The 72,089-nt window shown below is 38.2% G+C and overlaps 3 protein-coding genes and 1 long non-coding RNA gene across 29 annotated transcripts in view; 3 read left to right on the plus strand and 1 right to left on the minus strand.

The window, feature by feature from the left end:
* LOC105032305 (uncharacterized) overlaps positions 1 to 10,098 on the plus strand; it is a 16,750-nt gene extending 6,652 nt beyond the window's left edge. For 16 of the 25 annotated variants that reach the window (XR_012138930.1, XR_012138941.1, XR_012138944.1 and 13 more), the window contains 6 exons: positions 616 to 749; positions 6,301 to 6,433; positions 6,555 to 6,844; positions 9,180 to 9,249; positions 9,806 to 9,936; positions 10,014 to 10,098. This is a non-coding gene — a long non-coding RNA (uncharacterized lncRNA). The remainder of the gene's footprint in view (positions 1 to 615; positions 750 to 6,300; positions 6,434 to 6,554; positions 6,845 to 9,179; positions 9,250 to 9,805; positions 9,937 to 10,013) is intronic. The other 9 variants (XR_012138925.1, XR_012138923.1, XR_012138928.1 and 6 more) reach the window with 9 other exon arrangements.
* A 15,384-nt stretch (positions 10,099 to 25,482) lies between these two features.
* LOC105032321 (chlorophyll a-b binding protein 13, chloroplastic) lies at positions 25,483 to 26,722 on the plus strand. Its single transcript, XM_010906740.3, has 3 exons — positions 25,483 to 25,722; positions 25,813 to 25,974; positions 26,080 to 26,722. The coding sequence occupies exons 1-3, from the start codon at positions 25,579 to 25,581 to the stop codon at positions 26,587 to 26,589; spliced, it is 816 nt and encodes a 271-aa protein (XP_010905042.1). The 5' UTR covers positions 25,483 to 25,578; the 3' UTR covers positions 26,590 to 26,722.
* A 1,094-nt stretch (positions 26,723 to 27,816) lies between these two features.
* On the minus strand, positions 27,817 to 49,562 carry LOC105032329 (myosin-1). Its single transcript, XM_073252408.1, has 25 exons — positions 49,327 to 49,562; positions 48,609 to 49,195; positions 44,946 to 45,047; positions 44,722 to 44,865; positions 44,471 to 44,621; positions 44,327 to 44,354; positions 44,017 to 44,182; positions 43,861 to 43,924; positions 43,730 to 43,743; positions 43,563 to 43,647; positions 42,821 to 42,924; positions 42,569 to 42,707; positions 42,315 to 42,433; positions 42,072 to 42,224; positions 41,884 to 41,973; positions 39,593 to 39,670; positions 38,526 to 38,684; positions 36,875 to 37,078; positions 33,842 to 34,047; positions 33,618 to 33,753; positions 31,473 to 31,602; positions 31,027 to 31,173; positions 30,824 to 30,939; positions 29,547 to 29,756; positions 27,817 to 28,828 (listed from the first exon to the last, which is right to left on the minus strand). Exons 2-25 carry the CDS (start codon positions 49,074 to 49,076, stop codon positions 28,298 to 28,300), a joined length of 3,744 nt encoding a protein of 1,247 aa, XP_073108509.1. The 5' UTR covers positions 49,077 to 49,195; positions 49,327 to 49,562; the 3' UTR covers positions 27,817 to 28,297.
* Positions 49,563 to 66,848: 17,286 nt separating this feature from the next.
* LOC105032337 (sphingosine kinase 1) overlaps positions 66,849 to 72,089 on the plus strand; it is a 7,281-nt gene continuing 2,040 nt past the window's right edge. The window contains exons 1-8 of one of the 2 annotated variants that reach the window (XM_010906770.4): positions 66,849 to 67,318; positions 68,537 to 68,659; positions 68,732 to 68,832; positions 69,288 to 69,360; positions 70,563 to 70,649; positions 70,774 to 70,851; positions 71,036 to 71,106; positions 71,421 to 71,717. In XM_010906770.4, the coding sequence (XP_010905072.1) occupies positions 66,982 to 67,318; positions 68,537 to 68,659; positions 68,732 to 68,832; positions 69,288 to 69,360; positions 70,563 to 70,649; positions 70,774 to 70,851; positions 71,036 to 71,106; positions 71,421 to 71,717 (1,167 nt within the window). In that variant the 5' untranslated portion in view covers positions 66,849 to 66,981. The remainder of the gene's footprint in view (positions 67,319 to 68,536; positions 68,660 to 68,731; positions 68,833 to 69,287; positions 69,361 to 70,562; positions 70,650 to 70,773; positions 70,852 to 71,035; positions 71,107 to 71,420; positions 71,718 to 72,089) is intronic. The other variant, XM_010906762.4, reaches the window with a different exon arrangement.

A 72,089-nucleotide genomic window follows, 5' to 3' on the forward strand; every position in this document is an offset into this window, starting at 1 on the left:
GAGAAGCATTAGAACATCAATTGGTTGATCAATGGGAAAGTTGACCAACATTCCCATGATATTTACCCACCAACGAATGGACCCTATAAGTGTATATATCTGACTCATCTAAATCCACAGTCTTTTCCAATCTTGCTTCTCCAGGTTAAGGGTTGGTTAGTTATCAAGAGAAATTTTTGTCAAAATAGATGTTCTGAGCTATTTTTTTTTTTGTTTGTTTCAAACAAGATGAGACTGTTAGTGTAAAAAAAATTGGTTGCTGAATATCATTTTTTTTTTCTGTGCATGTACTATTGACAACTGCTTTATCCTTCCAGCTAGGTTTTCATCTTTCTTGGAGGATTTTAGCATATCGGTATTTAATTCTTGGTTTGCATTCTTGTTTGTATTTCAAAAAAAAAAAAGGCTGAAAGAAAGAAGTGATATAGGGGCGGTTGACCAGAAAGAGAGGATCTTGGTTTGCTGGAGAACTAATTTTGGTTTTTTCGTGTGTTTTTTTTTTGAAATTTTCATTGCCTGTGAAAACATGGTGCAGTGTTCTTTCCTTTCACTAAATATGAATGAAATATTTAACCAAAAGAGGGCAGAAGATGAAGGTTGTATGGACCTTTTCAGCTGTGGTGGCTTGGACAGGGAGGGCTTTGGTGGAAATGATGATGAGAAAAGAGGATCAGGAGGATCTGGGATGATGTGTTGGAAGTGATGGGAAGGAAGCAACGAATAGGATATGGTAATAAGATATACAGGAGGTAAGAAAATTTTGATTGTTTATATAATTCTTATTTTAGCTGTATTCTTACCCAGTAGATGTAGTTATTCTGTTGATAAATTCTCCAACCCAGAGTTCAGGCGAAAATGTGCTCCATTCTAATATTTCGTCTAAAAGAAAAATCTGAAAATAATGTGCTCTGATACAGGTGAACTTACTTTCAGTATAATTACTAGTTACACAACAATATATAATCTTTTCAGTGCCTCTTATTCTTCATTCTTTCATTATGCAATAAGATGGGCCTACTATAAGAGCAAGCATCATGTCTGGGTTGTGTCTTCTCTGTGCCACATTGGCTCGGAAGCTGTCTGGGGGAATTTTGAGCTGTCTTGGAACAAAGGCAGGAGTTCATGTACTCGAACTCAACAACTCGCCATCAGAAGAGATGGTATCTGAGCGTTCCATCATTATTTATACTTTATGCACTCACAGCCAGGGGAAGGAAGTGCAAAACTAATGGACGGCAGTCACAAACAGCTAAAGGGGAGCACAAAACTAGTGGGTTATCTCCAACGTTTCATCAAAAATGTGAAATAATCCTTGTTTTTATGGAGAGGATATGAACCCTTCCTATCTTTTAGTATCTAACAGAGAAAACTGTACAAAGAAGGTGATATTACAGCCAGTTACAAGAGGATGAAATGAGGAACTCTTCCATGCATCAAACTGCTGGGTCTCTCAGAGATAAAGCAGGGGACATTAGCAGTCAAAGTACAGCAAGAAAAGCATGGCAAATTGGACTGGATGGAGAATCGTCTGGTCAGAAGTCACAGTAACGATCTGGTCCCAACCAGGTCTCTTCTTCTTGAGAACGCTCTTGATTCTCCACGTGGTCCACAGTCACAGAATGAGGCTATGCCTTAGATCCCCAGTGATAGTTGAAAAACTGCTAAATGCCTTTTGTGAAAGAACAGGTTAGCAAAAGGTGATTAATGGTCCCCAAGGTTGAATCACAATAACAATCACCTCTTATCTGGCATTGTCTGAAGACCTTGGCATGTAGCTTGGTTTTAAGAGCCAACTACATAAAGATCTTGGCTTTCTCTGGAACCTTGGCTTTCCAAAGCTGTTTGTGGACATTCAGACCATACCTTCTGTATCGATGAACTTGCAAGGAGGATATACTGGGAAGTACTTATCTTTAGAGTGAGGCCTATCAGTAGTTATTTTAAAATTGATTTTCAACCTGATACTACCTTGATCCCTGAAATATTACAATTGGCTGATAGGCAAGGAGGACACCTAGGGGAACACTCTTTTTTCTTTTTTCGATTGGACGAACATATAAGCTAAATTTTTCTTTTTTTACAAAGCTTCCCGAAATAATTAAGAAAAGCCGATTTTTCTATGATTTTCTTTCTGATTTTCTGAAATTCATAAAGGGGTCTTTCTACTTAATAGGCATAAAGATGACTGCTTTAAAGCTTTAAAGCCTCTTTTTCCTTTCATTATATGCCTTGCCCAATTTTCCATTGCTTTATTAATTAAATAATTTCACATTTTAATATTTTAAAAGTCCTATATTGGACATAAAAATAAATAAATATCCATCTAAATATTAGTCCTTGTCTTAGGTGGTATAATTTTCCAACTAACTTGGTCTCACCTATAAGTCTTTATTCATTCAACATCACAAACAATTACCTCGATGCATTAGATTTGATGATGATTTTATTAGGATTTGATGTCTTGAGATTTGACCTATAAGAAACCCACAACGAGGTTTAGGATGACGAACGGAGTCCAATGAGTCCAAGAACAATCCAAACAGAGTTCAGACAGAGAAATAGCGTGTGAAAGAAGGCCAGGGTGTGGTGGCATGGCCCATAGAGTGGTGGAGGCCGGTGGCGGTGCAGCCAGGTCCGGTAGCGCGGGTCCATTGCATGGTCGGGCATGTGAGACCGAGGCCTAGGCAGGCGCGCGTACGGGCATGCGCGCGGGCCGGCCCAGAGAGTGCGCGAGGCACCCAGGCCCCATTTTTTCTCGCGGTCCATGATGGATCGTGGGGTGTTGCGCGGTCCACACGACCACTGTAGACCGATTGAGCATTTTTCGTCTGATTTCTCACAGTCTATGTGGACCAAAGGAGGTTTCTCAGGCGTTTCTCGTGGCTCACATTGTTTTTGGTGGATCGGGGATTCATGTTGCGCGATCGGATGGTTAGGACGGGAGTCGATCTTTGATCTAGCAGCTGGAGAGGCAGTTTGATGCAAACAGGAGTCAGTTTTCGATCCAATTTAGGTTTTGAGGCCTATAAACTCATCCTGTGGCAACAGAGACTAGTGTGGTGGTTCGACAGAGACCTGAAATCCATGGAGTAGAGAGCAACAACAGCCAATAAAAAGCAGAAGTATAGAGGTGCTTCAGATAGACTGTCAAGCAGCGGACAGCGGTCGTTCAGGAGTTCAGAGGATCTCCTGCATTCTAGTGAGAGCTTTATAAGAGTAGCTTCTAGTTGAGAGAGATTGTGTATAAGGGTTGAGAATGTGAGAATCTCCTCTTGTACTTGTTCCTTTCTCATAGTGAATCTTTGCATGCCCCATGGAGATAAGTCTTGGGCTAATCCACGGACTTAATTTTTTTTTTGTTTTGTATTTATTTATTTTTCTTTCTTTCTCTTGCTGATTGAGTGCAATGCGAGTGGTAGCGAAAAAGTCCTATGGTAGTGGTGTCCTGACTAGACATCCCTAACAAGTGGTATCAAAGCTCAGGCAGTATCAGTGCACGATTGTCAAGATCATGACGATGCTGATCGAGATTGAGGAAGATGGAGAAAACAAGTTCAATCAAGGTGGAGATCAGTTGGTTTGATGGAAAGAGCAATTTCTCTCTCTGACAGTCGAAGGTGAAGGATGTGCTCATCCAGCAAGGGTTGATCGATGCTCTCTTATACGAAGAGATGTCGATTACCATAGAGGTAACGGTTTGAAAGCGGCTCCGGATACAGACGGTGAGTACGATCCACTTGTACCTAACGGATGATGTGGTGATCCATGTACTTGGTGAGACTTCTTCGATAGTGCTGTGGTCGAAGTTTGAGTTGTACATGACGAAGTCTCTCACTAATACTTTTTCTCTAGAGACAGTTCTACCAGCTGTAGATGACTGAGGAACAGAGCGTGCAGGAGCATCTCAGCCACTTTCAGAAGATCCTCACCAACCTCCTCAATGTTGGTGAGAAAGTTGAGGAGAAGACCAGGATGTTGGTCTTGCTGGTGTCGCTTTCTCCATATGAGTCCTTGGTGACTGCTCTTCTAGTGGGGAAGAGCAATATCCAGATGGATGAGGTCACCACGATGATTCTTCAGAACAAGATTCTTAGACGGGAGAACCCAACTTCGAGCTCAGACGGCAGCTCAGCTTTGACGATTTTTGGAGGAGCAGGAGACGGCAGACGGAGCGATAGGAGATCATGATGAGAGTGATCCAAGTCCAGAATGAGAGACTTGAGCAAGATCAGATGTTATCAATGTGACGAGTTGGAACATCTAGTCAGAAATTATCCTCAATTCAAGGATCGGATGCGGGCTACTACAGTGACGGCCTGTAGCGAGTCAGAGAATGATGTCCTGGAGATATCTGATGAGGTATCTACTTCTTTCCAGTAGTGAATTTTAGATTCTGCATGCATCTATTATATATGTTGCAGAGAGGAGCAGTTTGACTTTCTGGAAAGCAGTGAGGGCACTGTTCATCTGTCGGATGGATCGAGCTGTGCGATCAAAGGTATCAGGATAGTCAGCTGGAGGACACATGGTGCAGTGAGGAGATTAGGGGAGGTCTGATATATATCCAGCTTCAAGAGAAATCTTATTTTTCTCAACAGACTGGATCGACTGGCTACAGGTGGAGAGCTGATGGAAGAATCCTGAAGGTCATGCGCGGCAATAGGATCGTGATGCAGAGAAAGTAGTATAGACGATACTACCTCTTTGCAGGGAGTCTAGTACGAGATGGAGCTCCAGGAGCAGGTGGATCGGGCATGAGACGAGAGATCCGGAAGGATGACAGACGATGTCGTAAGGTGAAGTTCCTATTATCGCAGAAGACTATGCTGAGCAGGTCTCAGGTCAGAGAGGACAACACGTGATGGAGATGGGATTGAGCGGTCTGGCTCGACTCCCATGTTTGTCCATCCATAAGCAGCAGGCATTTACCTCAGGGCATGGGGGCGAGAGATAAGCTCTCAGAGTTATTGTGGAGGTCAAATATTGAGTCGAGAGAGATTGTTAAGATTTGATGTCTCGAGATTTAATTTATAAGAAGCCCACAATGAGGTCCAGGACGACGAACGGAGTCCAACGAGCCTAAGAAACAGTCCAAACAGAGTCCAGATGGAGATATAGCGTGCGAAAGAAGGTCAAGGCATGGTGGCACAGCCCACAGAGCAGCGGAGGCCGATGGTGGGCTAACGGAGTCCGACGGTGGGCCGACGAAGGCCGGCAGTGGGCCAGTGGAGGTCGACAGCGGCCCAATTTGCGGACGTGCTGGCTGCCACCATTTTTTCTCGCGGTCCATGGTGGACCGCGGGGTGTTGCACTGTCCACGCGATCGCTGTGGACCGATCGGGTGGTTCCTGTTCGATTTCTCACGGTCTACGTGGACCAAAGGAGGTTTCTCAGGTGTTTCTCGCGGCTCACTATGTTTTTGGTGGATCGGAGACTTATGTTGCGCGATCGAACCGTTAGGACAGGAGCCGATCTTGATCTGGCAGCTGGAGAGGCAGTTTGACGCAAATAGGAATCGATTTCTGATCTGGTTTGGTTTCTGAGGCCTATAAACTCACTCTGTGGCAACAGAGACAGGTGTGGTGATTCGGCAGAGACCTAAAACCCGTGGAGTAGAGAGCAACAGCAGCCAATAGAGAACAGAAGTACATGGGTGCTTTGGATAGACTATCAGGCAGCAGACAATAGTTGTTCAGGGGTTCAGAGGATCTTTTGGATTCTAGTGAGAGCTTTATAAGGGTAGCTTCTAGTTGAGAGAGATTGTGTATAAGGGTTAAGAGTGTGAGAATCTCCTCTTGTACTTATTCCTTTCTCATAGTGAATCTTTGTATGTCCCGTGGAGGTAAGTCTTGGGCTGATCCATAGACTTGATTTTTTTCTTTTGTCTTGTATTTATTTTTTCTTCTTTCTCTTGCTGATCGAGTGCAGCGCGAGTGATATCGAAAAGGTCCTGTGGTGGTAGTGTCTTGGCCAGACATTCCCAACAGATTTTAAGGAACACAACCTTTGATACTTGAATGGATAATATGGTCAAGGGATGTATCTAATTGTCGCATTGGTCTTAATTCATTTGAACATGAAGTGACTTGTCCTCATCCTTGTTTATAGTATTTCATTTTGACTCTTTTGTTGTAGGGCTTACTCCAAAACATGCGTTTATCAAGAGTTGAGCTTTTTCTACTTTGCCTTTTCTTTTCTACTAGCAGTTGATTAACTGAGGCATTTGATTTATGATTATTGTTTGTCGCAATTAATGTTTGTGTCTAATTTGTGTGCATTGCAACAAACTTTCAATTCAAGAATGCCAGTTTGGGTTCTCTGGAGCAGATGAGCATCCAGAATGCAGTGCAGAATTTTCAAGGCACAGCAAAAGACTGTGCTTGCCACTAGCACGAAAACAGAAGTTCCTGCCTCTGTTACTCTCATGATTATGGTACTTGCAATAAACTCATATTATCATTTTATATTATCATCGTGTTGGAATTTATTTGAATAATTGCTTTCTGTGATTTAAATATATACTAGCATCCTGATAATGCACTAATGATGTGCAGTATACATACGTACTCTTTCTGTCATATATCTTTCACGTGATTTAGGGCAGCACATCAGTGATCTCTAACTTATATGATGCAAGAGTGGATGGCAGATCTGAGCACCCAAGGGTTCCCTCCTGTCAATGAATCCTGGTCACATCCTTAAACAGATGTCTGTAAAAGGGAAAGTGCATGTGATTTGTCATGGAAAATATGGTGAACGGATATGAGGGGTGGTTAGGTTGCAGATGAGGGTCTGATTAGGGGTTAATGAAGAAAGCATGGGAAAGAGTCCTGGAGCATTACAAGTCAGTATATTCTAGATTCTTTTTTTTTCCCTATTTTTTATGAGTAAAAAACATCGATGTTTCTCATCTTAGAAAATCATTGATTTATTGAGTGATGTTGTTTAGGTTGTGATTTAATATTCTATTCACATGATGTATGGTGCTGATCGTGGTGGCATTTAGCTCTTATTGTACAACAGTATATACATTTGCTTTATGTTTGTTGCTTCTGCTCCTACAATGGAGTATTTATCTTATTTTGATTTTTTGTTATACAATACATGAATATGCTATGCATTTGTTGCTTCTTCCCCACTCCTGTAGATTATCTGGTTTTTATTTGTTTATAAGTATGTGATGATCCACTTTTGTTTATGAGTTTATCTTGTGTAACCACAGTGTCTAAAATGAGATGCAAATACTTCCACCTTTATGTTTACTTTCCTGGTTATTATATTTTATTCCTTCTAGCTGTATATTTTTGGCTGCTTTAAATCTTCCAGTCCTTTCCAACCTGGCCCTTCCACTCAAGGTCAAATAGTTTTAAACAGAACTTTTTTTTTTCAATAAAGTTTTGAGCCCAACCTATTCTTCAAAACTTAACTTTGTTCCTTTTTTCTATTTCTTAATTATATTCTTATAGTATGGGGTTTTCTTCAAAGAAAATTGAAATAAAGGGAGGTGAAGCAGGGTTGGTGCTTCTAACAGAGTAGATGGTGAAGAAAGAGATGGTCTTAATTCAGTGCTAGAGAACATCACAGTAGTTCGGACCTAATCTGGTTCCTTTTTCTTTTTTTTAGTTTTTGTTTTTCAGGTTTCTCTTTTACTTGTTTTTAGCATGTTTGATCAGAATTAAATGAGAACAAAGTTGAGAAGGAAAACAAAATTTACTTGCACAATTTCCACACTACTGGGATATGGTACAATGTTGGTACTTTGAATGATATACAAAAGGAAAAATTTTAACAGAGTAGAGGGAAGAGGGTGAAGGCTATGTGGAACTTGTCAATGTTGGTGTCTTGGATGGGGAGGACTATAACGACAGTGATAATGAGAAAAAATGATGATAATGTTTGGGGTGCTGATGCTGGAAAGGGATGATGAATAGGAAGCAAAGAATAGGGGAGATTGATAATAACATACATGTGAGGTAAACAATTATCATTTGTTTATATTACTGGTTAATTTAACATTATTTTGCCTAAAGTATTATAGTTATTCTATCAGTGTTTGCTCCAATTCAGGGGGCTGTGTTAGAAGAGTTCAGGTAAAAATGCACTCAGTTTTAATATTTTGTTTTAAAAAATCTGCAGATATTGTACTTTGATGCCATCGAACTTGTTCTCAATAACACTACTGCATTCGTGACAATATTTTACCTTTCCAATGCCTCTTACTTTTTTTTTTTTTCATTTAAGATAGGAGCTGGAACAGGGTAGACATGTGCCTGCTCCATGCCTCATTGGCTTGGAGGCAGAGTCTTGGTAAACTTTTAAGTGGTAAGAAGCAAGAGAGTTAGTGTACTGGAACTCAATGGATCTCTGAGAGCCCATCAAAGAAATATGGGCTTCTCGTTATCCTATCATTATTTATACTTAATGCACTCTCAGCCAGTTTAAGCAAGTGTCTCGAAAACTGAAGACTAGCAATTACATGTTATATAGCTTCCCTTCAGGTTAGAAAAATTTCACCTTGGTAATAGTGATAGGATGAGCAATGAGAGTATTTTCACATCGCCTTTTTTTGTTGCAAATTGCCTATTTTTTGATTTGTTATTTCCAGTTTTCTTGTGGACTCCATACACATGAGAGATGAGATGTTGGGTTTTATTCCCTAATCCAATAATCATTGTATGTTTAGAATCAATATTTTTGCATGATGCTAGTGGCTTCCACATTTCTCTGCATTTGATATTCACTGGATTTTGGTGCTCTGTAGTATGGTAGAACAATATATATTGGATTGTCTAAATACTATAATATATATTTTTTAAAGAGTGTTGGGGAGTTCCTAGAAGCTAAATTTGGTTTATGTTATCAAATTTATTTTTGAATCATTTGATTCTTATTTTAATTGATAAACTTAGTTGTGCACTCTAGGGTTTTAGGCTATTTTGTGTAGCCAATGTTTTTGGAAAGTACTCTCCCTGCTTATAGGGAACATCGGTAACAAAAAAGGAGCAATCTTTTTATGTTCTCGGAGGCTTTGAAAGAATCGAAATAGTGTGACGGTTTTGATTATCTGTCTTCTTATGATTTTTGTGTTTGGAGGCTAAATCTTCATTTTCCTGCTTTGCACTTAAAGTTTGAGCCTTACCATGCTTGAATTTTTTATGGCTTTTCTTTTTGTATTCCAGGAAAAGGTATGGCCCACAGCTCAAGCAAGCAGCATGCAAGAATCATTAATGTCTATATCTTTTTGAGAAGGTAAGTGACCTTAGATCTACTGCAATGCATGAAGCCATAGAATTTTCTTAGCCTTCTGATTTGCAATGACATATATTGCCCTGTGAATTCTCTTTGGGATCTAAACTTGCTTATTGTTTTTAATATACATTTATATTAGAAACTGATCTCTCGTGGGTGTTCTTTCACTGAATTTCTTATGGAATACACTACATTACTTTATGGTGGGTAAACTATGATCATGTTGAAAATCAAAGTTTATTTGATGTAGGAATGATAGAATCATATATCCTGGTAGAGTAACAGTGTTCTCATGATTTGATTAGCCATGACTCTTCATTTTTATAGGGATTAGCTAAATCATCAGGCTTTGTTTTAAAACAAAACTCTTTATTTAACTATCACATATTATGAAGCAGCTTCCATATTCAGTTGTATTTTAGTCTTTAATTGTTGCATTTTTTTGAATTGTTCCTATTTGTTTTGTTGCTCTCTGGGGTACCAGAATGCTAAATGTATATAAGTCTATAACTATTTGGGTTTTGTTGAATCTTCTATTCTCCATCTTCTTATTTAGATTTATTGCCTGAATGGTGCTAGCTTTGGAAAATGGAACCTTCTATCGTTGTTGTTTGAATTGTCATCACCTGTGCAATAGAAGGAAGGGGTGGGGGGCCTTAGGTGAACAATTGTGAGAGTTTATTTCTGGTATGATTCAATCATCATCTTGGAGAAGAGTATGTGTATCTTTTATTTTTTGCACCATTGAACAATTTTTCTTTCAGACTGATGGCACTTTCCTAATACTCGTGTAATAGCAACTTGTGAAGCTGTCGAACGAAGTGTTGCAGCTGCAGAGCATATCTCCCAGGTTAAGTGGTCATGTACTGATGGTTGTAGTTCCTTCTGCATTGCTTGAGTTGGTCTGGGTGCTAACTAAGCTATTTGCAGTTAATGAACATCTTTAACTCATATCTGTGAGAATATCCTTTTTTTTTTTTTTGCAATGCATTGGTACGTATTTACTGCTCAACCACATCCTTGCAGGCAAAATTTAAATGCATTTAGTTTGCATGTGAGTATTTTGGAATCTCTATGTTTTTGTAATCTGACTAACAAGAAAAATAATTTCTATTTTTTGTTCTGAAGGCACCATAAAGAGCATAAATTTGATAAGGCTTCTTCCCCTGTTTTGTACATTATTACTGGACTATTTGAAGCATAAAATGGACTTGTTTGCATTGGCACTTATTAGCTTTCTGGTGAAAATAAATTACCTTTTCATTTTAATGAAGAAAGCACGCTCTCTCTTTATGAAAATGTTCAAGACTATCATTCATCTTCGTGAAATATGAAGTGACATTTAATCACAGCCTGTATTTTATTTCAACTTTTATGTATCTCTTAAAAATTAGTGCATTTTCAATCTCTGAAGATTATGGTGCTGGTTAATTATCAAATAATGATCACGATGTTAGAAGAAACTTGAAGATGTTTACTCATCTAGCCAGGCACCTGGTCATCCATGCATTTTCAGGTTATGGGTGTGAAATTTCAGATTAGTCGAAACTGCTTCTTGGCATAGTTACTTTAAGCAAATGTTTCAGTTGTCGTAAGTTTTCATTGTAAACCTTTAAGCAGAGAAAGGTTAGCTTTTAACCAGTATAGGAAATTATTTAGAAGCCATTGTTTGTAACATGCATCACTTGGATGAAAATTCTTTGATCCGTTTATCGAGGGATCTATAATGAATTTTGTTTGAAAGTATTTCTAGAAACATTAAAGGAGGATATGAGTTTCATTTCTATAAATGTCTGACATCATGCAATTTAGCAGAATCAGAGAACTTCCTCAGAAGTGTAAGATAGTGGCAACATATTCTGGCATCCTGATCTATGCCTTTGATTATTATCTTTATACTAGTTGTATGTAGGCACACATGCACACATCAACTTCTGGCTCTTTTTTTTTTTAATTTTAAGGATGGAAAGTTGAACATAGTGTTTCAAATAAGGCTCACTGAATCATACCGAACTGGTCAGTGCGGAACATACCAAATCGGTTTGGTCAGTTACCGGCATGGTTTGGCCAATCGAAACGAGATGTATTAGCCTCTCCCGAAACTGCCTCCAGCTCTCCCAATGCCCTAAAAGACCTCACCTTCCCCCCCCCCCTCTCTCTCTCTCTCTCCTGCCTTCTCAGGCCTCTGTCCTCCGGCAAGGCCTCGCCTTCCTGTCTCTCCCTCTCCTATCTCGCCTTCCGGCCTCTATCCTCAGATGATGCCATTTGATGTTATACCATCCGCATCCAGTGACAACGTCCCGGTCATGTGAGTTCTCTGTGTGTGTGTGTCCCCACCATCAGATCTTGCTGCCTCGACCTCTCCCTCTCTCTGCTTCTCCCTCTCCACCCTCTCCCTCCCTCTACCTTTGGTTCAGGTATGCCTCAATTCGGTATGGTACTTAATGATATTATAGCTAATCAGTCCCCAGTTAGTATGACTCTTCGTACAAGTTGGTATAACCTTGGTTTAAAGACTTAAGATGCAGTGCAGGTCCAGGATGTTGATTGGCAGCATGTTGTTTTAGTGGTTGCTGACTCATCCAGATTTGATTTGTTTTTAGTCAACAGCTTTACTTGATTATGCCTTTGTTGATGCCCAATAGTAGAGTAGAAGGATAAAGTTTGAAGTGAATAGCTTTAGCCATGACATTCATCCTAAGGGGAAAAATGCATGTGCAAATTGCATGAAGATATAATTTTGGTGCTAGCATTTTGTATCTCCTTGATTCCATGTAAATTTTGAAAGGTGAATTCAGTGCAAGGAACAAAATCACCGTCTTTGGTCTTATTAGCTCCAATCAGCAAGTGACTTTTCCTTCATCTTTTTCTGGATATTTTATTTTTGAGCAAATTCTGAATATCTTACTCTTACTCTTGTACGTGGACTGCTTACTGAGAGCCGAGCATTCTTTGACTTAGTGTCTAACTTGCGCCCACTGGTAGAAATTTTCAAGTACTTTTAAGGTAATGAAGTGCAGAATTTTTAGGGTAGAGCACATTATTTTGTTTCCCACTCATTATGACTTGTGCAAAAGTACTTAGTGCTGCCATTACTGTATTATACTATCATTGTGATGCAATTTATTTGAATCATATATATTTTCTGTGATTTCAATATTTGCAAGTGTTTCCTTAATGCATTATAGATTGCAATTTAAATATACTCTTTCCACCATTATATCTTTCATGCGAGTTGTGGTAGAGCCCACTAATCTAGCTCAAGGTTGGCAGTCCTGTCAATGAATACTAATATCTTAAAATATTTCTGTAAAAAGGCAAGTGCATGTGATTTGTTGTGAAAATATGGATGTTCTGTGAGTGGTTTCATTGCAGAGAAGAGTGTGAGGAAGGGATTTTGAAGAAAGCATGATAAAGAGTCATAGAGCATTATATGGTATCAATTGTTTAGCTTCTCTCTCCTCTTAGAAAAGCACCAAATTACTTGGGGACCTTTTTTGGTGGTGATTAAATATTCTACTCATGTTGCATATGGTATTGATCCTGGTGTCATTTACCTCATCGTACAAAGATATATTAAAATGCTTAATGCTTCTTGCTTCTGCCCCTACTTCAGATAGGTTATCTGATCGTCATTTTTGTTTATACAATATATAGTTGTTGCTTCTACCCCTGCTGCAGAGTTTTACCTGATTTTGTTTTATTTGTAAGCATGTGATGAGCTATGATTTGGTTTATCTTATGTAACTTCAGGTCCACTAACTATGATACAAGATGCAAAACTTTCAGCATTTGGTGTACTTTACTATTTATTATACTTCAGTCTTGATAAATGTATATACCTGACTTATTTAAATCCAGAGTCGTTTCCAATCTTGCTTTCCCAATTTAAGGGTCAGTTAGCTATCAAGAGAAATTTTGTCCAAGTAGATGTTCTTAGCTTTGTGTTTTTTGTTTCAGACAAGATGAGAATGCACAGTATAAAAAAACTGGTTGCTGAGTATCATTTTTTTCCAATGCACGTGCTCTTGATGATTTCTTTTTCCTTCTGTCTAGGTTTTTCATCATTTTGCAACATAGAGAAGGAGCACCAATCAATACTAAATTCAAGAAAGAACTTTTTTAAAAAATTCTCAGCCTTCTAATTCACCTCTATAGAATCTGAGAGAAGCTCTAGACCCTGGTTCAATGCTGGGTTTAGAAGCATTTTTTGTGTTTAGAGACTTTAAAGCCCTTAATTTTCACCTCCGAGCTGGACAAAATTGGGTTCAGAAAATTTAGTGTCCTTAATTTCATCTCTAGCAACGAATCTTACTGTCAAGTGGACTTTGAAAGACTCCACCCCTTGTTCTATTTTTAAGTGCACATTTGTAATAATTGTACTTGTATGTATTTAGAAAGGAAAGAAGAAAGCTATATGGGAGACCAAAATAGAAATCTATTTCTCAAATCTCTGGCAGACAATCTTGTTTGCTAGGATCATTACCATACTCCAAATGGTGCCATCTCTTGATTAGATTATATCTGTTGTATGTGCTAAATACTTGCGTATGTTACCTCTTGGTGCCGGAGTATGTATTGAGAAGTTGAGGTTGGTTTAAGACCAAGGTGAAGAGTTGAGGTCGGTAAGCTAAGCTCCAAGCTTTGAAGTTAGGTTGGAGAACTGGTGGAAAAAGTTGATGGTGGCGAGTAAACTCGAGCTGGGATGGAATTGTTCATCTGGCATCACCTCGCAGACTTGAAACCAAAAAGTGAAGTCCACTTGTCGGAATTTGTTTGGAGTGAAATTCTCCAATACTTAAGTAAGCCGAATTCTATGGAAATAATGGAAAGTTTGAGAGTGGCAAAGCTTTGATAAAAAATGGATAAAAAAACATACCTGAAGGTCCCCCAGCTGCCCCCTTACCCCCTTACATAGAATGGGATCAGCGTTCATCTCATTTCCTCCTCTGCAGAGTCTATGCAGAGATCTTATGTTATATAGCTAGTGATAATGTTTTAAACACCACACTACATTTTACTGCTCAATTGATGCATGAGAAGATCTGAAATCATGAGATTTCACCTGAGGGAGGGAGGAAGGGGCAGAGAGAGAGAGATTTAATCTATCATTTATATTTCATAGATTTGTGTGTGTACACTTTGGAAATATGGGTTATTACACATTTATTCCTGGAAAATCACAATTTATTGTGTGTTGATGCATGGGCCGGGTAAGTCTTCATGGTAGAAGAAAAGAAAGATGGCGTGTAATGCAAGTCAAGGCTTAGGACAGCAAAAGCTTGCAATCTAACAAACCTGAAAGCCAAGTTTGTAGATATTTTTAATGCTTCTCTTATCTCACCTAACTATCTTAGGTTAGAGATAGTGGCCTCACAAATGGCTCGGCCTGCACCGACAATTTCAAAAATTTTCACAGGCCCAGCCCTATCCAGCTCATACGAAGTAGATTTTGGTTTGTAAGTCCTATTCTTTGCTTTTCTATCATCTCATTATCTTGGGGCTATCTTGAAACCCCTATTGTGGAATGCTTGCTAGGCATACATACATAAAATCCCGTGCCCCTTAGGGGGCATTTGATATGGGGTATCCATCTAGAATCAAGGATGATGTAGATGGAGATGATGAAATCATCGCATTTGGTTGTATTATAATGATCCTATGTAGTAGTGCTTTCAAATCATCCTCACTCAAATCATCCCCCAACCTTTTGATGGGATGTCTGTCTTTAAGGTCAAAAATCCAAGATCATCTTCAGGTAGTGATCTTAGGTCGAAATATAAGAACACAAATATCTCTCAATCTAGTAAAAAAGTTGATATATCAATATATTGTTAATATATTATATCAATATTGTATATATGATATTATATTATATTTGATATTATATATTATATTTATGATATATACTATATTATACTATATTATTTTTATTTGTCTTATTTTTCTAATCAAAATAAATATTCATGTTAATAAATAATATATTATAACTATAAATAAAAATATTAATTCTATAATAACAATTAATATATTTTTAAAGAATTAATAATTTATAAGACTAATAAATATATTTTTATAGAATATATTAATTATTAATAAAAATAATAATATTTTATTTATAATATATTATATATGATTTATAAATATATTTTTAAGAATCATTAGTGATTTTAGATCACCGTGGTGAACTCATTTGGATCACCAAGCACTATCTTAGGGATCTCGGATTCTGTTCATACCAACGATGGGTCTTGAAGAAACGGATGGTTGGGATACTTAGATCGGCTAAAATGGACGGTATGCATACCATCAAAAAAAATACCATTATACACGCATGCAATCCGATGACAATTGGCGCTACATGGATCACTAAGGGACCCATTGCCATCTTCGCTCCTATAAGTAGGGTCGGACCTTTTTTTCACTCTTGTTTTGGGCGACGCACTAACAACTGGCACCACACAGCTCAATAGGGAACCCACCACCATCTCCTATAGGGCTGCATCTTTCGCTCGCTTTGTTTCCCCTCTCATTTCAGACGGTACAAGAGAGGGAGCAAATGAGGCACAGGAGGCCCTTCGCTGAATTGTGGATGGAAGATATGCCATTGGAAATTCAAGATCCATATTCACTACGAATTCACTACGAATCCTTCACTGACTAAAGTATCTCGGTGTTTTCGGTATGTTGTCTCTCCTCTCTCTCTCTTCCTTCTCTCTTGTTCTTCCTTTTTTTTGTGATCTTGTGCGAGGGTTTTGAAGATGAAGCAAAAAAGGCCCCTCGCAAAACTGTGGATAGGAGGTATGCCATTAGAAGTCCAAGATCCATATTCACTATGAATCCTTCGCCAACCAAAATATCTTGGTGTTTTCAATATGTTCTCTCCTCTCTTTTCCTTCTCTCTTCTCATTATTCTTTTTTTTTTTTTATGATCCTTGTCATGTGAGGGTTTTGAACGAATGTCGAGGGTTTCTATCTTAATGTTTTGGTTCTTGTTTCACTTTTCTGAGTTCCAGTGGAAACTAATTGTTTCTTGTTCCAATGATGGTTTTCCTTGATACTTTGAGGGTTTTAGCTTCTGGGTTTTGTGTGCTTCTTTGTTAGTTTCCTCAGTTTCTTAGATCATATTATGATTGTATTTCTTGTTTTAGTTTCAAAAATGCTAAAAGTTATGGAAGTGATGCTAGATTGGTAACTCAATTGAGGGGATGATGAAGAAAGAGAGGATCTTGGTCAGTAACCTAAAGGCTCCATTCTGGTTTCATGTTTCTGAGTTCAAGTGGAAATTAATTGTTTCTAGTTACCAACCTTGCATCACTTTCATAAGTTTTAGCATTTTTGAAACTAAAACAAGAAATGCAATGATAATACGGCCCAAGAAACTAACAAAGAAGCAAAAATAACTAAGAAGGTAAAACCCTCCAAGAATCGAGGAAAACCATAATTGGAACAAGAAACAATTAATTTCCATTGGAACTCAGAAAAGTGAAACAAGAACCAAACCGTTAGGATAAAAACCCTCCCATGATAAGGATCACAAAAAAAGGAAGAACGAGAAGAGAGAAGGGAAAAAGAGAGGAGATATAACATACCGAGAACATCGAGATACTTTGGTCGGTGAAGGATTCGTAGTAAATATGGATCTTGGATTTCTAATGGCATACCTTCCATCTGTAGTTCAGCGAGGGGCCTTCTTTGCTTCATCTGCTCCCTCTCGTATCGTCTGCAATGAAGGGGGAAACAAAGTGAGTGAAAGGTGCGAGCCTTATTTTATAGGAGAAGAGATGGCGGTGGGTCCCCTCTTGAGCCGTGTGGTGCCAATTGCCAGTGCGTCGCCCGAAACAAGAGTAGAAAAAAAGGTCCAAGCCCTACTTATAGGAGCGGAGATGGCAATGGCTCCCTTACTGATCCATGTAGCGCCAGCCGTCATTGGATTGCACGCATATAATGGTATTTTTTCTGATGAGATGCGTGACCTTCATTTTAGCTGATCTAGGTGATCCCATCCATTCATTTCTTCATGACTCACTGCTGGTGTGAACAGAATCCGAGATCTCTAAGATAGTGTTTGGTGATCCAAATGAGATCACCACAGTGATTTAAAATTACTGATGATTTGAATTCTGTTGTGATCTGATCACGAGTAATCTAAAATCACTGTATTTAGTGGACCACAGTCTGATGATTAAAAATCTTCAGATATCTATGAATAATCTAATTGGTATTCTATGAGAATCCAAGATTACTGATTATATAATATCAAAATTATCTATAATATATTTCTTAAAAATATATTTATTAATCATATATAATGTATTATGAATAAAATATTATTATATTTATTAATAATTAATAGATTCTATAAAAATATATTTATTAGTCCTATAAATTATTAATCCTTTAAAAGTATATTAATTGTTATTATAGAATTAATATTTTTATTTATAGTTATCATATATTATTTATTAACATGAATATTTATTTTGATTAGAAAAATAAGAAAAATAGAAGTAATATATTAAATATTTTTATTATATAAAGTATAATAAGATATTTTTATTCTAATTTAAAATTAAAATATAATATTATTATATCTTATATTATAATTATCTTGTAATAATATTAAATTAGACAAAAATCTTCATTTTATGTTTCAAATTAAAAACAGCTCTCTACTTGAGTTTAAATTAAAAGTAGCTCCCAATTCCAAACATAAATTAAAAGCAACTCTCCATTTCTAACTGAAACGATCGTTATATCCTTGTACTCTCGTACGGTTATACAACAAGATAGTATTGTTTTACAATAACGCAGTACTGATTTATAATAAAGCAGTACCATCTTCTAATATCGCAGTATTATTTTATAATACGTAATGCAATACTGATTTATAATAAGACAGTATTGTTTTCTAATATCGCAATGTTGTTTTATAATACGATAGTACTATTTTATAATAAAACAGTACTATTTTATAATAGTGTTATATTATAATAAGACAATGTTGTTTTATAATAAGGCAGTACTGTATTATAATAAGGAAGTACTGTTTTGTAATATCTTTACATCATAATAAGGTAGTATTGTTTTACACTAATGTAGTATTACTTTATAATAAGGCAGTACTATTTTTTAATATCACAGTGTTGTTTTAGTGTTAGTTTATAACTGCAGGGGCAATTTGGTCATTTATGTCAATTGGGGAGCTGCGTTTAAGTAAAACTCAACTGGGGAGCTACTTTTAAGTTTAAACTCAAACGGATTATATTATGTTTTAGTAATATATTTTTGAAAATAGCATAATATATTATATTATGATTTTTTTAGTAATATAATATAATATTATCATAATAATACAATATAGTATTATAAAAAATATATTATATTAATATAATGACATATTATTATATGATAATAATATTATATCAAAAATACATTTTAATGTTTTAGATTATATTTTATATGATCTAGTATAATAATAATGATATAGATATTATATTATATTATATATTATAATCTTTATTATATTGTTATATGGTCAGGAGTAAGGTTTTCATCCTATTTCATGGGTAAATATTGTCCATGGGAAAATATTATCCTTCCAGCTAGATTTTTCATCTTTCTTGGAGGATATTAGCATATCAGTATTTAATTCTTAGTTTGTACTCTTGTTGTGTTTTTAAAAAAAATAGAAAGGCAGAAAGAAAGACTTGATGCAGGGTCGGTAGCTTTAACCAGAGAGAGGAGCTTGATTTGCTGGAGAACTAAGTTCTTTTTTTTTTCTTTTTCCTTTTTTTTTCTGTGTGTGTGTGTTTAATCTTCATTGCCTGTGCAAATATGGTGCAGTGTTCTTTCCTTTCACCAAATATAGAGTGAAATATTTGACCAATGAGCGCAGAAGATGAAGGTAGTGCGGACCTTTCCAGCTGTGGTGGCTTGGACGGGGAGGGCTTTGATGGAAATGATGATGAGAAAAGAGGATCAGGCCTTGGGATAAGGTGTTAGAAGTGATGGGAAAGGAAGCAATGAATAGGATATGGTAATAAGATATACAAGAGATGACAAAATTTCGGTTGTTTATATATTTCTTATTTCAGCTTTATTCTTATCCGGTTGTAGTTATTCTGTTGATAAATTCTCCAGCCCAGAGTTCGGGTGAAAATGTGCTCTGTTCTAATATTGGCTAAAATAAAAATCTGAAAATTATGTTCTCTGATACAGGTAAACTTTCAGTATAATTACTGCTTACACAACAATATATAACCTTTTCCGTGCCTCTTACGCTTCATTCTTTCATTATGCAATAAGGTGGGTCTACCATGCGAGCAAGCGTCGTGTATGGGTTGCGTCTTCTGTGTGCCACATTGGCTCGGAAGCAGTCTTGGGAAATTTTGAGCCGTTTGTAACAAAGGCAGGAGTTGGTGCACTGGAACTCGATAAAATGCTATAGCTCACCATAATATATAAGAGATGGTATCTGAGCGTTCTATCATTATTTATATTTTATGCACTCACAGCCAGGTGAAGGAAGTGCAAAACTAATGGAGGGTACTCACAAACAGCTGGAGGGGAGCGCAAAACTAGTGGGGTATCTCCAATGTTTCATTGAAAATGTGAAATAATGCCTTTTTGTGAAAGCGTACAGAGAGACTGCGCCCCTCCTTTCCTTTATGGAAGAACAGAGAAAACTGTACAAACAAGTGATGCTACAGCCAGTTACAAGAAAATGAAATAAGGAACTCTTTTATGCATCAAACTGCTGAGATAAAGCAGGGGACATTAGCAGTCAAAGTGCCGCAAGAAAAGCACGGAAATTGGACTGCATAGAGAATCATCTCGTCGAAAGTCACGCTAACGATCTGGCGAGAAAATTTTGTCGTTGGGGGCAATGGGCGTCGGACGGAGTCGCACGTGGAGTGTTTGAGTTTCACTTTTCAGGGTTTGGCCTTGGGGCTAGGGATAGGGCTGGCGGAGTCATAGAGTAGTGGACGTTTGGCATTGCGTGGAGTCGCGTTCAAAGAGTTTCAGGGCAGGACTGAGGCCGGCGGAGTTACGGAGCAATGGGTACCGGTGGATTTGTGTAGTAGCTAGTGGGCGCCGGCAGAATTATGGAGGGTTTCACTTTTTGGGGCTTAGGACTGGCCGGCGGCAGTGGAGTCATGGAGCAGTGGGCATCCGGCAGAGTCGCAGAAAAGAAGATCTGAACGTGGGGTTGGGACCGATAGAGTCACGGAGCAGTCAGTGGGCTTCGGAGGTCCGGAGGAGCTGTGGAGAAGGGTGTTGGCGGAGCCATGGAGAAGAACTAATGGATGAGGTTTCATCGCTGCAGGCCAGTAAAAAATTTAATTGGATTTATGGGCTTAGGGCTTGGGCCGTTGGGGGCCATGGCCCCCACTGCCAGTACAGTAGATCCGCCCTTGCGATCTAGTCCCAACCAGGCGTCTTCTTCTTGGGAACCCTCTTGATTCTCCGCTTGGATTTATGAGGCTTTGCCTTTGATCCCCGGTGATGGTTGAAAAACTGCCAACCTTTTGCGAAAGAACAGGTTAGCAAAAGGTGATTAATGGTCCTGGAGGACAAGTCACAGTAATAATCACCTCTTATCTGCCATTTTCTCAAGACCTTGGCGTGCAGCTTGTTTTTAAAAGCCAACTACGTAAAAATCTTGCTTTCTTTGGAGCCTTGGCTTTCCAAAGCTCTTTGTCGGCATGCAGACCATACCTTCTATATTGATGGACTTTCGCGGAGAATATTTTGAGTAGTAGTTATCTTTAGAAATTTTCTTATGAGGTGTTGGGATATACCGACCTACCGACCGAGAGTATGTCGGTCGGACAGATCCTTTCTGCCCTTCCGATCGACTACATCGGGGGGTCCGGTGTCCGACTCCCGCGACGGGCCCGGCTGACCATAGGAGGGATCCGAAGTTCTACCCGGCGTCCTTCAGCTGGCCACCGACCTAAGGTCGGACGACTCCAGGCGCCGTACTACCGCCAGGGACTGTCAGCCCTGACAACGGCATGCGGCGCTACCGCCTAGCGGCATTATCCCGCCTATAGCTTTGTCAACCTTAGTGATTTGACGGTCCCATGGCGATTTGACACCTTTACAACGACTCTGACATTCTACAGTGAATTGACAATTCTTCAATTGTCCGCGCCATTAATGACGGCGCCATACCATGCTCCACTATATATATCAGGGAAGGCAACAGTGCTTGGGGGTTCTTCCGAAAACTCTCAGGCTTGCTCCCTTTCTTTCTCTCCCTTGATTGAGCTCTCTGTCTTCATTTCACTGTTGCCCAGTCTCCTTTCTGACTTGACCGTCGGAGGGTCCCCGCCGGAGCCGCCTCCGGTCAGTGTGGACTTTCTTTTGCAGGCGCTCGTTCCCGACGACCAGACAACGAGGGGATTGGCCGCAATATGAGGCTTATCATTAGTTATTTTAAAATTGATTTTCAACCCTAATACTATATCTTGAGTCTCAAAATATTATTTTTGAAAGGCTGATAGGCTTGGAAGAGGAGACCAAGGGGATCATAAAACTGATTCTTTTTTTTTTAATTGGATGAAAATAAGAGCTATATTTTTTTTCAAAAAATTTCTCAAAATAATTAAGAAAAGTTGATTTTTTATGATTTTCTTTATATTGGGGATCCATACGAGCATGTATTTAATCTCATTCGATTATTTAGTGAGAAGATCTCTAGTATTTATATGGATCAAAAAATTTAAATAATATTTTTTGGTTAATCTTTTTAGATGAGATCTTGAATTGTAATAAAAGACTTCGGGATCAATTATGTCATGATATTTTCATAAATAATTATTTTTATAAAGAGATGCTTCTTGGTGCATTAGATTTGATGATGTTTCAAGAAGACAATGTTTGATAATTGAATAGATAATGTGGTAATGGGATGTATCCAATTCAAGGAAAGGTTACCAAAACATCTATTGATACTCATCCCTTCATATCTATGAAAAGACAAAAGAGATCGCTGTTTCCATCTCTTTGAATAATACAAGTGAGTATAGCGATGAGAATTAAATTAGTAGATTGAGTACTAAAATACATCGTTTAAGCATTTGAGAAGAAGGGATCGAATCCTAATGCAGATTGATTTCATTAATCTATGTTGTTGATGCATTTGATTTGCTTGGTTCGATTTTAATCTTAATTCTCTTTTATTAGAGTGTATGTCGAGAAAAATATGTAGCAGTTTGTTACTTGTTGTATCCTAAGAGTAGATTGTTGTCAACCATGTACACTTGAGGAAAGTGAATTGTGCTCTAAAATAAGCATCTTCCATAGTGTCTCAAACCAGGTAATATTTGCTGCTTAACTTATTTTCTTTCTGATGTACGTGCAAGAAGCTATTTGTTAAGTAGTTAAGCAAATTAGTAGTTAGATATTAATGAGGCCATGAAGCAAAAAAAATTTCATGGGTTACATTTAATAATGTCGTCCATAGTTGATGGTCCTAATATAAAAATTGTTTTTATTGTTGTTTGCATACTTGAGAAGAACAAAAATATAAATGCACGAAGATGTCAACTTACCAAGTTAGTATGGTCATTGAGCGTTGCATCAGATGATCTAGAATCAAATTCTACATTCACCAATGGTATGGGAAGTTAGAGGTATTTGAATCAGGATATGTCGTGGAGCCCATTACCTATGGACACTTTCCATCAAAAAATAAAGATACAAATATACTGATATATTAAATTTATCTTTTTTATTTTTAAATTTATCATGCGTTTTATTTTTAAAGAATTATTTTTTGGCTTTGAGCATTCCTACGTATCATTTTATTTGTCTTTGAATATTCGTACATACAGAAAATTTAGTGGGTTATTTCCAGTGTTGCAATTCGTGACGACTAATTCTTTTCTTTATCATTTTTTTTGGAGAGGAAATTCTTCTTAGCATCATTACGCGAGCAATCTGTACTGCAAGTTTGGCAATCTTCTCTACGACCTTGATGCCTTCCAGCTGCTACAGAAATGTTCGTGTGCAAGCTCCAAGAAACCAGGTCACCAAATAGATGGCTTTAAGTATGCATAAAAGCTGTGGCTTCAGACCTGTAGTCCTTTCTAGAGGCACCAAAATTCATTTATTAGTTTAAACTATCGCATAGAGAGAAGTTTGAGGGATTATGTACTGCAACCGTTGCAAAATTAAGCTAAAGGAAAGCACTTAAGTCTTAACCTACTGAATTGTCTTTTTTGATAATGAACCAACTTAACCGTTACAGAAAAAGAACTACACACACACACACACACACACGGTAGCGAAGCAATAGCAGGCCTTGAAGGACCAAATACATACTGAAGGAGACATGGCAAAAACAAGATGATAAAGTTTATCACATATGGTACATGATATCCAAAAAAATAGAAACTATATTTAGGATATGCTGCCAAACTTACCATCAGATTCCTCATGGAAATTAAAGAATGTGGACAGGATCATACCTGAATTCCTCTGCCACGCAGAGTTAGCACCTCAACATGTTCAAGAGACCTGAACATCCTTGCCTGAGTGTCCCGGTGCCAGTGGTCCCAATAGTCCTGGTAGGAGCGCATGTAAACCTTGTTCAAGGAGGAGATGTCAAACAGCAGAAATATTTTCTACAAAAAAAAAAAAGAAAAAAAGAAAAGAAAGGAAGACACAACAACAACAACAGAAATATTCTTGGAAATCTGCCAACTAGATGGTACATTTGAAGATTTGGAGCTGATATCTCTATTGCACTGAAATGCCCACAGTGAACTATATAGAGGCTCCTGAGTCGCAGATGTGGGTCAGAAACTCTGATCCGTTGCAGCATCTGCACTTGCTTAGCTCCAACTTTTTCAGAAGAATAATACTTTATGTATTGTGTGCGGTGCAATAGAAACATACCGTCCAATAATATTGAGACGTGTAGCTTATTTAAATGGATCAGACATTTAATGCCGTTCAATTTTTTTCTTTCTCTAATTTTCAATGAGAAAAATATCTTTCTCTTTGTATAATAAAAAAAGAATGATATTATTACAATGGATGATCTAGTTCTCTGATGAAAAATCAATAATGTTTAGCCTATGAAGGCACAGCATCTCGAGAGAACCCAAGTGGACTAGAACTTGATCACATCTAACAAAGCTTGAACTAGCAATGTAGGTTAGAAATTAAATTTCAAGACAAGCCTGCATTAGACTCCCAGCAATCAGGCTCGGCATGATTAAAATCCAAAATATATATTATATATAAGTTTAGATAATGGTTGTTGGTTCTTACGTCCAACAATATACTAATATTAGAATTATTTTAAGCTTGCATGTTTATTTAATACTTAAATTTTAACATATTGATTCAAATTGAAACCAATATTGAAATCAAGCATAGACCAAGCTTGAATGAAGCTCTAATTGAAGCTTGAACTAAGCTTGGTTCAAGCTTCAATTGATTTCTAGCTCGATTGAGAATTTTTGAACCTGTTGACGAGGCTCTTGTATAGCTTGGTTTGAAGCTAAACTCAAATCAAATCTAAAAATAGTGGTAAATAAATCAAACTTGATCGGACTCAGGCTTGATCAATCTTAGCGTGATCCACCCCCCTAGTTCCACGAGCATCTATCCTATTCTTATCAAGTCATACACGCCCTAAATAATAGTCACATGCATTCATCTGAAGGTCCAGCCTTGAATGATGGCCAAAATGGGCAAGTTCATCTAAGCCTGCTAGTTTTTTTTTTTCTTTTTTTTTTTTTTTTGTTTGGTAACTATAAGCCTGCTAGTTCTCTCCTTGTTGTAGTGAGTTGATTATTTCGATATGTATGCATTACTGGGGGCCATGCAAGCTGGTGTTCCACAGTTGCTAGAATTGAGCGACTCATGGAATGTTCTGACATTCGGTCAGGATTTACAAGCCACATGATACAGGGACCAGCTTAGACATCAGTTCCGAACTCACAGGTCAGAAAAATCATCCGATGTCAAATCGAGAGACGAACGAGCATTCTCCTCACAACGTTTGTGAACCAAACCCAAACTATCGAACCAGTTCAGGGATCGGTTTGGGCTCGGGAGAAGATAACACGCAGATAGAATGGATGTGTTGGAGATTCTCCAAATCCTTTGTAGCCCTCCCATTGGTCCAAACCAACTCCGAGAAATCTCCACCTCACGCTTCTCCACGCGTTCCCCACCACTCCTTCCCCCCTCCCTTCCCTACATACCTCCCGTTCCCTCCTTCCACTCCACACTCCCTCTCCACCCCAGAGAGAACTACAAACACACCACGATCAACTCGTAAATCAACCAAGAGGACACCCGTACATGCAGATGGCGGCGACACTAACAGCAGCCTCCGCTCGCACCACCACCATCGTCGGCCCGACGCCTTTCCTCGGCCAGACCCGGGCCTCAACTTCCAACCCTCTGAGAGATGTCGTCTCCATGGGCAATGGAAAGTTCACCATGGTGAGCACCATTTCTTAGCTGCACATATCTGAATTCCATACCATGTAGAATTCTCTCGGGAATTAAGGAACAGTATTGTCCTTAAACCAGGGGAACGAGCTTTGGTACGGGCCAGACCGCGTCAAGTACTTGGGACCCTTCTCGGCTCAAACCCCCTCCTACCTCACCGGGGAATTCCCCGGCGACTACGGATGGGACACCGCTGGCCTGTCTGCGGACCCTGAAGCCTTCGCAAGGAACCGAGCCCTCGAGGTACCGCAGCGCCATCACTAGAAAACTGAACCACCGAATCTGCCGCCGCCTAAAAGAAAAATAATAAACTAAGCGATATGTATACATATATGAATGCTGTTTTAGGTGATCCACGGGCGGTGGGCGATGCTGGGTGCGCTCGGTTGCATCACCCCCGAAGTCCTGGAGAAATGGGTGAGGGTGGATTTCAAGGAGCCGATCTGGTTCAAAGCTGGAGCTCAGATCTTCACCGAAGGCGGGCTCGACTACCTCGGCAATCCCAACTTGGTCCACGCACAGAGCATACTGGCAGTCCTGGGGTTCCAAGTAGTCCTCATGGGCCTCGTCGAAGGGTACCGCATCAATGGCCTGCCCGGAGTCGGGGAAGGCAACGACCTCTACCCTGGCGGCACCTACTTCGACCCCCTCGGCCTCGCCGACGACCCCACCACGTTCGCCGAGCTGAAGGTGAAGGAGATCAAGAACGGGAGGCTGGCGATGTTCTCCATGTTCGGATTCTTTGTTCAGGCGATTGTCACTGGGAAGGGCCCGCTCGAGAACCTCTTGGACCATCTCGACAACCCTGTCGCCAACAATGCCTGGGTCTACGCCACCAAGTTTGTACCGGGCTCTTAAGTCTCGCATTTCGGAAGAATCTGTGAAGCTGTTGTGGATTACTTTTAAGTAGGATGTTGAGACTGCATCAATCTGAGTCAACCAGTTGGATGGCAATGTATGATTCATAAGATTTGGGATGATTTCTCTTTAATTTCTAATGTTTGTTGATGCCTTTCATAGTTTGAGCATCCTTTCTGCGTACCTTTGCTACTGTTGACCACACTCCACCTTTCTCATCCATTGAGAGGACAAGATGAAGAAAATTCTCAGCAAGAGAAAAAACCATGACTATAAAAAGAAAAGGAATTTTTATTTCGCTACTAGGTAGGTGTTCATCCGGAAGAAGGTAGCTGAAAAGTACAATTCTATGAAGATTATCAGCAGAACATGGACATGATTGGTCATCAGCAAAGAGTCAATGATGAGATTATCATTTTTCAGTGATGTAATAATATTCTGTTAACGTAATTATTTTGTGAACAAGGGTACATGAACCACGATATTATTCCACTCATTGAACTTGATCCTATGATAGCTCTTAGAATCCTGTATGTTGTCATTCATGATCATCCATCATAACCAGAGTACAGAAGAAATTTAAGGGGAACCAGATGAACATTCAAAACGTAAACAACATTTGAGTGCCCAGCTTAGCTTGTATGATCCTTTAAGATTTGCCGCCTGTTCGAACACAGTATATGTAGCTTCTTAGAAGAAACTGTAGACCTACCATGAAGCACGGTTAGAGAATACTCTCCGCCACCAAAAGGTCATGAGATTCATAATTTCTTATTCAGATAGAGTGAAGTCAAACATAAAGTAAAAGCAAATAGGTCATACCTTGAGTTTTCTAAGCTTTTCAGCAAACCAAAAGCATTCTTCCTCACTACTTTAAAAAAATAAAAAAGCATTCTTCCTCACCATTTGTTTCTTTGCTCAGAAGAGATGATAGGTTGACTGATACACACTTGACAAGATTCCAACACCATTTGCACACTCCTTTTTCAACTCATTATATTATATTTTTGCAGGAATTCTCAATTTGTCAAACACAAGCACAAACAAGTCACAAAAGAATAGATTTATTTAGAAACAACTTGTTATCGACTCAACATAATGATATTGATGTGAGATTCACATTTAATTCTTCAACCAGCATATGACACGAAATTCTGCCGATACAAGCTTGCATTAGGGGCCTGGATGAACGTTATGCTCTAAAGTATACCAATGCCATGGTACAACTAGGGAAATTATATGTCAAGTATATCATTCAAATTTCTTGGCTTTCAAAATTGTCATTTTATGCTTACATTGTTATTTCTCAGAATGACAATGTAACATCAGATTTTTTCAGTGCACAAACATCTAAATTCTACATTTTGGGATTAAATTACATACAACAAACTATATACATTATAACTTCTCCCCTCTCACATCCTCATCTCTCTCTTAAGCTACAGGTTCTTAACTACTCCCCTAATAACAACAAAAAAATGGAAGATATACAAGCCTCTTATGCACCAGAGGCACGTAGAGTAATGCAACAAAGCACGGAAACAGAATTACTGGGAAGAGGCATGAAATCCACTTCATCCAGAGATAGGATAGAACATACATCTCTTCAGCTTTTTGCACAAAACATCTTCCCTGTTTTCATGCCTCAGCATTGAAGAAATGCCCGCCATGCTTGAAAAAGCCATATGTTAACGAAGAATTTTCATCATCATTTTGTGCTCCAATTGCCCCACCATCTCTTGCGTGTCCTCTCTTCAGGACTACCAAGCTTATGAAGTACAATTTTTGTCTCTCTTAACCGAACCTTATAATCCTTCTTCCAAGTCACAAACCGGGCTTTCAATTTGTGAAGCTCTTCAGCCGGGTTTATGCTGGAACCTGAATGCCCCGACTTCACCTTAAGAAGGAACCTTGCATCATCCTCAAAGACCTGTCTCTGCTGCTCAAACTCCTTTACAAGGTGGCTAACCGCACCATGAGTGCCATCGGAATTTCTTACAAATCCAGCGTCAGAAGCTACAAGGTGGCTAACTGCACTCTGGGTGCCATTAGAATTTCTTACAAGTCCAGCATCAGAAGCATGGGAAGGTTTAGCTGGAGTGCCTTCAGGCGTGTGAGTCCCAGCAGACATGGTATCTTCAGAGTCATAGGAGTATTGGAGTGGGGATATGTCAAGCCTTCCCTGTTGGCTTGCCAAATCATCTGCAGCGAGGCTCTTCTTGGCCGCAGCTAGACTCACCTGTAAATAAAGTGCATGATAATTTGGTACTCACCCATGATTGATTGCCGGATCAAGCATGGTTTTACAAAAAAAAAGGTTTCAAACATTTTAAGACAAATACAAATAGCATCATATATTCACTGTTGAGAGTTTATTGTCAATTCATTCGTCTAGTGGAACAGTTTTTTAGATAGAAATTATCAGCAGATAAGAAAGGACGGCTGTCATAGCACTGTATTAATTCACAAATACATTTTACTCGCAGAGACTATAGTAGCTAAAGATAACCATGGTTTAAAATAGTGGTTGCTGTAATGGCTGCAATTTTGGAGGCCCTTGATCACATTGTATAATAAGAGGTACTTAAACACCTTATTTTTACCTGCTATCCACTTTTAATTACTGTCATACAGTAAGGGCCAACACATGACATTTTCAGTGTTTGGCTTATTCACATGATATCATTCTGCTTAAATTCCAGCTCCAAAAACAATATTTAACTATGAATTCTAAAATCTTGCTGTTATTAATTCATTATTCCCACTACAGAAGCTAATAATGACTGTTATAATGACCATTATTTTATTTCAAAACAAAATCTTTCAGGGGTTTAACTGGGATATAATGGCCATTACAACCAGTACAACAGTAAATAATGGTCTGAATGAGATCTATTAACAAGGAATACCGCCATTTCTGAAAGCTTCATGAGACTTTCACAGAGTGGGAAATTCACCTGCAAAGAAGTCAGCTGTTTCTGCCATTTCTCTTCCATAGACTTCATTTTTGCATCATATTCTGACCATCTCATCTCATAATGTTGAACTTGCTGTTTTAGGATGGCATTTTCTTCTTCCTTCTCTCTCCAAGCTGCCTCCGCCTTCAGCACCCGCCTCTGTAATTCAGCCAAAGCTGAAGGGTGCACCTGAGAGTCCTTGTTGGTAGCCTGACATTCAGAGCTTTTTTAGTTTCAATTATAGAAGAAAAGGAGATTAAAACCTTCAAACAAGCAACATAAATGAACAAGTAAAATGTCAATCCTAGCTGTCCACAATAATGCAGTGCTCAAAGGATCTAAACATGATATTATGAATTTATTAGCAGCTAGATGAAAATCCATGCATGAAGAACAGAAATTGAAGGTGTACAAAGAAAAGTAACCTTACAATCTAACATTTGACGTCCTGCATTTGCCAAGTCTGTGATACAATGTAATCTGGAGAAAGCATAAGAATTCCAACACAGAATCCCATTTTAAACTAACTAATCCAGAAGATTATTAACAGCCATCACAGTACTTATGCACTCCTCTTCTTTTATACCCACTCATCTGCAAATTCTTAACTCGTGCCTTTCATTGAGCTTTCCCCTCTTAAAAAGGCCATTACCCAGTCATTGTCTCACCAATCCAGGGTCCTGCAAGGGGTAGACTGGGGACAGACCTAATCTATGGCATTTTTTTTGGTACAAATTAACTGCACCAGGGCCCAAGCCCACTCCACCACGCTTGCAGACTAAGCCTTTTAACATCACACAAAACAAAATGGCCCCATTGAGCTTTCCCCTTTTGCCATCCAGAAATTAGATCAGAGTGGCACAATGGAGATACCCCAAGGAAGCGTTTGCACAAATTTTTTTAATACAATGTAAACTTACCTTTTTTCAAAATGAAAGATCAAAAATGATATAAACAATACAAATAGTCTTTTAGGGGCACCATGAATCACAACATATTGAATTGAGCAACTACAGATCAAATTCTGTGTCTCATGAGAATTTCTAATCTAATGAATTTCATGAAGCTATCATATAATTCCATATTTCTGATACAGAATTTAGCTTTAAAATTAGCCCAAAAAAACTGTCTCATGAGAATTTCTAATCCAATGGATTTCATGAAAATATCATATAATTCCATATTTCTGATATAGCATTTAGCCCTCAAATTAGAGAAAGAAAAAGGTAGAAGGATAGCATCATTTTCAACTCTTAAAATAAACAAGAATAAATTACCTTCATTTCTGGAAGATCCTTGTCTGGATCACTGTTATCTTTCACATGATCGAGTTTTGACATCTCCCTAGTTTTCATAACGACAAAATTATTCCTTGCCAACAACCCACGAATAACTGCAGAAGAAAGCAAATGAGAATGAGGATCATTCGTTGCAATCATAAGAACCCATAATATCTCCTTACAAGCTGCAACTACGCTACCAGACTGCAGAAGTATGATATCCTTCAGCGGGTCATCAAACATTGTCCTTGCAATCTGATGCTTCACGTGCTTTTGTATGAGAACAGCTGCCCTCCATCTCTTTACTAAAACTTTGAATTCACACCTTGACTTTTCACCTCGGACAACTACAAAGCACAGATTTCCAATAACATGCATTAAGATGAAAACAATCAAACGATACAATCAAATGATATTCTTCTGGAAAAAGAGAACAAAGCATTTTACCAATAATAAGAGAAACAAGAGAGATGAAAACAATGGGCAGGTCACTGATATAGCCAAAAATTTTCCATGGCTCAAAAAAAGTTCTAGCGAAAAAACAGGCGGCAAAGATAAAAATTAAAGAGAGAACCCATCAAACAATTGTTAGGATGCTAGGTTATCTAGAGCATATCAGAGAGATTATATAATGTGCAAGCATTACATGATTGTAGTGTAGTTACTCCTTTCTTGAGTGCCTGGTAATAACAACGGGCTTGATGACCACGGAAGTTTTTCTGAACCCAAAGAATCCCTTGCAGAGTGCGGTTTCTAGCATCTTCCAATGCAGCAACCTAAAAATCATAAGTGCCCTAATATAAAAGGGTATCCATAGAAAGAATACAGCAACAGCAATACAGACCTTAAGCCCAAAAGATCGATAAAACAAGGCAACACATGGTTAACTAAAATATAATTAAAAAGAAAGTTACGGATGTATATAGATCTTCTATATCCTTTTTAGGAAGTACAACCGCAGTAGCAAAGAAAGATTCATTTATTCAATCGCAAAGAGGAGTAACAAGAATTCTAGGGCTATTTTTTATTGTTAAGATGATAGAGTATCTAAATAAAATAATATCATGCACATGGTTTTGATTGATTTGGAGCATGATTATCACACATAGATTCGACAAGCGTTAAGAAGAAAACTAAACTATCAGGTATGCTGAAATCATCGAAGATAAGAAGTCAAGCATTACTAGTTCTGCAACATTACTAAAGTTTTAGGGGGGTATTTGGTTGGGGAGAGTGGGGGTCTGGAATCGGAATGGGTGACTCTCATTCCAACCGTTTGGTTGAAAGGAGTCCCATTCCGATTCCAGGGTGGAATGGGAATGGCTCAATCTATATAGAACTCAGGGGGTGTTTGGTTGGGAAGAGTGGGGGTCTGAAATCAGAATCGGAATGGATGACTCCTATTCCAACCGTTTGGTTGGGAAGAGTTCCATTCCGATTCTGATTCGGGGATGGAATGAAAATGACTCAATCTATATAGAACTCAATCTCCACTCTCCTCTATGGATTCAAATTTTTATTCCAATTTCGATTCCGATTTCGATCATGAACCAAACGCTTCAGAGGATTCCAATTCCAAGCCATTTCAATTTTCATTTCCATTCCGATTTCGGTTACGAACCAAACACCCCCTCAATCCCTACTCTCCTCTATGGATTCAATTTTTCATTCCAATTCCGATTCCGATTCTGGTCACGAACCAAATGTTTCGGAAGATTTGGCCATTCCGATTCCGATTCTAAGCCATTCCGATTTTCATTTCCATTCTGATTCCGGTTGCGAACCAAACACCCCCTAGATGTAAAACATTGCTCTAAGGTCAGGCTAGGTCCCATTTTTTCATATTCTTTCCATAAACAAATTAAGTCACTGATTAAGATATATTATAATATTATCTTTCTGTGATATAGTGGTAATTAAAGAGAAAGGAATACGGTTTCAGTAGCTATACATATGGATAAGATCCAAGACATAGTCAATAGCCCAAGGATACCCTGATATGATCATACTTGCCATCTTGGATCTGATAATCAGAAAAGATGAAATATTGATAAAGGCATCCTAACTACTGTTAAAGTGAGGAGGCTAAAGTGGAGAGGTGCTTCTAAGGTATCTGCAAGCACTACATGTTTTTGAAAGGGTACGGCTTATTTAGGGAAATAATGAAGCCAGCTGTCTAGCATTAATCAGAATATTGCACAGTTATAGAGATTCCAGGCCCTAAGAAATCCTAAACAAAAAACTTTATCAACACTGGATGCAGGTCATTTTAGAAATGAATGGTGATGATTTCAGAAAGGCACCCATGCAAGTTGACTGATGCATGCCGGTTATGTCTATTGCTGTTATCGTAACTTAAGGAAGAATCAACTGGATTTTTATCTGAGAAATGGCAAAAGTTCGCCTTTTTAAGAAGAAAAAGAAGCTCCAAGATTTATTACAATAGCAGGCCATATGAACTTAGTATCAGCTGTGATGGTAAAAGTAAATAGATGTTAAGATACAAAATTCAACAAAGAAATTTGTAGTTGCAGCATATAAGATATATTTTCCATCTGCAAATTCTGTAATCTCTTGGATACAAGTAACCATAGGTTAAATTATAAACTATCTGAGTTTATGATGAACTTTCTTTAGCTGCAAGGGCTATATTGTTCAAGATAACCTCAGAGAAATCCCAACTTCATCGGAAGACATCTATTAATCAATAAGCTATAAACTTGACATTCATAAATATGTGAACAAGCTCAAAAGGAATATATGTGGTAGAAGGACATGAGAAGACAATCACCTGCCCTGTGCGGAAAAATAACTTCGTGTAACCAACTTGATACATCTCAGGTGGGACATTGAACTGTCGTAGAACATGGACTGAAACACTGAGTGGATCTTGGGATGCTAGATTCTTTAAGAGAAGAAAGCCGTACCTAGAAGAGAAATACAAGGCATGTCAAGAGCCATCATTGATATTAAGGTGCTGTTTCTTTGAAAGCTTCGGAAGAAATGGAGGGCTACCTTTCAGCAAATTGCTGGTGTCTCATTCTAGTTGGATAGCCTGACCTTGATATCCGGACAGCTTCCAGTACTCCACAGCATCTAAGCTGTTCTAAGACAAGATCATGTTGATACATGCCAGGAAGCTGTTTACTGTTTGGCGTAATGCATCGAATAAAGTGAGGTGTAGTATTCTCTAACCGCTGCATCAGCTTGAATAATTGACCCTAAAAACATACCAATAAAACATAAAATTGCATAAAATGCAGTGAACCCATGACAAGAATTCCCTCATCACATCAACAAATTTTAGCTTCATGTGCAATTATCTCTTTGGTATATTGGATATGTAACCAACATCATTGAAGCGAGGAAAGTAATAAGAGAACAGCAAAATTGATGTCTTCACATGATTGATGAATTAAATTAAATTCTGGGGCCGCTACTTTCAGATAAGAATTATGAAGAATTGAGTAATTTGTTAAAATTTCAACATAAACATTTTTGCATACTCCAAGACTCGAACAATAACTGAGAGCATTCAAAACATCACTTAAGTTTTTTTCCATATCAAACATTCACCAAAATAAACAATCGAGAGAATTGTTTTGGTACATATTTAAAAGTAGCAAAACAAACTTTGGCTACTGTGACTACCATCATGTTAAAAAGAATCATGAACATCCTAAGATTTCATCAAGAAACTTCCTAGCAATTTAAGACTCCAATCACAAGGACTCATCCATGTAGGAATCCTTTCTACAAAATTCCTAGCATGCATGAAGACCATCTTTCTTCCCTCTCTTCTTCAAGGTATTCTTGTACATGAAACGATCCAACTCTCTTGGACTTTCAACTGCACCAACAGGCCACTGATAATCTCCCAATAGATTTATTTTTGAAAAAAGAGCAATAGTCAATGAGAATAGGTTTTGCCCACAGGTGTACAAGGGAAAGCTCAAATTAGAAGACCAATATCAAATAAGGCAGGATACTTGGTTTCACTAGATGAAAGATGAGTACTTAATATCTTTGTCAAAAAATAGCCCCTACAGTTTCGCACGATAGAAAATGATACATTGCAGAGAACACTAACTTGAAACATGGTCTCACCTGTAGAAAAATATGGAAAAAACAGTCTCACAGGTGGAACCAAACAGGACACTAGGAGAAAAGGTATACAATGAAAAGAAAGAAATGAAAAGAAAGAAACACCATGATCTAAACAAGTCTCAATGCTCAAGCCCATAGAATCTTGCTCAAAACAAGAGGATGGTATGGAAAATTGAAGCCAGAATAATACCATTAATGCATGGTACGTGATCTTGAGGAGAACTTTGGAAAAAGATGCATCAAAGTTACTACAAGTGCTACTGATCATAGAAACAATACACCCATGCATCGAAGATGGAGGAAAAACTAGAAAAACAATGGTCAAAAACCTCACATCATAACAAAATTAATGCATGGACCATTTGCGCTGCTAAGCAGAATGGATGTTTCAGAGTCGCTAGAACTTATGGCCCACTCAATTACATATAAATTTCAAGGAGATGAACGTAGACTTCACAAGCTATCCGAAAGTAGGAGACTGAAAGAATGATGACAGAGTTACAGTCACGAGGTAAGAGCATATTCTCCAATCAATCCTATGCCAATCAGAGTCAAATGATGAGCTACTGAGCATAAAACATTTAAAATCACACGATGTTTTTGGAGAGAAAAACAAGGCTGCGCATATGAGCCATGAAGATGTACACTTAATACATAACAACAGCTAGACCACGTGAGTCATGCTTGTCAGCAAGCTAAATATCCATATCTGGGAGGTAGCCCCATCCAACGTCAGTGCATGAACTAGTGTTTATAAACACAAAACACAAGTGAAGTGCAGCTGTTGAAAGAGAAGATTTTATGACCATGTCATACACAGAAGGGCAACAAGGCAAAATAACAAAGTAATGAACATTTTGTAGGCCACATGAAACAGAGAAAACTCCAATATACTTAAAGTTGAGATCAAAAGAAAATAGAAAGATCAGAAAAAGATCCAAAAATGCTAAAGATATCTTGATTGAAAAACAAAATGGAGATGTAAGGGAGGAAGTGGATGATATCAAAACACCACCTAAAAATAACCCTAGTCACCAGAGAATCGAGTATGTAAAGTTGTCAAAGAAATCCAGCAATAATGTGGAAGAAATGCCAAGAAGATGTTAAAAGGCAAAACGAAGTTGGGCGAATTGAGACCAAACAAACATAAACTGTCAGGTTCAGACAGGCAGCAGAAGTCAAAGTGAGAGGAAGATGAACCTCACCAAGAGAGAAAACTAAAGCAGCACTCAAATTTAAGGTCCCTGAGAAATTTGGAACCAAAGTCTTCAAGCTTCATCAAAATTCAATCATGTTTCTAGTGACTGGCAGTGAATTGGCAATCCAGCTGGAAATCCAATGAACATTCACCAAAATATGATTGACAAGACAATCAAATCGAGTATTGAATATTGGCAAGGTGAGTTAGCACCCTGCATTTGGTCTTTGAAGTTTATGGAACAAAAAAAAATCTCTTGACATGATACCATTTAATCATGGAGCAAGTGGATGAATGATGCAATAATGCAAAATGAAGTAATACTCAGTCTATGTGCTTTAAATAGTTTATATGCCTTTTCTCAAAAAAACAAGAAGAAGAAAAGAAAGAAAGAAAGACCATATGCCATAATCAATGGATTTAAAAGCTGATCAGCAAGGCACAGCATGACATGTATTGTGCCAGTGCCTTATCAGCATAGGGGCACTGGCATGGTATCGGCAACCTGCAAGTACTTGGCATGCTACGATGCCAGTACCAGGTTGGACCACCACCAGCATGCAATAGTTCAATTTTCCATAAAACACAAAACTCACAAATGAATCTACAAGGGAAGTCCATTCCTGATTTAGTCATATGTGACCCATACATAATACAACCACAAAATTGCTAAAGTGATCACTAAGAATATTAAATTGTCAGATGATAAAAAACTTTTTGTACATGTTTAAACGAGATGATACCTTAAATTTTGTCCCAACATTTTGCTTTTGTGAATCAACCTTACATGGTTGTCTCAAAAGATTTGATTCCTTCTGAGACTGACTAAGTACATTGGATGCAAATAGCTGAGAAAGTTGACAGGAGCATGATAAAAGCAGCTGGATAATATCCGAATGTAATGGATCTCTATTTTTCTCCAGGAAGCCACTTGTGTCATACATAACCTGATATTTCTATACTGTTAGTCATATTGAAAAGTTGATTTGTGAATGCAATATAAAAAAGTATTAACATGGAAGGCAGATCTGTAAATAAAGTGGATAGCACCATATCTGACACCTTTAAAAACATGGGTTTATTGCAGAATGTCAGGTTGATGTGAAGTTTCAACCGTCAAAAAAAAAAAAAAAAAGAAAAAAAAAATCTCTTGAATCCACTCATTCATTGTTTATTGCTTTTCTTCAGTTGCTTCACTATTGTTTTTGAGGTGATTATTTAATGATGCCCTTTAATGCTTCAGGCAAGCACCCCACGTCCTAATTTCTTTCACTGTTAACCAACCAAGTCCATGAGAAATCTCTGATGACGCCGCCAAAGAAATGCAAGCAGAACCAATACAGTTAAGCTAGGATTTTGGAGGTCATGGAACAACCATGCTCAATAGAAACTTTTGTACTAATAATTTAAGTTAATAATGGTGCACTAAAATGTCATCTTCTGTATCTTTGAAAAATGAACAATATTATTCAAAAATGAACATGGTGAAGAGCATGCCTTCTATGAAGTGTCACATTCTAGGGAAAATCATAATAATAACTCCAAATTATGATAGTATGGAGATAGGTTCGCCGAACCACCCTGAATCGCGTGGTTCAAGGCATGCCAAACCATATTGGGGGGTAACCAATGCAGTTTGGATACTTGATTTGGAATGTTGGCGAAAATGGAGCAAGGAAGAAGGAAAGAGAGGAAGAAAGAGAGAGAGAGGAGAGGAGGAGAGGAGATGGAAAGGCCGATGGTGGCCCGCCAAGGCCTTCGGAGCTCCGCAGTCCTCTGCAAGAAAGATTAGAGAGAGAGGAGAAAAGAGAAAAACAGAAGGAGGGGAAGGTAGTGGGGAGGCTGCCGGAGGGCCATCATGGCCGCCAAAAGGCAAAAGTCCACCTGCGAATGCCACGGGTTTGAAACAAGGGCGACCTGCCCCTATTCATCGATTGTGAATTGCATTTTTTTTTTTAAAAAAAATATGATGAACAAGAAACCTGCCCCTATTTCGAACCTACAGAGCCTGCAGGTGGATGGCCTCCCCACCACCTACCCCTCCCTCCATTTCTTTCCCTTCTCCCCCCTCTCTCTATCTCTCTCTCTCTCTAATCTCTCTCATCGAGGATCGCGAAGCTCCGGAGGCCTTGATAGCCCTCAGCCACTATCAACATCTCCGCTGGCCTCCCTCTCCCTCCCTCCTCCCCCTCTCTCTTCCTCGCCAATCCTCCCTCATCTCCGTGTCATTTCGGACCTGATACGAAGACGTACCGACTTATACCATCGGCCAAACGGCATGGGATCCGGTTCTGAGTCAGCAAACCTTAGTATGAAGTATGATCTCAACAGACCTAAAATGCTCCATTATCTAATAACAAGCTGTCCAGAAGTAAATAATATAAAATTACTAACCTCTCCAGCATAATGACAAATTTTGAAAGCACCACCCCTTTCCCCCTTAAAGCAGGTGCTACCAGTCAAGTGCTGCTTGAGCTTGTTAGCAAAGGTCAGATCAGTTGCTTTAGGGAAAGTTGACTCTTCATCCAACAAAGACAATAGACCAAGGGGCTTCTGCCATGTATTGGAAAGAAAGGTTCTTATTGTCATGTAACACATGATATGTCCAAGATACAAAACTATAGAAGTGCATATCAACATATCAGGGACAAACATAGAAATACAATAGTGATTATAGCATCATTAGTCTGGCATGCATGCCAAAAGAATCTTATCACCTATGTTGTGCTTGGTTAAAATAGCTATAATAATAGAAGAACCTTTTTAGCACTATTTATGAATATATTTAATAAGTTTCTGTATACAATACAGAAACACCATCATGGTAGCAAGGGGTCATCGAAATACAAATATGAGACCACAAACACAGAGTTGCATATAAGTAAATATTGAATCATACAAATGTGCAGTAACGGTCAGACCATGGTCGAATATATGACTTGTATCCTTAATTAAATTCAGGTTGTAAATCAATGTAATAACACAAAAACAGGAAACAAAAGATTATGTCAGGCTAATGAAACAGGAACTAAAGTACCATGTCAGGCAACAGGTTGGCATCAATAGCCATGATAACTAAAAGGTCAGGAACTGGTCTTGAAACAAATTTCTTGTCTAAGTGAAAGTACATAAAAAATAGACCTCATGAGACCTCAAAAAGGAGGCCTCCAGCAGCAAGAACCCACCAACCACTACACCCCACAGTCACCACATTGTTGGAGCCACCTTAGAGCTTAGAGCTAACAACGTTTGATGGGTTTCTCAATCATGACCTTATTAGCATTTTCTCTCCAACAAAAATGAAAGCCAGTACAATTTTCCAGAGAAAACATACCTGCTTTTAAAATTTAAGCACTAGAAAACATGAGATCTCCCATGATTGTGTAATTTGAGAAAGAAAGGAAAAACATAAGCAATTACTTTTCTACCATTTCACATTCATGGGTATTTACAACAAATACCTTCTCAAATAGATTTAGACAGTTGGTGTTATCAACAAACTCAACATTGGTCCAGTCAATTCCATCTGCTATATACTCCTGCAAGCAAAAAGGATACGAAAAACATGAATTGCAGGGTGGACATGGTGATGCCAGAATTCTCCAAGAAAGCAATCACCAGGGACAAGCAACAAAGTGCTTGCAAAGTTTAAAAAAAAAAAGACCATACAACCAGGATGCATCATCCAATGCCTGACAGTCCAAGGAAATAATTACTAGCATTACAGTTGAAGAGAGCAAAAGTAAACCAACATCATTGTAACGTTCTGCAGATAATTGTCAGCATGGTTTGAAATACTAGTTTTCAGTACCTGTTCAAGAACTATGCTAGTACAATGTCGGCAAGTGTCGGGTCATGGTCCCGACACTTGTTGTGCCCTCCATACTGAGTATTGATTTGCTACCAATATGATATAGTAAGCCTGGTACAAGGCAGTACAGGATACCCTGTAGGGGCGGTAAGGTCCAGTATGGTGAACCAAGATTGTTAGACCATACACAGACAGAACATCTAATATCGGCCAGAACAATCATATAAACAGGTCATAGCGATACCAGATGTCAGAAAGATCATGTGAGAGCAATCAAGTAAAATGCTGACATTGCTAAAGTTATGAAAACAGATGAGAAGTATAAAAACAAAAAACAGTATTAACTGCAACAATATATTACACATGTTTAGCAGCCGCTAAAGTTTATTGTAAATGTTTGCATCATGATCACCAAAATATGTTCAGGGCTTAAAATTGTCAAATGGTACATGCCTAGTGTATCAAAAGTTTTAATGATCATGACATAAGAATTTAAAATAAACAAGTACTTTGCTAAGTTGAGAACACTGTCATAAGGAAAAAGCCAGAGTTCACTATGGTGTTTGGTAATCAAAGATCAGACAATTTTGTAAATCAAGTTAAATCTTATTATAACGGTCTGATATTAATAAAAATAATTTTAAACACCATAAACAAATGTAATGCTAATGGAGTATGCTCTTATTGAGCACTAGAGAATAGAAGGATTTTTTGTAATTAAAGTCATGTTCCTCATATATAGGCCTGAAGGATTCTCAATTTTGCGATCCACTCTTTTTTCCATATAACTGAACTTGATTGTTTATTTTCGATCTTTCTGTATTCATGTTGTCTAAATCCAGGTTAGCAATATTTTTACATACTGGAAAACTGAAGGGCAAGCCTGACCATAATGGTTGGCAACAACTGAAATAAATTGGACCCAATTAGGCAATTACACAAAAAAAAAAGGGGCCCTATTAAGGTGAGTATGTTGAGAAGGGTTTTACATAGAACTAGAACAAAATACTAACATAGGTATTTAAGGTCACTTTTGTTGCATACATAAAGAATAAACTGATCATATAACCATAAACAATAACATGGCAATCTGCAATTAAAAGTGAAGTAAGCCCAAAATTAAGGGCCCAATACAAGTTGAAGAGCAGAAAGGGAGAGAGAGAAGGGCCAAAGAAATTATGATAAAACTTATGGGGAAGGATATATGAAAGACTCTATAGCATAGGTACCCTTACAGAAATTTATTAATGATAATTAAAAACCTTATCCATACAAAAACAAAAGGCACGTTACTTATGATTGTGGATAATATATTAAAAAAAAAAACTGAAATCGGTATAAGTTTCTGTTTTGGAAGTTTCTTTCACATTTTATCACATTATGGTAAACAAGTATTTCTAGCATGCCTTGTGAATTAAGTAGAGTATTGTTCTAAAATCAACATTTTGTACTTGTGTTTTCTGGAGTCTTCTCTTCTTTTGTCTTTCATTCTTCATTCTTTTCGTCTACAACATTTTCCCTACTCTTTCCACAATCACTTACCAAACACTAAATTTTTCCGTATTAAAAATTTAAAAGAAAAACAACTCTCAAACATTATAACCAGACCTAGTAGCAAGTTCCATCTAGGTCATTGGTTTCCAACAAGGCTTAAAATAATGACAATCAATGTTCTAAATCAAGTGAAACTGACCTTGCCATTAACAATTCGAATATAACAAGCAATGAGATAGAGGATTTTTTAATCAATCCTGAACTCTGTCATGATCTAGAGCAGAATCTTAAAGAAATTTTAATTAACATTTTGTCAATCAAGATAAATAAAATAATATACAATTCTATTTAAATGTCCTTGAGAAGCTGCCTTCAATTCGCATTTAGAATGATTTGGTACCATGCATGCCAAGCAATCTTAGCACTAAACTAAATGTAAATTCCCACCTCCTGTTCAAGTTTGAACAAATGTCGATTGAAGTGCTGCTGTAGTCTCTCATTAGCATAGTTAATGCAAAATTGTTCGAAACTGTTCTTCTGCAATATATATGAAGTGTTAGTCCAAAAAGAAAGATTAAGCAAATCAAATATCTATTCAATATGGCATTTCCAGGCTTTCAGCACATGATCCATACATGAAAGGATTCAAACCCATAAATATCTAAAATATTTATGGATCTCCCAGTACGGCATTTTTCCATTTGGAATGAGTTGTTAATTTGTTCTACCAGCCAGTCGAACAAGCCCACGTATATTGATTTTGCCAATGCATCCCTGGTGTCAATGGCCTATAAGGAAAAGAAAAAAAGCATAAGATTCATCAAATAAGTGTGGTTTGCACAGAAAATAAGGTATCTGAGACACGGTCATTGTCACACCTGTGGTAATGTAAGCTTTTGAACAATATCATCATTCCCGGCTCGAATTTTATGAGTTGATAAAGCTAGCATCAAATCAGGAACTTTGCAGCCCAACAAATTTGCTGCATTGATCACACCTGTACAGAATGAATAGCCAAGCAAACACTTAGGTGAGAATTTATGCTAGCATCTGTGACATAATAAAAATAAAAGTCAAAAACCTACAAACATTAAACAAAAAAAAAAAGAGAGAGAGAGAGAGAGATAAGTACCTTCACTCAAAACAACTTCCACGTGGTTTTCATTATCAATTACTGAGAAGTCAATGTTACCCAGCCATAATATGGCTGCAAGCATAGCAAATGCATTCTCTTGATCTTCTTTGGGGATTTGAACAGTATCCAAGGCTTGCTGGACATATGGAAAAAAAGGATAAAAAATAAGCAAGTCAGTTAAAAGTTTAATATAGTAAAAGATATTCAGAAAACTAATAGGTCTGACAGCCAGAATGATCTGAAAATTACCATCAATATTTGAAATCTTTGAGCATCATCAACATCATCAATTCTCAAGCAATCACTATGCTTTAAATATTCGTATTCACTGGCTGCTTTTAGCTTCAAGTGCTCTGTAATACATCCACATGGAAGGACATCATTATCCTTAAAGGTGTGATTAATTAAGTATAGGTGTCTGAATATGTGTGTGTGCAGTGTGTGTGAACATGCATATATGTGCATGAATTGGTGCACGAAGTGTTGTATCGTATACTGATATTTAACTAGAAAAAAATATTTAGGAGCCTTCAAAAGTTACAAGGTTCAAAAAGGTTAAATTAATGAGATCAGTAGAATCAGCACCCAACAAAAACAGTGGAAAACAGTGGCTATAAATGTTACAATAGAGTCATCTTTTAAACCAGTTGTAATACAGAAATTATGAGTTATTATTTTCAAAGAATATGTGTTTTATATGTAGAACAATATGACCACAAGTCCATAATCTGTCAGTAAAATATAAACATGATGCAAAATCTAGATTCTGTAATTCGATCGAAAGACCTCTGGGGTTGAAAATTTGGATGCACCTATTTTCATGAATTTTTACATCAGATGTAACCACAATTGGCATAACTGCTACATATTTTTAAGTGTTTTAGAAATACCAAATGCATGAAATTGCATAGAAGTAAATGACACAGACATTTGTGCATAGACTAAGTAAAACTTTTAACAATGAAAACAATCAATACAACAACATAACCACCTTGAAGATGGGGAGGAGCTCCTGCACAAAGTTGATAGAAAACATGGTATGATCTTTCGCCTGTTGCTCTCTGAACCACCCTTGACTGCTTAAGCAATATGTAAGATTCTTAATCTTTGGAACAGCACAAAGTTGATAATCTTAAGTGCTAACAGCCAGATTAATACCTTTTCAAGAAGAACTGCTCGGTGTTTGATGAACAAGACATGGCAAATGAAACTTGTTAGTTGAGTTAAAAAAATATGGAAATTATCCAGTACACTTGCAAAGAAGCAATGACTTATGGAAACATGCTTACAAGTTTGGATCTTGGCACCGTAAATTTTTCCAGCAGAACTAAAATTTATTTCAATCAGCTTCCCCTGGATCACATCAGAGAGAAAACATTATACTGTAGATAAAACAGCGGATAGTTTCAACAATTTAAGAAGTTCAACATGCGAGGCGAACTCACAAATCGGCTAGAATTGTCATTTCTCGAAGTTTTTGCATTTCCAAATGATTCCAGTATTGTGTTAGTCTGCAGAACCTTATACTCTATCCCACTGCCACCCCCAAGAGCAGCAAGGTATTGCATCGCAATTTTTGCTGTTTCAGTTTTTCCAGCCCCACTTTCACCACTGATTCAAAACAACAATTATTTGAAATTCCATCAGCAAAGTGATCTAATGAAAATTTACATGCAAATTATGAATTGATAGAATAGCAGACAAGTAAAAAAATGATGACATATCATAAAATATTTAAAAAAAGAAAAAAAATACCTGATGATGATAGATTGATTGACTCCATCTGCAGGATCCAGAAGAAGATATTTTAAATGCTTGCATAAAAGGTCATGTACAATGACTTAAACGTACATCGAAATTCATAGGACTACAGAATTTTCAAGGAAAATATTCTTCCACCTCTCATCATTTCATTGTAGGCAGTGTCTGCCATTGCATAGACATGTGGACTGTCCGTAAGTTTCTGCCTATAAGCAGCAACAAAATCATTTCCATATAGAGAAACCTTTTTAAAGGGGTTGAATGCAACCAAAACAGGCCCAGCTTTGGTCTACAAAAGGGACAACATTCAAGTAAATTAATAGATGCATGCAGCAATAGCACAGTGCGGGAGTGGAAAGCAGCAAAAGTCTGCTTGCAACAAAACTTACATAAACCAAATCGCGAGAATATCTGTACTGAAGATTGTGAAGAACTGAGGGCTCATTTAAGTAACTAAGCTGTATAAGATCATCCACACCATCAAGAATGTCTGGATTTGCCGGTAAGAGATTTTCTACAGATACTCTCAGAACCTGGGCAGAAAATTTTCGAATAACTATCTAAATGTCACTTATTCGAATGCTCATCAAGGAACACAAACTTAAAACCTCACTTTGCCATCAGACAGCATGACATCAGAATCATCTCCATAAACTGACTGGATCTTTCCTAACTCCCACTTGGCATCTGGAAGCCAGCACCAAACCTGTATTTTCTGAAACAAAAGAGAGAACGTCTATGCATGAGCAGTTTCAGTTGGAAGTAATGAAGCGGAAATCTGAAGATAAAAAATTTAAAGATCACTCCCAACATAGTAATTAAAAGTTAATCAATAGCATTTGCAATGGATATTAATTTGGCTTTGTAGTTCAAAAGCTAACAGAACAATAATTAAAAAAACCCAAGCCATTCCAAAAAAAAAAATTATTATCAAGGAATGCATGATCAACAGTACTAATGAATCATGGCATCAGTGTTTCTCAGGGCAAATCTAAACATGCACAGACCTTCAGAAGTTTTGATTTATTAATTGGCTAAGACTAATGAATGTTTGTGAAGTAATGAGACACAAAAAGTCTTCTTCTGTGTCAAAATGAAAATTAAAATTGAAAAATATAGAAAATTTATAATGTTTCTTATTTATATGCGCAATAACATTATGTTTCTATAAGAGTTATTGATGCACATGTTGCACAATTGCACCTTATAATTTTGTGTACAGTCTCTTTACTAATGCACATATACTACAATAGAGAACCATAGTACAGTGTAGTTGTATATATTGAGTTATCAACCCCCATTAGTAGATTCCTTTTTCATTGCTGCAACTCATCCAAACCAGCTTCTCAAGTTTCTCAACATAAAATGTGCAAGGATTGACTAGCAGGGCACCTTGCAAAGGTTTGTATCAGGCCATGTGTGATTGGATTACTATGATACTGGTAATGTTATCTTTGCCCAATGACTCATCACCATAAAACTATGTAGCTGTCATGTGCTTGTTGCTTATGGGTCATGTTTCTTTCACTTCTTTGACACAAGATAAAGCTTTAGAAGGTATGGAATTCGATAAACAAGCTGCTTCCCATAACTATATATTATCCCCAACTCATAACATAGGCCATGAATAGCCAATACATCTTAGAAAGTTACGCATGGCTTCAATCTTCAGAATTTTCCATTTTTTGTTAGATCTCCTTGGTTAGATAGCATATAATGCCTTCAATGATTGTCTAGTACTTTTCTATCAGAATTGTTGTCGCACAACATGAACAACTGCTAAGGCCTGTGACTGCCTAGACTTGGCTAGTGATGTAGATAATAACATTTAAATTTCTCTAAGTCTTTTAAATTTCTAAAAGTCCAACAATCTTTTGCCAACTAGAAAGCCATGCAGTTTTGGTTGTTATTTGGGGCTTTCAATCTCCTCTCAAACTCTCGCCTCCAATCCTCGGAAGGTAAATGAAGGTCCAAGTTTCAAGAAGTTGCTTTAATAAATGCTGAATAATGAAAAAAAAATGATTCTTCATATTTTTTTTCTGGCAAGCAAGTTCATGACAACCACATATAAAAGGCTGTGTTATCCTTTCTCATTTACCAAAAAGCAGTCCAATTGGTTAGCCATTCCTGACAGGTCAACATTCTTAACAAAGGTCGTACTATTTTCCAACCTCAAATTGGCTATCTGCCTCCATATCAAACCTTTTCTAACCTATTATCACTTTTTTCTCGTTGTTTTACATTTTCAACATTATTTCACTTCTTTTCTTGGTTTTCTTTGAGGTGCTATTATGTTGATTTCATTTGTTTTGAATCATGGGAACCCTCTTGTGCTACATATTGACTAAAAGATGCCCCATTACCTTCTCATCTTTTTGTCTGTCCTTGGCATCTCTTAAGCCGTGAGAACTTCACTCTAGACTACTTTAATTGTATGAAGTATGAACCCTATAAAATTTTCTGAACCCTCTCTTTTCTTTTGGTCCAACAAAATTTTTGTGCTTAAGCTCTTGATCATCACTGCTTCCAAGGTGATATCTTGCCTCGACTGTCTTACCGATATTATTGCCACCTTCATGATGCTGACACTAGTTCATTTCCAAATATGGATATTCAACTTGTTGTTGCACTGTTCAGTGGTGTGATTTGTCCCTACTCAGACCAACATTATAGAGCCTAAATGTAGTGGCATCTCGATGGCACAAATTCAGAGCTTCTCTTCCACAGTGACAATCTTGACCTCCAAAGCATCATGCTCCATCTTGACCACACATACCTTTGATTTTCAATGACTTGTTCAGTCAACTTTAAACTAGTTTTCAAGGTGCTCACCCAGTTATTATGATTTCTCACTCAGAGCAGCTGCAGAAATTGTAAAAATAACATTTACACCTCTGCTTCCTTAAGTAAATTCATCTCCTAACGTCGAGTTTCAAATCAATTAGAAAAAAAAGCAAAAAGTGAAACTTGTAGGATTGACAGAGTGAAACAATCTCAAACTTACATAGAAGTAGTCCTCGTATCGTGTTCTAACCTGAATTTGCTGAAAAAAAATGCACCAACCATTATAAGTACCCCACCAAAGCTTTCTTCGAGAAGAAGGGAAAAAAAATCAAAATCATATTGAAGGCTCAAACATAATCTGATAACAATTTTAAAAAATGACATGACCAAACTTACTTGACTGATGCTTCTCTTTGAAGGCAATTGCTGATGGATGATATATTTGCATATGTATGTGTGTGAATGGATAATTCTAGATGTAAATGATTTAAATTAACTTCAGTTAACAATGCATGGATATAGTTGATGTATTTCTGTACTGAGTCAAATTGGGAACAATGATAGCAAGTGATATGTATTCAGATTTCACACAGAATTTGTTGAGGTTATAGAAGATTTAAACAAAAATTTAAGTATCCTTGATCCAATCATTACTTGGCTATTAGATTTAGTAGATTAGAGCTGGAACATTCTGAGCTTTTCCCAATCAAGCCCTTTAATATCCAGACATCAAGCTCTTGATGAACTGTACTTCTTCAATGGCTGCTATAGTTGCAAAGGCTTCAAATATTAGAATCTTTAACCCAAAATTGAGTTTCTCTTTAGACATCACGTTACCACTTAGCAAGACATCAACCAACTAATCAATCATCACTATTTCCATGGTAAGTTTGAGGCAAAGATTTAACAGACATTTTAAATACATTTTACTTGCACCATAAAATAAAGATGCTATCTCAGAGGTCATATGTCTCATCATTTTGAAGAATACAAAACATACAAATCAAGGAAAAGGAATTCTTTTGTCTTAGTACAAGTGAAACTATTCATTCAGAATAAGTGAATTATGTAAAAGGGATCTCAATCTGAAACCAAGCAAACTAATGAATCAGGTAAGTATGCAAAGTAGCATCCTAAAGCAGGTGCCAAAGGTAGATCACAGAATATTTCAACATAGCATATTTTGACAATTATAGAACTGGTGCATGTTACTTCTGATACTGTTTAATTCAATGATACTGAGGAAAAAGAAACTCAGTATTATTATATTCAGAGCTAAAGTAACATGGCACAGTAATGTTTTAACGCCACAATTACCATTAGTGTGGACGATACTTTACTAAAATAATATTCCCACAAGGTCACCATGTTTCATGTTCATGTTTATTAACATAATAAACTAGGTGTAATGAACCTCTTCTTCCAATGATAGGAAAGAATCTACTGGATACAAACATAATAAACTAAACAAAATGGAGTTAAGCATTATTACCTTCTTTAGGACATAATCAATAGTGTCACTCCACCCTAACTTATCTTCCAGTGAAGCTGCTGAAGCCAAGGGTGCAACAGGAGAGTCCGGACTATCAGTTTCATCCGTTCTTTCCTCGCAGCTCTCTAACTCTGGCATCTTAGCATATGGAGATTCTTCTGGCCGTTCCACCTGCACTATCCTCTTGCTTCCAAAAATCCCACTTTTCAACAGAACCTCCTTATCTTCCTTCAAAGGCTGGTGATCTAACCTCTCTTCCTTCTTCACAGAGTCCTTCAACAAGATTTTGGGTGCACCATTTTCCAGCTTAAAACTGACGGGCAGTGACCTTCTCGATGAGGGCAACCGGCCTCTCGAGGTGGGACGAACAGGCAAAGGCGGTGGTGCATCCTGCGACTGTTCATCTCTCTGCCGGAGGATGTCGAGCATTACCTCCAGCGAGCTCCGAGCCACCATGGCAGCTGACATCGTGACCAAAACCCCTAATTCACAGCACTAATAGGACAACCCTAAATTCCTCAGTGAACATCATCGAAACCAAATCTTTCCTCAAATTCCTCCAAGCTCTAACTCAAAAATGCAAATTTCTGGCAGTTCCAAAGGAAAAGATATAATATTTTTTTATCATAATTAAACATAAAAAGATAGTCCAAAGTCAACAGTTTCTGTGCTTTAAAAAAAAAAAAAACGAATAAAACAAGTACCAAAGGCCAAGAACCTGAGACAATCTTGGAATCGGCAAGAAGACTAAACGCTGCAATCTTTGAGCAAAAGTTGCGGGGCGAAGCTTCTAATATGACGAGAGGGAGGGCGTAGTGGAGGTGCCTCCGATCCAAAATCAAGGCCCTAACCCTAATTCCTGTCGTCCGTTGGAGGAGGTGGGGACTAAAAGCGCTACCTTTGAAGGAAAATTAGGGTTGCTTCGCCGGAAATTCAAATTTCCTAAGGGGCCCCTTCCGTCTTCTTTGCGTAATGAAAGTGAAAAATCTACTCGGAGACTAGAACACCCTTCGTATGAGAGAAAATTACTTCTAGAGCTACTCCGACCGTATGACCTGCGGTGGCTTTTCTTTTCCAATTGGAGGGCAGTTTTGTCAACCTGGAAGGGTACGGGAGGGTAGTTACATCGTCATGTTCTTGACGAGCTCCGTTTAGACCGTTTGATGCCGGCGATCCTAGCGTCCCCTCCAACGTTACAAATAACGGTTAACGCGGTCGAAATGACCAATTTGCCATCCATCATGCTCCGTTTAAACATAAGCCTAATCAAGCTTGGATATGTGTATACGTTAATTCCATCCCAAAACCGTGAGGATTCACGGATGGTGCTTTTAACGTGGCCTCTTTGTTGGTCCAAATGGATAAGATGCATCGTTTATGACATAACATACTAGATCACCATTAGCAAGCAACTCAAGACTTATAGGTCATGTACAGCATATTTCACACTCTTTATCTTTTGATGACTAAAAGGTCTGGACATGTCGGCCAATTGCGGTACATAAAAGAGGCAAGTTCTTAGGAAAGCGTGATGGTACAAACTAAAAGATCGATGAATCAACCACCTTTGAGGTATAAAGGATCATGTGTTCTTCTCGAACTATTGGTTCCTGCAAACTTTTATTAATTTGCCATAAAAGTTGCAAGAGATTTAATAATGCAAGCTATATCAAGATGGTTTTAGTCCTTTGGGATCAATTACTGACTAGAAAACTAAAAGATTGTATGATGTGATTGGTAACTCAAACAGTTGAGACAATCCTTGCGTATATGATATTTTGTATTTTGCACAGGATAATCGTGTGTAGTTCCTGGAATCAAAAGTAGTGAAAGTTCTCTTTAAAACATGCTCTAAAATATATATGTGATACGTGGAATACATGATTTGCATGCAAACTTCCTATTTTGGGCATTCACCTTATATCTCTACATTTTTTTGCTTTATTCATGGATCAAGGTGATTGGCAAAAACCTGCACAAAAATGCCCACATCCAGGATTTTTATCCATGCCATATACTAAATTTAGCATTTTAGCATGCAAACCCATTATTGATAAACATAGAGACCAGATAGCTTTACAATTTATAAAGACCAACTGGTAAAAAAAAAAAAAAACAAAGAAAAAAGAAAAACGAAAAACTTTTATATTGTTTCACAATCAAAGGCCAATTATTCAAAATATATGAGCAATATGTACACAAAATATCTTATCACACAGGCAAGTACACAGTCCATAAAATAAACACAATGATATCAGCTGCCGAAAAATGGCCTGCCTAAAGTAGTCAGAACGTTGCAGTTTAGACGGGTACGAACATATATTCCAGTATCTAATTAGGCTTGACCTAACACCAGTGGATTTAAAAAATATCACTCTTGGATTTGGAGAGCAGTTGGGAAGTGGAAGCTCTCCTTCATATTACTTTTCGTAATGTAATCATAACAAGAACGTGCTCCCACTTTGCTTTGGGGGATTTTAAGCGACAGGGTCTTCATTGGACATCCTTCTCACCTAACACAATGAAATGGGCTGTTTTATATATCAGGTAATTGTCAATCTTATCATCATCACTATGCCTCTGTTAGGAAAATGGAAGGCATTGTTGTGACACCTTAGTCAATTCCCATTTGTTAATAGCCCATTCTTTAGGGTAGATGTCTATAGTGTATTAGCTCTTGATTTGGACCACCAAGGCCCATTTAAAAATTGGTGCGGCACTAAAAACTTCAACTGTGGTCCCATCAACCACCTTTCCTCCACTAAATCATATATTATATTATAGATGGGGAATTGTCTAAAATTAATCTCCATTGTCTTTAATTTCTTTAAAAATAGTGCATATTCCCATTGGCCTGCATAAAGAGATGGCAATCATCGAAGACAGATGCTTACCAATCCATTCCTGCCTGGGTCACCAAGATATTAATGTGGAAGCTTATTGATACCACACATCATATGTCCCATTGGCAATGATGAGGAGTGGGGCAAGGAGTGATTCATGTCCATTCGTATGGTTTATCTTCTTTTCCAGCTGTATGTAGTGTGACTAAAGCGTGTAATTATTGACGAAATGGTTTTTCCCAGGTAATCATATGACGATGGTCTTACACTTAACATTGTTGAATGGGGGTCCAAGAAGCAATCTTGATGTGATTATGCCAGCAATCTTTACTTACAAGCACAAGAAAACAGGCCAGAGTCCAGGCAGTTGAACCTGCCACCATCATTGCAGTGCGCGCTTTAGAGAGGACCAGCTATGACGAACTTTACTTTCGGGTCAACAGAGGCCAGATGCACATGAACAGTTTATTCTTTTTCTTTTTCTTTTCTTTTTTTTTTATTTGCTTGTGTTTTTTTTTTTTAATGGATTTTCCTTGTGTTTGTTATAAGAGAGAGGGTGTCAGTGAGAGAGAGAGAGAAGAGTGTGTGTCAAAAGTATGTCCTGTTCTCGTGACAAGCAAACTATTTTCCCAATCCACCAGTCACTACTCCACTAGTGGTGGTTCCTTTGCTTAAAATTCTCCGACTAGAGCCGTTGCACCAAGGTTCGGACCAAAAACGTGCTCCCGCACGGAAGGTTGCAACTGCTGGGGAACAGATCAAAGTAATTAAAAAAAAAATAAAAAAAATATCCTTCCAGCTTAGATACTGTTTGGTAGAGGATAATGTTTTACACCACTTTAGTGATGTAAATTAGGTGATATAATCATTTTATTTGATATTGTAAAATTTCATTCAGTGATGAATGATCCAGTAATAAATTCTATATAGCATCACTGTATTATAACATCACTGTACAATACAGTGATGCTATCACCATACATATCCTAAGTGATAACACATCATTGGATACCGGTGATGTGCTGAAACTATTTTGAGACAAAAATATTCTTAGTCAGTAAATTGGGAAGAAAATAAAAATCATCCTCGTCTTTTTCTATAGACGCCTATCTACTAGATGTATTTTTTATTTTTATTAATAAGTTTAGTTAAATGATTTGGATACCTTTTATTTATTTATTAAATATTTATTTTATTTCTATAGGTAGATATGGTTAATTGGCATGGATGGATCATGCTAAATCTTTCATGCTTTTTTTTTCTTAATTTATTTTGATGGGCTAAATTATTCTTAATAGACAGTTCTAATATTGATAGTCAAAATTGGCTGAACCTAATCAAGTCTGATTATATATAATATTATCATAATATCATTTTAATAGGTTCATCGAAATAAATACCTATAATAATAAATAATAATAATAATTATTATTATTATTATTACTATCGCTATATGTTTTTGTGAGGAGTTATAAATGAAGGATGTTTAATCAAGTTGTACAATAATTATTATGTATTAATATATAAGATTATTTATAGTATTTTATATATTATTATTATCATTATTTAATAATATATCGAACACAATGAAATTTTTTTCCAGTGATATTCCAATGATATATCAAATAAAGTAATTACATATCACTTCAGTATTTGTATATCACTCCAGTGTCTATATCACTCCAGTGATCACATCACTCCAATGATTACATCATCGATGGTATATTAAATAATACTTAAATTATCATCGAGTGCTTGTCACACAATGAAAAATGTACTGCTTAAAATTGTGAATCCATGTTAAAGATTTGAGGTCCTGACACGCCCCATGTTCGAATATTTACAATGAAATAAGTGAATCTTGAGCATGCCCTTAATAATTATGAGCCATATCTGATCTGCATCCTATTTGTATTAAAACTCGAAGGGAAAAAAATATTGAGACACTCCCTGGGACCTGTTTCACTCGGCATCCCAAGTTTCAAACACTTCAATCCAGTCACTGAATCTACTTGAATGGTTTAATGTGATTCCAAGCTCCACCTAATATCCAATGTTATTAAGGCACCATCTGAAAGGATATAATTATCCTCTCCATTGTTTAAAATTTTTAATAAATAAAGCAAGGTTAGCATAAATTAAGTAGGATTGCAGATTATCCTTAGGATAAGATATCCCAACTAGGATAACTTCATAAAATTATCTTTCTCCTGTTTCCTCTCATAATCTCCGTCAATTTGCAGTGGCAAACATCGTAGCCATTACGAAGGTAGCGACTGAGGTTATGAAGGGCATTGACACGGTCGATGAAGAGGTCACAACATCCTCCTCAATGAGGATTTGGCCGTCCGACTGCTGCATAACCAGGACAGGGCCAAGGCGTCCTCGATAACGAAGAGCATAGAAGGGAGTTCCTAGGCTTCTCTTTTTTTCTTCTTCTTTCCCTTTTTTTTTTTTTTTTTGATGACTATAGAAGCATAGGCGACGGTGGTGTTGTGCTGCAAGAGAGCAGGAGAAGAGGTGGTGAGATGAGTGAGAATGGAGGGGACGTCGGAAGTGATCAAAGGAAATGGAAGATCAGTGCTTTTTATGAATCCCAAGTCGACTATTGACGGCTGCACAGAGGATGTCTATAGCTAGAATCGAGCTACTGAGAAGCAACTTCTATTAAGGCTTTGCCATTGGTTAGCCAGTGGCAGCCATGGGATATAGCATTGGGAATCAAACAACTAGAGAAAGATTACACCCTACTTCTTAAGCACTTTTCACACCACAATGACTGGATCCATGTGGCCCTTCATCAACATTTTTTTTTTTTTTTTGATGAAAAGGGAGGGAGACCCACCTGAGAACTTGATTAAAAAAAGAAGTGTTTACAATGGGATTCGTTGCTAAGATTAGCAACTACCAAAACAAAGTTCTGTAGTTGGAAACTAGACTGTTTCCAAGTAAATGAAATTTTCAAGGAAAAAAGAATAAAACAGAGACTAAAAAGGAAGTAGTGGTGCAGCAACAGTGATTGTCAGAATATATCTGAGATAGTATGGGACTTACATGCCCCTACGGCATTCGTTCATTTAAGCAAAACTCCACTTACTTCAATTATCCCCCATTAGAAGTCGGAGTTGTGAAGACTTGACAAGTTTGAAGGATCATCGGCTTTGCTATCCCATCGTAGAATAGGGTGCATTCTTTAAGCATTGCTGCAGCTTTCTGTAAAATGGCCGTGGGAGAAGTGGCTTGCAGCTCAAAAACTCTGTCATTCCTTTCCATCCAAATAAACCAGGAAATTATGGAGAACCAGCAGTCCCACGTAATTCTCTTCTCCTTTTCTTTGATCCTTGATCTCCACGAGGTCCAGAGATCAACAACCTGTTGGGGAAGACTTGCGAGAGATAGAAGGCTCAAGTGATGCTGCCAAACTAAAGTAGCAAAAGGACACAATAAGAGGAGGTGATCCGTAGTTTCTTCAGCTTCCCCACAGTTTGGGCATGATTTTGGCGCCGGCCAGTTTCGTTCGCTCAAGTTTTTTGCTGTCCAAACTTTATCATTATAACATAACCAGCTGAAGTTTTTGATCTTTTCTGGGATCGGAAGCTTCCAGATTATGGGTGCGAACTGGCACTCGATCCCTCCATGGCTCAAAAAATGATAGTAGTTTCTAACCGAGAACTTTTGATTTATGGACCACTTCCAGATAGGTTCATCTTCAGAAGTGGAGCGGACAACTGAATGGATCAAATCAACAAAGAGTTTCATTTCATCTTTACCCTCAGTCGTTCGGCAGTGGAATCTATGAGGATTATCATCAAAAAATTTCAGAAAGGAGGCTATAGAAGCTCTTGATTCATCAAATAATCTAAAGAGAGCAGGAAAGTAATTCTTTAGAGGCCCCTCTAAGAGCCAGGTATCATACCAAAAAGCTATTTGATCACCTTTTTGCTGGGAGAATTTGGTGCTTTCAAAGAACCAGCGACCAAATTTCATGATACTCCCCAAAGAGGGGGAAGCCTTTCTACCTTTTGCTTTTGCACTTTGACTAGATGGTATCACTGAAAAGTGGGCATTGGATATGACTTTTCTCCATGGTCTCTAAGGCTCTGTAAAGTAGCGCCACCACCACTTGGACAGAAGGCAGTTGTTCAAGGTTCTGATGTTAATAACACCTAACCCCCCCAAGCATTTGGGCCAGCAAACTTTATCCCAGCTAACTAAGCTATGACCTCCATGATATGGCTTGTTTCCACGTCATAGAAACCTTCTTCTAATCGAATCAATTCTTTGGATTGTAGCGAGCGGGATCTCAAAGGTAGATATCCGGTATATAGGTACTGCACCGAGCACAGCGTTAACTAATGCAAGTCTCCCTGCCAATGATAATGGACTACCTGTTGGGTGGATATCTGATCAGGACATCACCTCCCAAGATCTTTTCAGTACCACGCGATGCAGCAGGAAGAAAGAAAAAATAAAACAAAAGAAAATTAATCAAAATACGTGATTCAGCCACAAAAAAACTCGTTTCCACGGGACATGCAAACTTCACTATGAAAAAGAAATTTTACAAGAGGAGACCTCACCCTCAACCCTTGTACACCCAATTCTCTCTCACCTGAAGTTCTCCTCACAAAAGCTCTCTCTCTCTTGAAGACCCCCCTGAACCCCTGAAGTGCCTGGCGACCGCTGTCCAGGAGCCTCCTGCTTCTTCTCTCTCAGCGCTCTCGCCTCTCTCTCTCTTCTCGGGTTCGTACGGCGCAAAAACCGATCCACCACCTCTCTGTTTCACGCACAGGGCCTTTTATAGACCTTAATCACGACTTAGATCATGATTAGGACTCTTTAATCAACCCAAATCACGTCCCAGACCGTCGGATCAAGACCGGGAGCCACTCATGCCGTCGGATCGCGCTCCGGTCCACGGAATAGTGCCGTGGACCGCGAGAAACGCGTGGAAAATGCCCACGCGGTCCACAGGCCCCGTCATGGACCGCTCGGTCCATGGTGGACCGGGGCAAAGGGGCCAGCAGGGCCGGCTAGGCTAGGCCGGCCCGCTCCTGCGCGCAGGCCTGCGCGCGCCTGGGCCGCGCGCCCGCCTGGGCCGCACGCCCGGCTGGGCCGCCCGCCCGTGGGCCTGGGTCGCGCGTCCCGTGCGCCGCCGCCTGCGGCCACGCCGCTGCCGCCCGCCACCGGTCGCCGGCGGTCCTCCGCCGCTTCGATTCTCGTGCCGATTTCAAAAGCTCGTATCTCCTCCATCCGAGCTCTGTTTCAGGTGATCTTGATCTCGTTGGACTCTGTTTTTCACCGCGAACCTTGCTGTGGGCTCAATGTGGGCTGAATCTTAAGGCGTCAAATCCTAACAATCTCCATCTCGACTCGATATTCGGCCTCCTCCAAACTCCGAGAGCTTCTGGATCTCCTCGCCCCCATGCCCTGGGGCAATCGCCTGCTGATCATGGATGGGCAAACATGGGAGTCAAGCCAGGCTGCTCGATCCCATCTCCGTCGTATGCTGTGCTCCTCCTGACCTGAGACCTGCTCGGGGCATCATCCTGCGGCAATAGGAATCTCACCTTGCGACGTCGCCTCTCATCCTCTCGAGTCTCCTGTCTCGTGCCCGATCCACCTCCTGGAGCTCCACCTCACTCTGGGCTCCACCTGGCTCCCGAAGCTCCACCTCTTACTGGGCTCCCTGCCAGGTAATAATGTCCTCTGCTCCCCTTCTTCTCCTCCAGCACAATCCTATCACCGCGTAGCACCCTCAAGATTCCTCCACCAGCTACCGTCCTGTAGCCTCTCGAATCCAGTCTGTTAAGTGAGATAAGATTCTGCCTGAAATCGAGTATGTATCGGACCTCCCCCAATCTCCTCACTGCACCGTCATATGTTCTCCAGCTGATCGTCCCAATGCCTCTGATCGCACAGCTCGATCCGTCCGACAGATATACAGTGCTCTCACTGTTCTCTAGGGAGTCAAACTGCTCCTCTCTGCAACACACATGATAGGAGCATGCAGCATCTAATATCCACTGCTGGAAAGAAGTAGATACCTCGTCAGATATCTCCAGGACATCTCCATCTAAATCACTGCCGGCCGTCGCTACAGCAGCCACCGTCCGATATTTCAGTTGAGGGCAATCTCTGGATAGATGCCCTAACTCCTCACACCGGTAACACCTGGTTTTGCTCAAGTCCCTCCTGGACTTAGACCGCCCTCGTTGCGATCTCCTGTCGCTCTGTCTACCGCCTCCTGCACCTTCAGAAGCCACCAAAGCTGAGCTACCGCCACCTGAGCTCGAAGCTGAGTTCTCCCTCCTGAGAACCTCATTCTGGAGTATCGCCGCGGTGACCTCATCCATCTTGATAGTGCTCTTCCCCACTAGAAGAGCAGTCACCAAGGACTCGTACGAAGGGGGAAGCGACGCCAGCAAAACCAGTGCCCTGGTCTTCTCCTCAACGTTCTCGCCAACGCTGAGAAGGTCGGTGAGGATCTTCTGGAAGTTGCTCAGATGCTCCTGCACGCTCTGTCCCTCAGTCATTCGCAGTTGGTAAAACTGCCTCCAGAGGAAAAGAGTGTTGGTGAGAGACTTCGCCATGTACAACTCCTCGAGCTTCGACCACAGCACCGTCGGAAAAGTCTCGCTCAGCACATGGATCACCACTTCATCCGTCAGGTACATGCGGACGGTACTCACTGCCTGCATCTGTAACCGTTTTCAATCCCGCACCTCTATGGTGGTCGGCTTCTCATCGCACAAGAGAGCATCGATCAACTCCTGTTGGATGAGCACGTCCTTCACCCTTGCCTGCCACAAGGAGAAATTGCTCTTACCATCGAACTTGTTGATCTCCATCTTGATTGTTCCTATTTTCTCCATCTTCGGTCTTGCTCACCACCACTGCAATCTGCGTCCTTGTACCAATCTGGCTCTGATACCACTTGTTGGGTGGATGTCTGGTCAGGACACCACCTTCCAAGATCTTTTCAGTACCACGCGATGCAGCAGGAAAAAGAATAAACAAAACAAAAGAAAAACAATCAAAATACGTGGATCAGCCACAAAAGGGCTCGCTTTCACGGAACATGCAAACTTCACTATGAAAAAAAAATTTTACAAGAGGAGATCTCACCCTCAATCCTTGTACATCCAACACTACCTTTCCATACCCGAAGCTTCCTTTCCACCTTCTGTTCGAGGAAGGCCCAATCAGACCTCCGTAGTTTATTATAGTGTAAGGGGAAACCCAAGTAGTTAAGAGGCAACGAAGATCGAGAGCAACCCATGATACTGGAAAACAAGGAGCATTTGTTTTGGTTCCACCCAATACCAATAAGAGAGCTCTTTGAGAAGTTATTGTGAATACAAGCCTTCTTTTCCTCTTCTCCTTAGGTTTTGGATTTTTTTTTTTCAAAATTTTAAAATTTTGGATTTCTTTAATTTCTTTACTGTGATTGGTGTTGCCATTATGTTCCGGTAACATGCTATCCTTAATTTGTACCACCGCCCCTCTAAACCTAAGAAACTCAAGAGCTATCAAACCCTTTCAGCGAACCTTTATTAATTAAGGACATAGTCCTAAGATTGTCATGTGACCATCACATGGTATAATTCAGTAAGCTTAAATAAAAGAAAATAGATAGTAGGATCGCATTGAATCACTTGAGTAATTTTCGAGACAAAATTGAAAATATTTTAACTCGCGAAGTACTGAGTAAAATAATCATAAGTTGAGAGGTGTTCCGGTAATTCTTCAAAATACTATTCTATCACTTTCCAAGCAAAAACTCTACTTAAAAGAAAAAAAAAAAAATCCTTGTCTATTGGAGGACTTAGGTTTTGCTTGATCCAATCCATGTTACCTCTACCGTAAACTGGCCCTCCCTGAACCCAAACTTTTTCCGTGTAAAAGATAAGTACATTCAAGCTCATATACAGACCAACTTAACAAGAGTGAGTTAAACTTGAATTCAAAGTTTATTATTTTTTTCCATTTGATTATGTTTTGTTTCTTTTTGTTCTATCAACCGATATATAATGGCTAAAACGATTTTAACGTACATTAGATGATGTTTTCCTTTCTTTTCATCTGGAATCTCGCTTTAGTATAGTCATGATATACGAGCCATTGTTTATTTTTAAGGTGCTCTGAAGCACAAGTTCCCTATGGAAACTACCAACAACACTGTTCCTTTTTTCTAATTCAATAACGCCCAAATAGGTGCAAACATAGGCCGTTCCCCTTCCTCAATCAAATGGCCGAGCAGCTGGGCAAGAAAAACCAAGGGACCCAAACACCAAGTCCAAATACGGCAGAGCCCCATAACAATTAACGAGAGGCTTAAAAGTCCAGATACACCGAACAATGGGTAGTAGCCCAGATCCAGGCACAGTAAGGCTAAACCACGAAAGGCTCATCCAACGCTCTTCACAAGGCCCAACTCGCTGGCAGTGGGGAAAGGAAACCTGATCCTCGACTGGTGTGATGGCCAAGCCATCGTCAGGTCCCGGTAAGACATACCAAAATCTCCGTCCCTCTCTAAATTTCTAGACCATTTTCGTTCGCCCTCCCCGTCGAACCCTTTGTCGATGTCGAATTAGGTACGCTCTTGCATGTCCTTGAGCTCAAATCCAAAGTGCAATGGTGGCCCGTTGCGCCGGGTTGGGAGGACCTGGGCTTCACATCCAACAAGGAGAAATCGTGGCTGGTTGTTGACACGACCTAGAGAGAGTATCCCTAGTCTTGCATTCTTTGCATATGAATCTTGTGATCTAGGGATGATTAAATGTTCGACACAAGGATTGACAAATTATTTATCCAATAACATACAAATTATACGTCCCATGCGTATAGAAAATGCAAAAGTTTGTGGTCTCTAATTAAATTCAACTCATATATTTTTTATCCAAAAAAAAATATTATGGTATAGGAGGAAGAGTATTATTAGTCCTATATTGATTGTGAGTCAAAAAAAAAAAATCTGACTTATTAAGGAAGGAAACATTCTTTCTATATGAGACATCTTCTGAATTTTGAAGGATAAAATCATAAGATCTATGAAACCGCGTGTCCTTGGATGCAATAAAAAATATATATAATAAGATTTACATTTACCAAAACTAAATTCGCATCAGAACATAAAAGAAAAATCAATATCGTGAAAACTGAATGGAGATGCTAGGTTACAGGTTTCATTATCCTTAAAAATTAGCAGTGCTTTGACTCCTCAAACATCTGAGACGTTATTGTTTGAAAACATGCTTCAGCGTCCAAACACGTCCAAGCAACCCAAATTATAAAAACAAAAAAAGTTGTTAATTACTCATGGTTTGTATGACCCGTAGTTGGTTTCCACAGGACATTCATGGGCAGAGATATTTTTATCGACTGTATAATATCTTTCTGTTCCGACTCTTATTTTACAATAGGATTTAGGCTTCCGTAGTTTCTTTAGTGAACCGTGTTGAATAAGCCTTGCCACTCAAAGTTCTAAAGTTCGATTTGGGACGTCAACCACCGTGCAGGTACGTCAGCAACTGAGAAGAGAGTTTTGTGAAAGAGAGACTCGAAGGAAAAATAAAAGAAGCCAGGGATCGGATGTTCTGGGTCTTATTATATTTTGATCCACCAACCCATCAGATTTGACTGCTATATTCATGTTATCTTTCCATGTTAGCTCTTTAGGTAACCAAGTTTGATTTTGTCTGGAGAAGAGCTGATTATGGATCGGATCTTAAGCTTAAACTATATTCGTTTTGCTCTCAGATTTCAAGTTGAGCTTATTTAAATTTTGATATTTTCTGCTCATGTCCGGCCTATGATCAGCTCTAGCTCTCAGAGCCATAGGATATTTCTATCGTGAAGAAGACATGGTGTAACGGAGCCATGTAATTTAAGGCATATCCTATCTGGATCAAGGAAGTTTGGAGCCAGAGCGTATCTTTCCATATAATTTAGTCTATGCCTCTGGGGCAAATAAGAGGATCCACTTGGGTTTGTATGCGAGACCTCTCATCCCTTCGATAATAAGATTATTATATTCCTTGGAATCTGTAGCAAATTTGGTATTTTTTGGTTGTCTTGTGGAAACGCGGATGGCGAAAATTCAACAGAGATGTTTGGTGATCTGCATAGACATCAACTCCGTGTCCAGTGGAAACAAGGATGGCGAAAGAGATGTTTGGTGATTCGCTAGATATCAAACATATAAATACAGGCTCTTTTTTCCAACACTAAATCTCATATACTTGTAACGATACGCTAATCACTTATTATAATATTATTTTGTATAATACTATAGCTACAACATCCATAAAGTTTCAATCGACATCAAATTAAAAAGTTAGTAGATAGTGATGTCAAACAAACATTTATTTGGTACCTCTTGCTCCTTTATTGCTGCAAAACACAAAGAGCCTAAAGGACGCTAAGAATATTTGCAACATTGAGACTATTAATTATGTCAGACCTTTCCTAGCTCTTTGAAAGCACTGATGTTTTATAAGCATAATGTCGCTTTCTCATATGGTAGTTGCACAAATCCTCCTAATTTGTTTTGTTTGTCATCTAGAAAACAACTCCCATAACTTCATAATTTTTTTATAGATTAATACGAGATAATAGCTTCCATTCGCTCTATTAAAAAACTCCTTTCTTTTCTTTCACCCTTTAAATTTATTATTGTTATGCGTAGATAATGCTTGAAAGCATGATAAAAAAAACGTAAGATTCAACATGATATTTTTATATTGCACTTCCAGTCTTCCATGCACCCTCCACGGACTTTCGCAAGCAACTTGGTGCAATCAGGTCAGACAATGAGAACATAACACAAAAATTTCAGTGTGCACTACTTTTCCTTTACTGGAAAAAATAATTTATTTGTAAAAAAATTAGTTAAGGCTATCTACGATTACATTTCAGATGGAAATAATCAAAAACTTTTTTTTTTAATTTCATATCTTACTAATTAATTAGAAAATTGGCAATTGTGTTATTTTTAAACGGACATTTTTTAAAAAGTTTCTTATCTGATAATCCTGGTTTGGATGATACATACCTCCCCTTATCTTCTAAGCAACAGTTCAAGGTTCGATTTGATAAAGCAATATTTCAGTCCAAAAAAAGATTTCATACAGCAATATTATCTCTTTTTTGGTTCTTGATTAATAAATTCTCCAGTTTTGTGATCAGTGATTTGATCTGGTAGAAGCCTGGACTCCGGTCAAGATGGGATAGCAAATTGCGTTGGGATGAACCAGGAGGATAAAAACCAAAGATGGGAAACGGAATAGAGAGAGAAGGTTCTTCCCGGACCGGGTACGGTGGGGAAGGAAATCCGAGTAAACTTTTTGTGGGACTTGTTTTTGACCGGTGGTGCGATGGCGTTCGGGAAAACAATAATCGCAGGCGCATGGGGATCGGACGGTCAGTATTGTCCTATCATTATGGACATCAAGCATGATAAAATGATGTACACCGCGTGGGACCGGAAGGCCGACGGCGAAGCGGTCCACCGCGAAGTCCGCGCAGGACCACGTCCCATCACGGGATCGTAAAGGTCGAGCTTGTGGGTCCCAAGGTGCCTTCGCAATAACTCCATCCAGGCCCCAGCAGCCATTTGATTCGGACGATCAATCAATCCATTTTCTTGTTTGGTCCACCAACTGTGGAAATGGAGAGTATGTTGTTGGGAGTATCTCAGCGTGACTTCATGCGATCACGGCTGTGATTACCGGGCGTGAGGATAACATCTATCATCATAATATTATGTAGCTCATATGGTGATACGGAGAGGGTATTTCAAATCTCAGCTCTACCATATAGTCATTTAGGAAATCATCCAGCCATTCGATTAGCCTCCCTATAAGTATAACTAACCATGCATGACGTGAAATTTGATTTAAGGCTCCAGATGTCCTTCAACAGTGGATGATTAGGGTTCTGGTGCGGAGTTTCGATCAAGATTTAGAAAATAGTTCTCATTTCTTAAGCCCCCTCCTCATGTGATAGCATCCGCCAAATTGCCGCCGAATCGTAATCGCATATGCCAAAACTCTTCCATGCAGCTTTTAGGTGAGAAACCACACCTAAAAACTAAGCTAGAGTGCTTTTTGCTCCATGGATGTCTAAAATTGGAGATTAGTGCAAAATGTCCATGCATTAGAATACCAACAAATAATTACAGTCTCCGATTATTTTGCATTTTAGTTATTCTCGACGATGGAAAGCCGTTAGCAACACTACCAAGTGATCTTTAGTGTTTCTTGAATCATGACAATCGAATGCATAAACCTCCACTTGAATACAAATTGAGTACATAATCAAGAATTTAGATCTATTGTAATAGTTGAAGTATTACTGATCTTGTACATACAGAAGAGGAAAGATCACCAACATAGCCAGCAAATTTCTTTCTCATGGTATGTGGTTTATAAATGATGATACAAAATAACCAATATTTTTATTAGGAGAGCATATTTTCTGATCAAGGGCAAATGTAAAAAAGATATCTAATTAGGAGTAGCAGTTGTCCCAGGTCAGACCATAAACAAATCGGATTATAGATCGATCGTATCAAGAAAAAGTCAAATCTGAATTGATCTATTTATTAAACTAGAATCAAAGCATTCTTTCACTGTGGCCACTCTTCTCTTCATCACCATCTCATGCTTTACATTCTCTATTGGCAACAGGGAGAGATCATGAAGACGAATGCAGTCATGCATTACTAAAAAATATTTATTTAGAAAACTCTGTGTAAGAGTTTATTAAAGCCTATATGGATTGCCTGGGCCTACTTAGATCTTATCTTAGTAAAGCATGCATGTGCACATGCACACACAAACACATATGCAAAAAAAGAAAAATTTGAGGATATGTCAACCTTAAATATTAGTTTCAACATCCAATGATCCTGCAGATCAAATCCTTGTATTAGACCATAATTTATTTTATTTCTCTTAATCATCATCTTTATGCGTATACGTCAAACTGAAATTTTATTGGGTCATTTAATTTAAATATCTCATTTATGCCTTTTCTTTGCTCAATAATTTAGACATATTTTTATAATTAAAATATTTCTAGCTCCAATACATGAAAACGGGGGCAAAAAATAATCTAATCAATGCTGATGGCAAATTTCCTTCAGACTTATAAATATTGATGCAAAACGATCAATGTCTTTATCAAGGGAGCACACATGTTTCCAGTCAAATGTGGATGCGGAAAAGCAAAGCATCCAATGAGACATGTACTTCAAAAAGTTGCTTACATAGAAAAGCAATGTAAGAGATTTGTTCTGAATCTTGTATGACTACTGACTAGACCTTCTCGAATCCATCTTAACAAACCATGAATACACATACACATACATACATGCAGCAAATTGGAAGCATGATACAATTACAGCCATCCCACTTTTGGGCTTGTCATATACTGAGTAAGCCATGTCAACCCGTCCAAGTTCCACAGCGATACCCAGAACAAAGTGACTGCGGCAAGGCATCTAATTCCACATGTTTGCCAGAGGGAAAAATGGGGCTATCGCTTTTTTTTTTTTTTTTTGATAAACAATGGGGCTATCGCTTTGGCGGATGAGATTTGCCCTGCTGGAACCACGGTAATTGGACAAAGATTACCTGGATGGTGCCCGGATACCAATGGTGGTACCCCACTAAAAATAAACAGGCCTGTCCACAACATTCCGTCCCGTTCTGACGGGATCCGTCCAGGACCAGGGCCCCCTTTCTTTCCCCCCTTTGTTTGATTCCCCAGACGATGCGGACAGCGCTCTTTATTCTAAATGAGCGCATACAGATTCCTATGCGGAAGACAGATCTCGACGGTTCCCGGCTGCATTAACGTTCCTGCGGGTTTGTGACAAGCGCCCATTAGGTCACCTTGTGTAGACATTTACCTCCTGATTTTTAAGAATTTAGTTTTGTAGGTGCCCCATCTTATATCACCCAAAAAAATATATATATAAACAATGAAAAAATAAAACAGCTCTTTATGATAAATAATATCCATTTTTTCTTGATAATCAAAATAGTTCATATTTTTTAATTTTTAATATCAAAGACATTACATTCCAAATTTCAAACTCTCTTTTGTTTTATAACTAATAATAACTGTCTACTATATGTTTATCATCCAAAAATGTAATCAAGTAATCTGATTAATGTATTATTGAACACCACAAACAAGTAATAATAGCTGTGATGTTAATTTTTGATCAGCAAAGGAGATAAAAATCTTAGCTACGAGTTCTGCAAAATTTTTTATTTTCTAATTTTATAAAATATTTGCATGCCAGAATGATATGAGCACCGATTTGTATTAAAAAATAAAAATAAAAATTAGATTTAATTATTTTAAAATTTTTGATTTTTTTGATTTTTATCTTGAACTTCGATTTGCTATAATTAGGTCATTAAATTTTTAGAATGTTGCAATTTATCCCTAGTTGCTAGTTCTGTCTACTCACTGTGATGGAAATAATCATTAACCATCACGCAATATGTAATGGAAGGTGATATAGCATGAAATAGTTGATGTAGAATCTCTGTAAAATCTTTCTTCCTTCTTTCCACTTCTAGTTAGGATTTTTACTTCTCACTTTATTATTTTTTTTACTATTACCTCCTCAGAAATCCCATCACCTCCTACACCACTATTAGTACTTCTATCTCTATCATCATCAACTTCAAAGCCTCCACCACCATCAAGTCCATCATTACGTCCCCTATGACTTTTGAGAAGCAAGTTATTTCATGAAATATTCTATCAAAGCTACGAAACTCCTTCAGCCATGCTAAGTCCATGTGCTTGTTTCCTTCCTAAACATTTAGAAGAAGATATATTAATGATACAAGTTTTGGAGAAGATTATGATAAATAAAAATAGAAAAAAAATAAAAAATAGAAACTATAGTTAAAGAAAGGAGGAAAAGGATGAAGAAAGAGTAGATTTTAGATAGAAAAGAAAGAAAAGATGAAAGAAGATGTTTAAATCCTAACTAGATAAGGAGAAAAAGAGAGAAAGAGTTTAGAATTCTGTATAAATTAATTTTATAGTATACCAGCTTTCATTAAGTATTATAGCATTTGATCATTTTTATCACAGTTTTTTGATAGAAATAGTAATCAAGGAAGAAATTGTAATATTTTAGAAGTTCAATGATTATAAAGAATTAAAATTTAAGATAAAATTAAAAATATTAAAAAATTAAAATATTTTAAAATAATTAAGCATAAGAATTACATGCAGTTAAAATATTTAGGCAGGGCAAACACGTATAGTGCTAAATTCCCCGTCAAAAAGGCAAAGTCAACGTCAAAAGAGAGAAGATCTATTGACGCATAAAACTTTAAATGCACCCGCTTGGATGATTGCTCACTGTCCGTCCCCTACCTCTTTTCTTCGAGATTATTTGAACCCCAGCATCCCCACCATTGCGTTCCTTGAGCTCCCTTTTCTTCTTCCCCTCTCTGTCGCTCCCTCTCCTTCTCCCTGTGAAGCCGAGACTAATGGCAATGGAGGGGAAAGCGGAATCCCTAACCCTGACGGAGCGGATCCGGGTGAACGGGGTGCCTACGGAGTCTAGCCTGGCCTCGAACGGCACGCTCCGGTGGAAGGGCAGCGATGGTGGTGAGCGATGCTTGACCGTGGAATCGGAGGTACTAGGATTCGAGGCTGAGGGGCTGAGAATTACGGTCAGGGCCTTCGTGGGAGCCTTCAAAGGGGTTTCTTGCGGCGGCGGGAGCTTCGGGAAGAGAACGAGGAGAGATTACGTCCTGGAGCTTCCGACAGAGGAGGCCGCGATTCGATGGAGCGAGCGGCTGAGGGATTGCATCAATTCCCTTGGTAGGGCGCAAGGATTTTTCCCTTGTTTAAGTTTTTGCTTCGTTTTTGATCGGAAAAAGCAATGCCATTTTTTTTTTATGTTTCGAGGCAGATAGATTAATTTATAGAAGTGAAGAGATCATTTCTTCGATTATCTTGAGTGGTTTTCCGTTTTAGGAAGAAACTTTCTTGCTCGCGCCTTTCATCTAAAAAGAGATTCATGTTTGTTGCCTCCTTGATTTTGTTCTGTTTAATTTCTTGAGACGGCTTCATTTGTCTATGATAAGTTATCTTTTTGGAATCTTTCTTTTCAAAAGAGGGTTCTTCTTCTTCTTCTTCTTTTCCTTCTGGTTTTTTGTGCGATTATCAATTTTTTTTGACGTATTATTTTGTTTACCTACGTTCATAAGATCTGATGGTACTTTTTTGGCTCTTTTATTAGGGGACGGTTTTGGGATTTTTCTATAGCATTGCCTGAGGCGATCTTTTTTCTAATTTATATGACTGGTTGCAAGAACTCTCTTTGTCCATTCTGTTGTATTAGAATTGAAAATTTTCAGTTTGATCAAAAAAGATACTTTTTGTTTACGCGGGTAAAAAAAGCTACTACTTTTTCCTGTGTTCTTGCGGTGAATTTTTTCAGATATATTCGTTTTGCTTACATTCACAAATTCTCTTAGAATGTCGACCATTTTCTTGATTTTCTGATCGCGTAAAAATATAAGATTTTGTGCATTCAGATCGCGCCTTTTTAGCACTTCTACTGTTTCTTTTCTTTTATTTTTCCCCTCGAGCTTGATATTCTAAATGTTTATTTTTCTTCTTTTTTCACGAGTCCTGGTATTTGTGTGGATGCGGTTAGACTGATCCTGTAGCATATGTTCTCTTTCTAAAGGTAAAGTTGCGTTTTCTTGCTTCGTGAGTCCACAAATTAAACAAGATCAGGTTCGTTCTCTGCGTTATAGGATTTATATAAGAAGTCATATAATTTTTCATGCAAGTACTATTCTGTTATAAACAAACAAGAATCCCCACCCCCCCGGCCCCCCTTTTTACCACTTCGTTTCTTATGATCGACCTGTTGTTGTGGTTTATATATCACTAGTTGCTCCAATTGTAAAATAAACTACCGTGGATTTTCTTTTGCGATATAAGTAATGATTTGCAAGTAAATTGGAACATTCGCGTATAATTTTTGACTATCTTGCTCGAAGAGATCCTTATATTCTTTCAAAATAGGTCGGCCAAAGATGTTATTTATTATTGTAAATCCCTTTGGTGGTAAGAAATGTGGACGTACGATCTTCCACAATGAAGTCAAGCCCCTTCTTGCAGCCGCAGATATTCCTTATACAATGCAAGGTTGGTGAGCTTCCAAATCTCTCGCTCTCTCTCTGAGTTGTTAACTTCTTCTTACGCTTTCATTTTCTTCAGAGACAAAGCATCAGCTTCATGCACAAGAAATTGCTTATTCATTGGATCTTCTAAAATATGATGGGATTGTATGTGTTAGTGGTGATGGTGTTCTTGTGGAGGTTAGTAGTTGCATCTTGACCTTCGAATGTGTGGAAGATTCTTTGATAACAGTGGTTCATCTAATTTCAAACTTATACTGTGTGATATCGAAATGAGCATGTCATGGATTTTGCAAAATCTGTGTGGGCCTTTTTTTTCTGCTGCTGGAGTGTGGAACTTCAGCTCTGTAGGTTTTATGGACTATTTTTCTAAGGGTTCGGTCTTAACATTTTTATACTCACACGTCACTAACTTCAATGTTAAATTTTTATTGCAACAATTTTCCAGTAAACCATCCAGGGCCTATCCCTCATTTTATGGTGTTGTTCCATAATTTATACTCTTTTAATTCTTCCTAAATGACTATGACTGGGCAGAGTTGTGAACTTGTGTTCCCCAGTGGCTGATTCAGTTGCTTCCTTTTTCCCCTCTTCCTTTCTCCATATTTTTCATTCATCTTTCTTTTCTTGAGTAGGTACTCAATGGCTTGCTGCAAAGAGAAGACTGGGATGCTGCAATTAAAGTGCCTCTTGGGATTATTCCAGCAGGTATGTTCTGTTCACATATCATGAACTGTCAAAGTATTGACATCAACCAATCTCATCATTTCTTGGAGTTTTCTCCAATAAGAAAAATAAATGCTCATATTATTATAAATTCAATGCTTAAAGTAATACATATTGTAACCAGGCTAAGCCCAGTCTTGCCTTCTCTGATTAGCCAAAGGCTTGGAGTGTTGGGATTTCACTGAACTAGGAGCACATGGGTAAGATATTGGCTCTGTTTGAACCCATTGGCTATGTTTGGCTAACTAGACTCGATTTCCCAGTGCTATTTCATAAAGGTCTGTCAGATTTTGACCTGATTAACCATATTTTGGCCCTTCTAGCCTGGTCCTTGACTCAAATGCATCCAGAACCTTGAGTTATCGCAGCAGTTGTCTTTGATGCTCAAATGGCCAGTAGATGTCTGATTTGACCTGTTGACTTCCTCATGTATCTGTATGGCTTACAAAGTATTGTGAATTCGATAAAAATGTTTATAGATATGGTCCTATATCCTACTTATATAGGTAAGGTAGGCAATGCCTGGTTGGAGAACTTGGAAAATTAGAATAATTTATTAGACATATTCAAAGGAGTATGGGTGATTTGCTAATTAGTGGTAAGGTAGTGTAACTTATTTGATATTGATAACCTAACCAGTATGTTCATGAACATCTGGTTTTTTTCATCCTTTTCTTGAGGGAACTGATTTTCTGGACACTTTCATTGTGATAATGGAATAATATGGCAGCATAATGGATTTGTTACCATGATGCTTGTCACAATCAGATAAATGAGGAACCTGCAGTTCTTTGTGCAATATGAATGAATACACACAAATTTACTTAAATTTTGTGCAAAATGACAGATTCTATATAAAAAGCTGCATATTTGTGTTCCTATTAAAAAAGAACAGCAAAACTTCACAATAGTTTTCCAATGTCAAAGAGAATAGAATGTGCTTAGACGAGCTTGAGGCAATATTTTCTGGATGATACCATGCTTATAATTATGACAATATATTAAATATATATTCTTAATTGGTTTTGCAAATAATTATATGAATTTAACCTTCTGTCTCATGTTAATCAGCTTGTTGTCATTTTAACTGTATGATTTGTACCCCTGAAGGCTAAAGAAGTGGTGTTTATAATGATTGTATTTTTATGTGCATCATGATTTTTGATTTAGAACATCAAATGCAGGCTCAGGGAATGGCATGGCAAAATCACTTCTGGATTCAGTTGGTGATTTGTACTCTGTGTGCAATGCTACCTTTGCAGTTATCAGAGGTTGATTGTTGCCTCATAGTGTTATGTTTAGTTCGTCTAAGCACCAAGCATAAAAAAATGCTGTCATTTTTTATGCATAACGAAAATATATTTCTTCTTTAACAATTGTCTTCCAACCTTGCAGGTTACAAACGGTCACTTGATATTACTACTGTTTTGCAAGGAGAGATGAAGTTCTTTAGTATCTTGATGCTTACTTGGGGTACGCAAAAAAAAAAAGTTGTAGAGACAATTTGTTTTTTAAACCAAATGATTGATGGCCAGATTTTCTTTAGAAATAGTCAACCAATGTGAATATATATATATATATATATATATATATATATAGCAGTTAAGGGTAACTTTGCTATGTGCATGTCTATATGTCATTTAATGGTTGCCTGCAGGTTTGGTGGCTGATATTGACATCGAGTCTGAGAAGTATAGGTGGATGGGAAGTGCTCGTTTTGATTTTTATGTATGTACATCAGTTGCTTAGACTTTCTATTAGTCCTATTTTATGTTTCTCTTGAATTGTGATATAACCCAAGTAGCTAAGTCAATGTTGCATAGAATGTGATTGACTTCATTGTTCAAAAAAAATGAGATGATGCTTGTTTTGCTGAACTAATGTAATTCTGAAAACTTTAAAAGATTTAATTCTTCTGCCATGACATTAATTATTTGGCTAATTCTTCTGCCATGACATTAATTATTTGGCTAGTTTCTTGCTAGCCCTCTTTGTCAGGATGATTGATACTTTTTCATGTTTTACTTCTTACATGCTTCTAGTCTCTTCTGCGGGTAATGAACTTGCGAAGATACCATGGACATGTTCAATTTGTGCCTGCACCAGGATATGAATCATATGGTGAACCGGTAAAGCAAGACAGCAGCTGCATGGGCAAAACCATACTGACTGAACAAGGCCAAATAAATAATGCTAAAGTTCAATCATGTGGTTACCTAGGCCCTGTGGCTTCCTTGGATGGTCTGGAATGGAGATCAATTGATGGCCCTTTTGTTTCAGTTTGGATTAACAATGTGCCTTGGGCTGGCGAAGATGCTATGCTAGCACCTGAAGCTAAGGTAGTTTCTTTCTGGTTATTTTCTCATTACAGCATGACATAATATGTATTGTTAAATGCCAAACAATAAGCAGGTATTTGAATCATCAACATGCATAAATTTCCTTTTAGTGTTGGAATGTTGAGATCCTAAATGCTGTGTTTCTGCATGTGGTGCTGTTTTTACTCCAAGAAAGGAAAGGAAGTTGATTAATTTATTTCTTTTATTCTTTCAGTAATCCATGCATCTCAAACACACAGGTTTTGGCTGTGTGGATTTTCCTTTTTTCTTTAGTTAAGCATGGATAGGTAATTCACTTTGTCACAAAAGTGCAGCATGTCTTGACATGCTACTCCTTTTTCTATGAAAACGTTGAATTAACCCACTACTTGA

This window comes from Elaeis guineensis, chromosome 2 (genome assembly GCF_000442705.2).
Source record: "Elaeis guineensis isolate ETL-2024a chromosome 2, EG11, whole genome shotgun sequence".
NCBI lineage: Eukaryota > Viridiplantae > Streptophyta > Magnoliopsida > Arecales > Arecaceae > Elaeis > Elaeis guineensis.

Coding starts and splice junctions, on each gene's coding strand:
- LOC105032329 (XM_073252408.1), bottom strand. CDS start 49,076: ATGTCAGCTGCCATGGTGGCTCGGAGCTCGCTGGAGGTAATGCTCGAC. Junction 34,048..36,874: donor ATGTTGGGACAAAATTTAAG/GTATCATCTCGT, acceptor GTATGTTTTTAG/GGTCAATTATTCAAGCTGAT. Junction 29,757..30,823: donor AGGATCTTCCAGAAATGAAG/GTAATTTATTCT, acceptor TCTGAATGTCAG/GCTACCAACAAGGACTCTCA.
- LOC105032321 (XM_010906740.3), top strand. CDS start 25,579: ATGCAGATGGCGGCGACACTAACAGCAGCCTCCGCTCGCACCACCACC. Junction 25,723..25,812: donor GCAATGGAAAGTTCACCATG/GTGAGCACCATT, acceptor TCCTTAAACCAG/GGGAACGAGCTTTGGTACGG. Junction 25,975..26,079: donor CAAGGAACCGAGCCCTCGAG/GTACCGCAGCGC, acceptor ATGCTGTTTTAG/GTGATCCACGGGCGGTGGGC.